Source organism: Engystomops pustulosus, chromosome 6 (genome assembly GCF_040894005.1).
Source record: "Engystomops pustulosus chromosome 6, aEngPut4.maternal, whole genome shotgun sequence".
NCBI classification, from domain to species: domain Eukaryota; kingdom Metazoa; phylum Chordata; class Amphibia; order Anura; family Leptodactylidae; genus Engystomops; species Engystomops pustulosus.
The window spans coordinates 15,559,301-15,631,389 of record NC_092416.1 but is presented as its reverse complement, the minus strand read 5'-3'; the positions used below and the strand labels follow the sequence as shown (position 1 = coordinate 15,631,389).

The window sequence follows — 72,089 nt, the reverse complement described above, 5'->3', positions numbered from 1 at the left end:
CTAATTAATTTATGACCCTCCTCCTGTTCCCGCCCACTATAAAAAAAATCGAAATGAACCCTTGTACATCACAGTCCACACATCACCAGGTCAGGAAAGTCGCCACCATGACGTCCGTCCTCAGATTCCTCTTCTTTCTCTCAACATTTGCAGAAAAAGGTAATTAAAAATAGAAAATTAACTCATAAAAACAGTTGATAGATGTCAAATAACTGAGTTTGTGATTTGTTTAATTTTTGAATAAGGTTAAGTTGAAACAAAATATTTAAATGTAAAATTGGGAATCATTGGTTAAAGGGGTTGTCCATGTTGTATCATTATATCACATGTCATTTTTTACCAATTATACATTAAAAATATAGTACAGGTGGTCCCCTACTTAAGAACAACCGACTTAAAGACGACCCCTAGTTACAAACGGACCTCTGGTAATTGGTAATTAACTGTACGTTAGCCTTAGGCTACAATAATCAGCTGTAACAGTTATAAAATGTGTCTGTAATGAAGATTTATTGTTACTCCTGGTTCTTATGACAATCCAACATTTTTAAAATCCAATTGTCACAGAGTCCAAAAAAAATTTGTCTGGAGTTACAATTATAAAGTATACAGTTCCGACTTACATACAAATTCAACTTAAGAACAAGTCTACAGAACCTACCTTGTACGTAACCCGGGGACTGGGACTTATGTGACTTATAAAACAGGTATATGAAGTATTACAGTACATTTGGGGAAAATTACAAAAATATTACAATGCTTAAAAGCCCCTTTGGACAATACATTTTTTGTACATCTTCTTTTTAAATATCACATTGATAATGATGACTACCCTAAGAATTAAATTGTAATGGGACACACTGGGGGGATGGGGGGGATTCATCACTACTTTGTCTGGCATATGCAGTGTTAATGTCTGCAGTTAAAAAGTTGCACAAAAGTTGCAAAATTGATGAAACTAGTTCCTACTTATTTTTCCAATAATACTGTACAAGCATAGTCATATGGAACAATAGGATTAAGGGCTCTGCACACAAGAGCTTACAGTCTATGAGGATGAGGGGGTGACACAAGAGCTTACAGTCTATGAGGATGAGGAGGTGACACAAGAGCTTACAGTCTATGAGGATGAGGGGTAACACAAGAGCTTACAGTCTGTGATGATGAGGAGGTGACACAAGAGCTTACAGTCTATGAGGATGAGGGGGTGACACAAGAGCTTACAGTCTATGAGGATGAGGGGGAGACACAAGAGCTTACAGTCTATGAGGATGAGGGGGTGACACAAGAGCTTACAGTCTATGAGGATGAGGAGGTGACACAAGAGCTTACAGTCTATGAGGATGAGAGGGTGACACAAGAGCTTAAAGTCAATGAGGATGAGGAGGTGACACAAGAGCTTACAGTCTATGAGGATGAGGGGGGGCACAACAGCTTACAGTCTATGAGGATGAGGGGGTGACACAACAGCTTACAGTCTATGAGGATGAGGGGGTGACACAAGAGCTTACAGTCTATGAGGATGAGGAGGTGACACAAGAGCTTACAGTCTATGAGGATGAGAGGGTGACACAAGAGCTTACAGTCAATGAGGATGAGGAGGTGACACAAGAGCTTACAGTCTATGAGGATGAGGGGGGACACAAGAGCTTACAGTCTATGAGGATGAGGGGGTGGCAAAAGTGCTTACAGTCAATGAGGATGAGGGGGTGACACAAAAGCTTACAGTCTATGAGGATGAGAGGGTGACACAAGAGCTTACAGTCTATGAGGATGAGGGGGGACACAAGAGCTTACAGTCTATGAGGATGAGGGGGTGACACAAGAGCTTACAGTCTATGAGGAGGAGGGGGTGACACAAGAGCTTACAGTCTATAAGGATGATGGGGTGACACAAGAGCTTACAGTCTATGAGGATGAGGGGATGACACAAGAGCTTACAGTCTATGAGGATGAGGGGATGACACAAGAGCTTACAGTCTATGAGGATGACGGGGTGATACAAGAGCTTACAGTCTATGAGGATGAGGGGGTAACACAAGAGCTTACAGTCTATGAGGATGAGGGGGGACACAAGAGCTTACAGTCTATGAGGATGAGGGGGTGACAAAAGTGCTTACAGTCAATGAGGATGAGGGGGTGACACAAGAGCTTACAATCTATGAGGATGAGGGGGTGACAAAAGTGCTTACAGTCAATGAGGATGAGGGGGGACACAAGAGCTTACAGTCTATGAGGATGAGGGGGTAACACAAGAGCTTACAGTCAATGAGGATGAGGGGGTGACACAAAAGCTTAGAGACTATGAGGATGAGGGGATGACACAAGAGCTTACAGTCTATGAGGATGAGGGGGTGACACAATAACTTACAGTCTATGAGGATGAGGGGGTGACACAAGAGCTTACAGTCTATGAGGATGAGAGAGTGAAACAGGAGCTTACAGTCTATGAGCATGAGGGGGTGACACAAAAGCTTACAGTCTATGAGGATGAGAGGGTGACACAAAAGCTTACAGACTATGAGGATGAGGAGGTGACACAAGAGCTTACAGTCTATGAGGATGAGGAGGTGACACAAGAGCTTACAGTCTATGAGGATGAGGGGGTGACACAAGAACTTACAGTCTATGAGGATGAGGGGTAGACACAAGAGCTTACAGTCTATGAGGATGAGGGGGTGACACAAGAACTTACAGTCTATGAGGATGAGGGGTAGACACAAGAGCTTACAGTCTATGAGGATGAGGAGGTGACATAAGAGCTTACAGTCTATGAGGAGGAGAGTGTGACACAAGAGCTTACAGTCTATGAGGATGAGGGGGTGACACAAGAGCTTACAGTCTATGAGGATGGGGACACAAGAGCTTACAGTCTATGAGGATGAGGAGGTGACACAAGAGCTTACTGTCTATGAGGATGAGGGGGGAAAAAGAGTTTACAGTCTATCAGGATGTGGGGGTGACACAAGAGCTTACAGTCTATGTGGATGAGGAGTAACAGAGGAAATTACAGTCTATGAGGATGAGGGGGTGACACAAGTGCTTACAGTCTATGAGGATGAGGGGGTGACACAAGAGCTTACAGTCTATGTGGATGAGGAGTCACACAGGAGCTTACAGTCTATGAGGATGAGGGGGTGACATAAAAGATTACAGTCTATGAGGATGAGGGGGTGACACAATAGCTTACAGTCTATGAGGATGAGGGGTGACACAAGAGCTTACAGTCTATGAAGATGAGGGGGGACACAAGAGCTTACGGTCTATGAGGATTAAGGGGTGACAAAAGAGCTTACAGTCTATGAGGATGAGGGGATGACACAAGAGCTTACAGTCTATGAGGATGAGGGGGGACACAAGAGCTTACAGTCTATAAGGATGAGTAGTAACACAGGAGCTTACAGTCTATGAGGATGAGGGGGTGACACAAGAGCTTATATTCTATGAAGATGAGGGGGTGACATAAGTGTTTACAGTCTTTGAGGATGAGGGAGTAACACAAGAGCTTACAGTCTATGAGGATGAGGGGGTGACAAAAGAGCTTGCAGTCTATGAGGATGAGGGGGTGACATAAGTGTTTACAGTCTTTGAGGATGAGGGGGTAACACAAGAGCTTACAGTCTATGAGGATGAGGAGGTGACACCAAAGCTTACAGTCTATGAGGATGGGGGGTTGGCACAAGAGCTTACAGTCTATGATGATGAGGGGATGACACAATAGCGTGCCGTCTTTGAGGATGAAGAGGTGACACAAAAGTGTGCAGTCTATGAGGATGAGGGGGGTAACACAAGAGCTTACAGTCTATGAGGATGAGGAGGTGACACAAGAGTGTGCAGTCTATGAGGATGAGGGAAGGACACAAAAGCTTACAGTTTATGAGGATGAGAGAGTGACCAAAGAGCTTACAGTCTATGAGGATGAGGAGGTGACACAAGAGCTTACAGTCTATGAGGATGAGGGGGGGAAAAAGAACTTACAGTCTATGAGGATGAGGTGGTGACACAAGAGCTTACAGTCTACAAGGATGTGGGGGGTTGATACAAGAGCTTGCAGTTTATGAGGATGAGGGAGGGTGACATAAGAGCTTACAGTCTATGAGGATGAGGGGTGACACAAAAGCTTACAGTCTATGAGGATGAGGGGGTGACACAACAGCTTATAGTCTATGAGGATGAGGGGTGACACAAGAGCTTACAGTCTATGAGGATGAGGAGTGACACAAGAGCTTATAGTCTTTGAGGATAAGGGCGTAACACAAGAGCTTAAAGTCTATGAGAATGAGAGGGATCACAAGAGCTTACAGTCTATGAGGATGAGGGGGTGACACAAGAGCTTACAGTCTATGAGGATGAGGGGGTGACACAAGAGCCTACAGTCTATGAGGATGAGGGGGGACACAAGAGCCTACAGTCTATGAGGATGAGGGGGTGACACAAGATCTTACAGTCTATGAGGATGAGGGGGTGACACAAGAGCTTACAATCTATGAGGATGAGGGGATGACACAAGAGCTTACAGTCTATGAGGATGAGGGGGTGACACAAGAGCTTACAGTCTATGAGGATGAGGGGGTAACACAAGAGCTTACAGTCTATGAGGATGTGGGGGTGACACAACAGCTTATAGTCTATGAGGATGTGGGGGTGACACAAGAGCTTACAGTCTATGAGGATAAGGGGGTGACACAAGAGCTTACAGTCTATGAGGATGAGGGGGACACAAGAGCTTACAGTCTATGAGGATGAGGGGGTGACACAAGAGCTTACAGTCTATGAGAATGAGAGGGATCACAAGAGCTTACAGTCTATGAGGATGAGGGGGACACAGGAGCTTACAGTCTATGAGGATGAGGGGGTGCCACAAGAGCTTACAGTCTATGAGGATGAGGGGGGACACAAGAGCTTACAGTCTATGAGGATAAGGGGGGGACACAAGAGCTTACAGTCTATGAGGATGAGGGAGTGACACAAGAGCTTACAGTCTATGAGGATGAGGGGGGACACAAGAGCTTACAGTCTATGAGGATGAGGGGGTGACACAAGAGCTTACAGTCTATGAGAATGAGAGGGATCACAAGAGCTTACAGTCTATGAGGATAAGGGGGGGACACAAGAGCTTACAGGCTATGAGGATGAGGGGGTGATACAGGAGGAATAAGCTTTTATAATGGTCCATCCATTCTTTATAAGGGAACAGAATGAAATAATTTATAAAATAAAAAGGAGCGCTGTCTCTAAGGAGACGAGTCTTCCATACAAACTCAAACCGAAACAACAAAATCTTAGACCACTATCATATAGTACAGAACATGTTTTATCCATAAAAGTAACAGAAATACCAAAACGGAAACATTATACCAAGCACATACCACATTCTAAAATACTATATTAACCACATGTATATAAGTCAAACAAGCAGACAGCATCCTGGTGCAGCCTGACACAGAAACGGGTCACTCCAACAATGAATCAGATTGAACTACAAATGTAATAAAGATAAATGTAAACATAAGGAAGAAGACGAATAATTAAATGCACAGAAATTTCAGGGGGAGTCCAGATTGACATAAGGATAAGCAATATAGTGCAAGCAAATGGACAAACCAATTCCAGCCACACAAGTTTGTATTATAATTAACCCTTACTTTTGCTGCCTTTAACCCCCTCCCACACCCACCCGTGTGGCTTGGAATTGGTTCGTCCTTTTACTTGTACTACAAAGCTTAATCCTTATGCAAATCTGGACTCCCCTCCCTTAGAATTTCTGTATATTTAATTATTTGTCTTCTTCCTTATGTTTACATTTATCTTTATTGTATTTGTACTTTAATCTGATTGTCTGATAAACCAGTTTTTATGTTAGGGTGCACCAGGATGCTGTTATCCCTTTCATATACTTAGCTTTTTTTAATATGTGATTAATAGAGAATTTCGGATTGTGATATTGGGCCACATTTATCACTTTTGTGCGCCTAAGTGTAGTAGTTGCGCCTAAATTCTGCCGCACTGTTGCGCCAGAATTATCACAAGCTACAACCATCTGTGATAAGGTAATTTCCAGCCTCTTAGTAAAGGGGTTGTCCGAGTTTAAAAAAAAAATAAAATATATGTGGCCGGGAGCAGGCTGCCTAAAATAATAAAGCTGTACTTACCTCCGGTGCCCTCCGGTATCCAGCGCTGCTGTCACTCCGGTCCGGGCGCCATGTAAACAAACATGGCCGCCGGAGCAGCGCTGGACTCAGCTTCCGGCCGGCCGTGGCCGGGTACGCCAATCCGTCCCTATACACAGCATTTTGTATGGGGGCCGGAAGGTTGTCGGGTCCGGCCGGAACTGAGTCCAGCGCTGCTCCGGCGGCCATGTTTGTTAACATGGCGCCCGGACCGGAGCGACAGCAGCGCTGGATACGGGAGGGCACCGGGAGGTAAGTACAGCTTTATTGTTTTAGTCAGCCCGCTCCCGGCCACATATAGTTTTTTTTTTAAACTCGGACAACCCCTTTAATCACTTTACTTTAACACAGTTTAGGTGCAATGTTAGATGCGGTCACTTACATGTGATCCTCCTACTGCTTCTCCCACAGCCCAGAATGAAGATAACACTTACCGCAGCACCCAGGTGTGTGACACTCTGCACCCAGTGACCTCCTCAGCAGTGGCTTCTCCTGGAGGGGATCCCCCAGTGCTGGTCTCCTGCTGCACCCCTGTAATTCTGCACAGCATCCCCCTCAGACACCAGTGGGGTATCCTGCTACACGGGGGACACTTCTCTGTAGTATTTGCAAAATTCTGCAAACTTCTCTCTGAGCTCAGGATTCTGCAGAATGTTTTGTAAATAGAAGGTGATGAACTGCAAATAGAGTCTCCAGCTCCTGTCTGTAATGTATCTAATGTCTGTATTATATGTACTAGTGTCTGCAGTGTATGTAGTGTGTGTATTATCTGTACTAGTGTCTGCAGTGTATGTAATGTCTGTATTATCTGTACTAGTGTCTGCAGAGTATGTAATGTGTCTATTATCTGTACTAGTGTCTGCAATGTCTGTAGTGTCCGTATTATCTGTACTAGTGTCTGCAGTGTATGTAATGTCTGTATTATCTGTACTAGTGTCTGCAGTGTATGTTGTGTATGTAATCTGTCTATTATCTGTACTAGTGTCTGCAGTGTATGTAATGTGTCTATTATCTGTACCAGTGTCTGTAGTGTATGTAATGTGTCTATTATCTGTACTAGTGTCTGCAGTGTATGTAATGTCTGTATTATCTGTACTAGTGTCTGCAGTGTATGTTGTGTATGTAATCTGTCTATTATCTGTACTAGTGTCTGCAGTGTATGTAATGTGTCTATTATCTGTACCAGTGTCTGTAGTGTATGTAATGTGTCAATCATCTGTACTAGTGTCTGTAGTGTATGTAATCTGTCTATTATCTGTACTAGTGTCTGTAGTGTATGTAATGTGTCTATTATCTGTACTAGTGTCTGCAGTGTATGTAATGTGTGTATTATCTGTACTAGTGTCTGCAGTGTGAGTAATGTGTCTATTATCTGTACTAGTGTCTGTAGTGTATGTAATGTCTGTATTATCTGTACTAGTGTCTGGAGTGTATGTAATGTGTCTATTATCTGTACTAGTGTCTGCAGTGTATGTAATGTCTGTATTATCTGTACTAGTGTCTGCAGTGTATGTACTGTGTCTATTATCTGTACCAGTGTCTGTAGTGTATGTAATGTGTCTATTATCTGTACTAGTGTCTGCAGTGTATGTAATGTCTGTATTATCTGTACCAGTGTCTGTAGTGTATGTAATGTGTCTATTATCTGTACTAGTGTCTGCAGTGTATGTAATGTCTGTATTATCTGTACTAGTGTCTGCAGTGTCTGTAATGTCTGTATTATCTGTTCTAGTGTCTGCAGTGTCTGTAATGTCTGTATTATCTGTACTAGTGTCTGCAGTGTATGTAATGTCTGTATTATCTGTACTAGTGTCTGCAGTGTATGTAGTGTCTGTATTATCTGTACTAGTGTCTGTAGTGTATGTAATGTCTGTACTAGTGTCTGCAGTGTATGTAGTGTGTGTATTATCTGTACTAGTGTCTGCAGTGTATGTAATGTCTGTATTATATGTACTAGTGTCTGCAGTGTATGTAGTGTCTGTATTATCTGTACTAGTGTCTGCAGTGTATGTAATGTCTGTATTATCTGTACTAGTGTCTGCAGTGTATGTAATGTCTGTACTAGTGTCTGCAGTGTATGTAATGTCTGTATTATCTGTACTAGTGTCTGTAGTGTATGTAATGTCTGTATGATCTGTACTAGTGCCTGCAGAGTATGTAATGTCTGTATTATCTGTACTAGTGTCTGCAGTGTATGTAATGTCTGTATTATCTGTACTAGTGTCTGGAGTGTATGTAATGTCTGTATTATCTGTACTAGTGTCTGCAGTGTATGTAATGTCAGTGTTATCTGTACCAGTGTCTGCAGTGTGTGTATTATCTGTACTATACAGAGGCTGCAGGTAGTGTATGAAGTGTCTGTATTATCTGCAGTGTCTGGCTGAGCTTTGCTCCTAGAAATGAGCTGTTCTGCTAAGGGGCTCAGTGCTTACTTCTCAGTTAGCGCCACCTTCGGGCTGGGGTGTTTTTGCGCCCGTTTTTGCGTCTAAATGAAAATTCACGATTGATGAATATCATTAGGCGCAACAAAACATCTGGATTGGTAGGATTGATGAGGAAAAGCTGGTTATTTTTGCTGCATGGCTAGTTTGGCGTTTAGTCACAAAAATGGCACAAAAATGGTGTGCCTGAATGAAAAGGGGCAAAAACACCAGAAAAAAACAAGTGATACATGTGGCCCTATGTCGATAAATTTACTGGTGATAGATGTGTCCGACTAATAAGTTCCTGAGGAACTATGCTCCTCAGAGGTCATTTACCTTGTCTGTTTGTTTTGTATAGTTTTTGTCGTTTTTCCATCTGCTTCTTTGGTAATTTCTCAATCTCACTTTTTCCTTGTGTTAAATGGGTTTTCTTTCAGATCTCTTTTTGAAACATTTATTATAAATGTCACAAAAATGTCGCACAAATGTCGCAAGTCCATTCTTTCCATTTCCTTATGTATGGTTTCGTCTGGAGTTTTTTGTGCGCAAAAATTTTGCAAATATAAGATAATTTGAAATGATAAATGTCGTTTGCAACATTTAGCACATCTGGAATAGAAGATAAATGTGTCTTACTGACAAAAAAACAAATGTCCCCTAAAAGGCACAAAAATTGAAATGAGCCAAAAACGTCTAAAAAACAGAAAAACAGGAAGAAAAATAAATATAAATGGCCCCATATATATTGTGATTTATAGTGTTGTGAGAGTTATATAGAGTTATAAAAACTATATAGAGTTATAAAAACCCCGTGCATCGAACAGTTGACATATGGGACCAGGTTCCTCAGGAACTTATTAGTAGGGAATGTCTACTATCAGTATTGTAAATGCCATGTAAGGCTTTTTTTGTAAGTGATTGTATGTGAATCTGTGGAATAGCCTGCCTCAGGAGCTGATCACAGCAGGGACAGCAGAAAGCTTCATAAAATTACAAAATAGAATTGTGTTCCTTTAAATCTTTTCTCTATCCTTTCCTTCCTTGATTGAATGTGATGTTGACTTATGTCTATATTGAACCCTACTATTTATCTAACTATGGGTATATAGCATATGCCTGCGATTTTGCACCCATGTATGATGAAATCCTTGCCCCTCTGGCCATGCCGGATACATCAAGACTCTTGTCTGGCTGTGCAGCATGTAATCTTACCTGGCGTAGAAACATGTGTAGCTGTTGAACTTTCACTTGTAAAATTTCGCCTGTTGCAGTGGGGGACCACTCCTCCACTAGTTGTGCCCCTCCCCTTCATTCCACATTGAAGTGGTGTAAAAAGGGGAAATAATCTCAAATGCTGGTGGTTTGCCAGCAATTGCGTTTATATCAGCGCCGGTTTTCTGGCATAAATACTCTGATAAATCTCTTTTTATGTAACCTGTTCCATCCATAATATTGGTTTGCAGTAACAATTCATATATTTAAAGGGGTATTCCACGAATAGGAACTTCTGATACAAAATCCCATAATTCTATAAATAAATGAATATAACAAAACTCAATGGGGCACATTTACTTACCCGGCCCAGTCACGATCCCGCGGCTCATTGTCCGATAAGGATTCGGGTTCTGCCTGGATTCACTAAGGTTGTGCGCCCGATATCCAGCAGGTGTTGCTGCTGCGCCGAGGTCCGCCGGAGTTCACCTTCTTCTTCCCGGTGCATGTGAGTGCTTGATCTTGCGACACAAATCGCTTTTTAAATTCGTTTTTCTGAATACGTCGGGTTGTCCGATCTCTGGCGCGTGAAAGACGGCGCCAAAATCCGGACTCATGCGCCAAAATCCGGGGGCAATTCGGCGCAAATCAAAAATATTCGGGAAACCCAATGAAAGTGCAGCGTTCGGACCCTTAGTAAATGAGCCCCAATGTCATTAGCTTAAATAGTTTGATTTTATAATTCACAAAATATTATGGGCTTTCTAAAGTAGGTGGAGTTATCTCCAAGATGACCCCCACTGGAAACTACAAGTCCCATGATCCTTTAGTTCTCAGTAACTTCTCCCTCTCAGTGATGATGATATAACAGACTGTCCTGCTCTGTTACCATAGTAATGATGTGTAACTGCCATCACCACAACACCGGCCATACTGGATGCACTGCAACCAACCGGCTACAGCCAAACATAGTACTGATCACATGACCTGTCCAGGCAGCTGCCGGACATGTGATGTGGCATGTGACCAGCGGCCATCTTCTGTCCTGTGTCTTCTCTACAGGAACAAAGTCACAGGACTGATTAAAGGGCCAGTAGCATATTAAGTCTTTATTACAGTGTATGTCCACAGCATTGTTCTGCTAAGGAGGATAAATTTTAATTAATAATTAATTTCACATTAGCTTATATTTTAACGACCCATTTGTATATGAATTATGCTTATTCCTGGAATACCTCTTTTATATATTTTAGGTTTGGGTCTCTCTTGCATAGAGTGTGGATCCTCTTCATCTCCGTGCTCCGGAGCCAGCGTGACTTGTCCTTCTGATTATGTATGTGCCTCCACTTTAACAGAAACAACCATTGGTAAGTAATTAAGTATCGTAACAACACGTCAGGACTCGCTGAATTTTCTCCTTTAGGGTGCGTTCACATGTGGCATTTTTGGGTGCGTTTTTACAAGTTACCATGTGTTTGGCTGGTTTGAAAGCGTTTTTTTCTCTCCAATATTGAAATCGCTTTCAAACCAGCTAAACACATGGAAAAATGTATAATAAAGCATGAAAACATGTATGAAACACATATGTTTCAGGCACATATTTGCTTTTGCATGGACGCTGCTTATAGATAGGGGAACTGGGTAGACGTACCCAAACAAAGTCAGTCACAGGAATCGATGGTGAACAACAACCAAGCAGACGACACATCTCCAGCTCCTGGAGGTTTGATAAGAGTCTTATGGGATAACTCCGATAGGTAGGTAAACCACTTAAGATGTTAACCATTACCTTCCTCTCAGACCATCACTAGTAGGTAATTTATATTAGTGTTATTGCACATGGGAAGAATATTCCAGAAGAATGCCACAATTTGGGATAAAAAATTGCATCAAAATCTTCACCATAAAAGCAACCAAACCTAAAAGGGGGGAGGGTTGGAATTTATCATTTCTTTGGTGCGAAGCGGCGGGGGACGTGGTGGGATGGAAAATTTACCATATCCTGCAGGATAGTTGCTGATATCTACACCAGACCAGGCCAGATTTGGCAAAGATTGCATTTGGCTGGACCCTCTTAGTGTATTCGGAGCGTTGTGTGACGGCGTGAGGTCGATTAAGACTTATGTGTCACACAGTAAAACAGTTCTCAGTTAGATCTTCACCTTTACTTAAAAATGTAACTTGTAAAATGAAGTTGAAGAGCTCCAGGGGTGTCTCCATAGCACCACCAAGCTCAGAGTGTTCTGGTTATAACACCCCTCCCCTTTTTCCGTCCGCCTTGCTGCTTCTGCCAGCAGACAGTGGGGTGGGGGGGTGGGGGGGGGGAAGCAGTGAGGGAGGCGGGGACAAGTGCTCTAGGGGGAGTGTTCTAACCAGAGAATTTGGCTTGGTGGGGCTCTGGAGACTCCCCAAGGAGCCCTTCTAATTCATTTGATTAAAGTTAAAGTTCAATTTTAAGCAAAGTAAAGGAGCACAGCTTCCAAAACACATAGGGGGTCATTTATCCTATTTCCCTCTTACCTGAGCTCTTTTTGCTCCTTTCGTGAGTCTATTTTTTGCACCTGATTTGTATTTCTCAAATAAAGTTTTTTTTGTTCCTTATTTAAATCATACCCTTGCTTTTCCTATGTATGGTCAGGACTGGTGTTTTATTGAGCAATTGTTTGAACCCATGTAGGCGCAAATTAATGTTAAGTAAGGCACAAACATTTGAAAAGAGGAGGAATACAAATACAAATTACACTGCAAACGCAGACGAACTGCTGGATAAAGGCACAAAAAATTGCGCAAATACCCCAATGTGCTCAAAAAGTCACTAAAGCCAAAGAAGGCTCATCAGACTAAGATAAATGACCCCCATAGAGACACATTTGTGATTAGTGCCGGCATATGATAAATTCCCCCCCATAAAGTGTTGTATAGAAATATATGGGAATGTCTGGCATGTAATGCTACATTTTCTCCTGTAGTGGCCACTGCAGAAGAAACATTTGTCCCAACCAGGTCACTGTAGTGATCATAGATGATCACTGGTGGATTGATTAGCTGATCTCCGTACCAGATTGATTAAAAGGTTGTCTGTAACTGTATTATGGTCAAAAAGTTTTCTTTTCTATCTGAACTCATGTTTTTTTTTATAAATTAAGAAATTGTTTCCTTTGTGTCTATTTGCAGGTAGAACTACGTATAACATTTTCATCAGGACATGTGAATCCATAAGGACGTGTAATATGAAGGGAAATTTTGACACACATGAATCAAAGTACCAGTTTGCCACCACATGTTGCTCCACTGATGACTGCACTCCCCCTGATCCTACGTGTAAGTCATAAAGATATAACTTTGACTGCATGTTCATAAATGTGGCAGGAGACAAACCCTAGACAGGGGCAAAGGATAACCAGGGGCATGGAACACCTACCTATAAGGAGACCACTCAAGTCTCTGTTCTTGTAGCGCAGTTCCATTCATTTGACTGGTGGCTGAGCTGCAGTTACCCGGCCTGACCACCGATCGAGGAATGGGAGTTATCCGATTGATTTAAGCATTGCATCTCATTAATAAATGTATCTTTTACAATAATACAATCCTACCGAACATTTTCTTCCTATCACAGTGATACCCACCAACAATGTGCCCAATGGTCGGGTCTGCCCTGTCTGTGCGTCTCTGAACTCCACCGCGTGTGACTCCCATCAAACTGTTACATGTACAGGAAACGAAAACAAGTGCGTTCTCTTTAAAAAAGAAACAGGTAAATTTTTTATAACTTACAGTATGTATTTCTGGTATCATTAAAGAAAATCTACCTTCAGAATCCATTCTGATAATCCAGGGACATTACTCATAGATCCAGGCATCGGGACTGTGGAATTTTCTTATATTTGTTACCCATGGCCTCCTTCCTTCTTAAATCAACTTTTAAGATTATGCACATTTTCCAGAGGAGCTCTGGGGGAGGGGGGGGGGGCATTACTAGAGCTCCAGCATGCTTTAGCTTCCCAGGCTGTTACCCTGTGCAGGGTAATCTATGGAGGAGATTTATCATTACGCGGCTCCTTGCGATAGTCCTATATTTGCCTTTGGAGCTCGGCGTTGGCCCCTTAATAAATCTCTCTGGGATTTTATTTAAATAATTGTAACGGCACATACACCAGGAGGGGAGTGGTGTGACCTTGCAACTTTTTTAAAAATCACAAAAAAACAAAAAAAACTTGTGGTTCTATCTTTACGCCACTATTTCTGAAAGGAGGGAAAAGGCCATGGATCAAATAGGCCAGGGATCCGTGTTACATAAAAATAATCAGGCAATTTTTATGCCACTTTTTACGTAGAAAAGTCAGTAATAAATCTCCCCCTATGAGTCTATAAGTGCCCCTGGTTTATCATGATGGATTTTGATAGATTTCCTTTTGCTGAGGAGCTTGTGATCTCATCATTGAATATGAAGTGGAAGGAATGTGCAGTGAGCTCCCTCTAGTGGAGATTAAAAATGGCCAGATTATTATAATGTAACACGGATCCTGCACATTTAATATAATCTATATTATAATCCATCCTGAGGCTACATTCACACTACCATATGGGGGACGTATATATGGCCGATATACGTCCCCCATAGACGGCAATGGGCGCACGGCACCCTACGGAAGCGGTACGGTGCCGCACATGTGCGGCACCGTACCGTTCCGTACCCGGGAAAAAGATAGGACATGTCCTATCTTCACCCATAATATGGCGCCGTGCGCTATATCTTCCTATGGAGAGGGGCAGAGGTGAGCTGCGCTCACCTCCTCCTCCTCTCCCCGTGCGCTGCCGTTGCCCTCTACGGTACAGTACGGGCGGGCAACGGCAGTGTGAATGTAGCCTTAGTCTTTCCCTTACTAACAAACTAAAAATAAGGGAAGTAAATATGCAAATCCATTTTCCATGATGAGATAAGAAAAGCTCCCCTGAATAAAAAACTGATGATAACTGAGCCAAAGGGCATCAATAGATGGTTCAGGATTGGTATCAAAAAGACCAATACTGGCAATCGGTGACAATACAATGGTCTTACTAACATTGCTATGAAATCTCTGCAGGAGACTCGTCTTCATCAGCCATTATGGGGTGCGCAACACAAAGCTACTGTGATCAGGGCAACTACTCTCTTAGTGATGGAAGAACAACGACCACCATTAATGTTATCTGCTCCGGTGGAGGCACAAGTGTCCGGAAGATCATCTTGACTCTGCCCATTGTAAGTCTTCTACTGCTGGGATGGATCTTCTAGAACATGTGGCTAATACTAATATTCCTGTCATTGTCAGATTATTCCCAAATGTTCTATCATAAAACTTAAAATCTAAAATAAACAACAACAATCCCCGGATAAAGCTGTTACCTCCATGGAATGATCTCCTCAATGACTTAGATGGACACTGAAGGTCATTTAGCTACAGCCAACCACTGTTTCTTCAGTTGTTATGACCTGGTTGGATTGTTCATGCATGGTTTTGACCTCCTAGATCAAGGATAATAATTCTTTATTTATATAGCGCACACAGATTACGCAGCGCTGCACAAAGCAGGTCAAATTGGTCCCTGTCTCCAATGGGGTTCACAATCTATACAACCTACCAGTATGTATTGGAGTGTGGGAGGAAACGCACGCAAACACGGAAAGAACATACAAACTCTTTGCAGATGTTGACCTGGGTGGGATTCAAACCCAGGACCACAGCGCTGCAAGGCAGAAGTGCTACACACTCAGCCACCATGCTGCCCAGGATGTAAAGTCATCAATGCAACCTATGCACCATAAAAGTAGTAAATGTAGTTCCTATGGATCCAGCTTTTAGTTGTCCTCCAGAATGTTTTTAAGAAGAGCAGAAGGTTATGGTTTTTATGGATGAGGTGGTGGTAAGAAATTCTAAGTGCATTTGTTTTGACACAACATTTTACCATAGCAAAAGTGCTGTGGCTGACTTATAACTAACTATAAGTCACCTTAACCTCCACCAAGAAGAAGGACAAAGTTGTCTTACATTTTCCAAAACCTCGTGATTTGGGGGTTTCCGGACATTTTTTGGGCTACTGGCGGCTGATCTCGACACATTAGTTTGCAAACGAATATGGTGGATTTACGAATACTGTGGACCATTGGAATGCTATCCAATCCCCGGGTGGGATATTTTGCTACTACCCAAGAAATAACAAGGTGAGAAGCCCTGCTGTGGGCTAAAAATAATTTTGCACTTTGCTGTGAGGTATCACCCGAGGCGTCGTCCTCTGTCTGGTCGTTTTTTTGTCTTTTTGTGCATACCATGAAGAAGGGTCATACAGGTTCACAATGCATAGCTGCAGGCTGTAGCGGGTGTACGGTGTCAACCTAGTGACACAAAAAAGATCTCTATACACAAAAAGCTTGGGTGTTACAGGATGAGCCACGTTGCACTGGAGTGTTGGGGAGAAATAAGTATATCATGTATCATCTAAGGGCTGAACTATGAGCCCCAAACTTTGCCACAGAGGTTCCATGCCTATATGCAGGTCTTGAATTAAGCCGCCAGTGACAACTAGTTGGATGACTTTGCACTAGATATGTGTGTAGCAAAGAGGTGAAGAAAAGAGAAACAAAGAAAACAACTACTCAAAAGGTATAAACTAAGAGGGCGATGAAGTACAAAATCACTATGCTAGAGAATGGTCAAGAAACAGGCAATTGACCAGAAGACATCAGAAGTTTACGGTGTGCCAGAAAGGACAATCACAGGCAAGGAGTAAGAACAAGAGTGAGTTTAAATGGACGCCCCCTTTAGTAGATACGTGCTGCCCTTTTGGTCCATGTCACATACCCTCTGCCCAGAGGAGCTGCTGACCTGGCACTCCATAGGTTTCCAGCAGAACATCTCATCCAGATGTGGTCACAAGCCCAGAGAACTCAGAGTCCTTACTTTTTAGTTATTTTTGCATGTAATTGAATTGTCATGGTCAATGATTAAAATATTAGCCTCGTTACATCTGTCTGGCTTAGTGGTAATAATGAATTGCATTATGTTATTTTATTTTATAGTTATTTATTTGTTGTTTGTGTTGAATATATTAAATAAAAATGTAACCAAATCCACTATAATCATTAAAGAAAACAAAACGGTTAGTGGTTTTTAGTGAGGACATCTTTAAAGGGGGGGGGGGCAAGAATAATTTGCTGGAGATCTGATTTAGATCTGATTGTTGAGGAGTTAATACCAGTTTCCACAATAAACTGAGAGAATGGTTTTCAGGACAGAATTAGGGGAATAAAGTAAAATATTTAGGACTACAGGGGGCATTTATCATACGCCAGCATTTGTGTACCGTTGTATGATGAAGACCAGGACCCTTCGACGCTGGCGGCTGTGCTGGTGTACAACTAGTGTAGATTTGTACCGTGTTAGCCATGGAGAGCAGAAGAAGAGAGAAGAAATCAGGTGATACGTTTTTGAGACTAACTGAGTATATTTGATGGTGAGCTTTCGAGAATACTAGTTCTCTTCGTCAGACATGATGTCATGCATAACATCATGTCTGACGAAGAGAACTAGTATTCTCGAAAGCTCCACCATCAAAGATACTCAGTCAGCCTCAAAAAGGTATCGCCTGATTTCTTCTCTCTTCTTCTGGTGTACAACTATCACTTCTAAAAGTTTGCTGGCTATAACGAGTGTGCAGGGATGCCTCTACACTGGCTGCTGTCCCTTTATCCCCTCTCCACGCCCGATTGGCCTGAAGGTGGTATACATCGAATAATTACCACAAATTCTGGCCTTGTGCCGGTAATCGCATTACCTCAGGGAGTATACACCAGAAATCTTGTCATACAAGTCTTGATAAATGTCAACCTATACCTTCTTCATTGTTGTTAGTTACATCGGCTGATCGGTGCAGGGGCTGGTGTTGACGCCCTATGGTCAGATATTAATGGTCACAACATTATTGAAAAAAAAGGTGCATTTGGCTTCCAATATTCTGCGACCTGCACAAATCTGTTCACAATAGACACATTAAAGGAAACCTACCACTTGTAGTGGCAGGTTTCTGATGGAAATACCGGGCACCAGCTCAGGGTGAGCTGGTGCCGGAGCTTATTTTTGTTAGTGTTTTAAACCGCGGTATCGCGGTTTAAAACACTTTTTAAACTTTATAGCCGGCGCAGGCAGGTACGCGCTCGGCGCTTACCGTGCGCGCGGCTACATAGGAAGTGAAGGAGAGCCGCGTGCATGGTAAGCGCCGAGCGCGTACCTGCCTGCGCCGGCTATAAAGTTTAAAAAGTGTTTTAAACCGCGATACCGCGGTTTAAAACACTAACAAAAATAAGCTCCGGCACCAGCTCACCCTGATCTCACCCTGAGCTGGTGCCCGATATTGCCATCGGAAACCTGCCACTTCAAGAGGTAGGTTTCCTTTAAAATATAAAAGACTCTAAATAATAAAGACTCTACTGAGAAAACATACAGTACATTCCAGAGCAAACATACACCCGTAGGTGATAAGCCAGCTCACCCAACATCTACGTGTGAATATTAAGCATTCCCAATGGTGCTGAAGCAGAAAAGCCAGATCCGCAGGATATAACCTAGAAGACAAGCATGTTACTCAGCACTCAATGAACAGTATCAAATGATCTTAAAAAAATGTTAGTTTCATTATTCCAATTTTCAAATCACACATCCACAAGAAATACAAATGATCAACGTTGTCAGGATTCAGAATGAGTGGATCCTCTGGACCACCGCGGGAGGTGGTACTAGCCGACACCTGGGACCGGAGTATAAGTGGCATCTGGTCTTCACCAGAGCCCGCCGCAAAGCAGGTAGGACTTGCTGTGGCAGGGTACCACCAGGGCGTTCCACAGGTGCCACTTGCCCCCGGTGGCAGCTGAGGTTGAGGTACCTTAGCAGGAGACAGTCTCATGGTCAGGTTCAGTCACAGGTCAGGGCAGGTGGAAGAGATGCGAGTCCAATCCAGGGTCAGCAACGGGAGGTCCAGGCAGATGGGAATGGGAACACAGGACACGGAAACTCAGGAGCAGGAACACACGGGAGCAGGAACACAGGAACATTGCAGGGAAGCTTTCACAAACACAAAGCTCTGTCGGGGAAGAAAGGAAGGTGCTGGTTCATAAGGTGAAAGTGTGCAGCCAGCACACCATTCAGCGGTACGCTGTCCCTTTAAATTTCCATCAGCGGCGCGTGTGCGCCCTAGGAGACGGGGACACGTGCACACAGCAGTCCGCTGGGGAGCAGGAGCCGGCACAGTTGAGTCCGGAGTTGTGGCTGGAGCGGGGGCACACAGGGCGCACAAGGCTGTGCCCTCGATCTGAGACAGGGATCACAGGAGCACCCATGACAAACATGTTTTGACGGCTTGTAGCTTAGTCATGATCATGATCATTCTTGTGGATGCGTGATTTGAAAATCGAAATAAAGAAACTAACATTTTTTAAGAATCTTTGGAACAGACAGAACATGGTTTTTCTTTCCTATATGAAAACCTCCCAATATCTACTGACACAGAACCTTGGGTTATCCCGAAGCAGATGTGTTGATCTTATCATGTAACTTTTCCAGGCTTATTCAATACAATTACCAAATAAAAGCAACAACTGGGAGTCTTTATGAGGGGGAAGGAGAATCACATAAGCCACAATATGAGCCCTTTCATTCTCCAGAACATCTCCATCTCTTTTGATGCAGCTGTAATTTCTTCTCTTGCTCTCCCCAGTATATTATATACACAATAAATGTGTTACTTCTTCACTTTTTACAGAGCCTTTATCATTTCTTCTTAGACCTCTGTAATGAGGAATGGGTAGCGATGACCTGAACACCAAACCCGAGCGCTCATGGATATCACGGTCAAACTTTTCCCGCTTCCCAGTACACGAGATCGGTGCTGACTAGAGATGAGCGAGTATACTCGTCCGGGTATACTGCTCGGTGGAGTATTAGCATACTCGGACGGGCTCATTACTCGGACGAGTATCTCGCCGGCTCGAGATCGAGCATTAAATTAAGTGAAGAACAGTGTTTTTATTACATAATAAAATATCCCAGATGTTTACTGATGTTTTGCTTGTAAGAACACATAGAAATAACACTATTCCTCACTTTCCAGGTGTTTGCGCGTGTCTCCCGCTAAGTTAGGAGATGTTCGGAACATCTGGAATGTGAAGAATATTGTTCTTTCAATGTGTTCTGCACTTAAATGTTCGTGTTTTCACTGTTTTTAATGTTTTAATTCTATTCTTCACTTTGCAGCTGTGCGCGCGTATCTCCGAACCTATCGGGAGACACGCGCGCACACCTGCAATGTGAAGAATAGTGTTACTTCAATGTGTTCTTACAAGCAAACATCTGGGATATTTTATTATGCACTGTGTTCTTTTAATGTTCTCTTTTACTAAAAAAATGCTCGAGTCTCCCATTGACTTCAATGGGGTTCGTTATTCGAGACGAGCACTCGAGCATCGGGAAAAGCTCGTATCGAATAACGAGTACCCAAGCATTTTAGTGCTCGCTCATCTCTAGTGCTGACACTGATTGTGAATGTCAACCCTTCAAATGCCAGAGTCAAAGCTGTTGATTGCATTTAAAAATATGGGTCCACTCCAGAGGTGTAGCTACCAGGAGGGCAAAGAGGCAGTGATTCTGGGTCCAAGGACTTTGAGGGACCCACTCCCCAGCTTTCAACTCTATTTTTTCTCTAGGACACAGATAGAGTTGTATACTGTGACCAGTGCAGCGTAGTGCTGCTTTATTCTCTTTGGAAATACATGTGTGCCTCCTCCCAACACACATTAAAATTGACCTTTCAGGACCTGTGAGTGTGACTCCTCCGTAGGTCCTGTTTGTGCCGTATTGCATCATGTGTGAGTCAAGTACGTGTTTTTTGTGTGTCTGTCTGTTAGTTTTCTGTCTTTGTCTTTGTACCACAGATCAGTACTACTACTCCTATCCTGTATATATGAGCACAGTACTACTAATCCTATCCTGTACATATGAGCACAGCATGGTACTACTACTCCTATCCTGTATATATGAGCACAGCACAGTACTATTACTCCTATCCTGTATGTACGGGCACAGTACTACTACTCCTATCCTGTATATATGGACACAGCACAGTACTACTACTCCTATCCTGTATATATGAGCACAGCACAGTACTACTACTCCTATCCTGTATATATGGGCACAGCACAGTACTACTACTCCTATCCTGTGTATATGGGCACAGCACAGTACTACTACTCCTATCCTGTATATATGGGCACAGCACAGTACTACTACTCCTATCCTGTATACATGAGCACAGCACAGTACTACTACTCCTATCCTGTATATATGGGCACAGCACAGTACTACTACTCCTATCCTGTATATATGAGCACAGCACAGTACTACTACTCCTATCCTGAATACATGGGCAAATCTCAGTACTACTACTCCTACCCTGAATACATGGGCACAGCACAGTACTACTACTCCTATCCTGAATACATGGGCACAGCACAGTACTGCTACTCCTATCCTGTATATATGGACACAGCACAGTACTACTACTCCTATCCTGAATACATGGGCACAGCACAGTACTACTACTCCTATCCTGAATACATGGGCACAGTACAGTACTACTACTCCTATCCTGTATATATGGGCACAGCACAGTACTACTACTCCTACCCTGAATACATGGGCACAGCACAGTACTGCTACTCCTATCCTGTATATATGAGCACATCACAGTACTACTACTGCTATCCTGTATATATGGGCACAGCACAGTACTACTACTCCTATCCTGTGTATATGGACACAGCTCAGTACTACTACTCCTATCCTGTATATATGAGCACAACACAGTACTACTACTCCTATCCTGTATATATGGACACAGCACAGTACTACTACTCCTATCCTGTATATATGGCCACAGATCAGTACTACTACTCCTACCCTGAATACATGGGCACAGCACAGTACTACTACTCCTACCCTGAATACATGGCCACAGATCAGTACTACTACTCCTACCCTGAATACATGGGCACAGCACAGTACTAGTGCCAGGTTGCTGGATGTTTTCTTCCTTCTTGTAGAGTAGTACACCCTGACTACAATGCACAAGCACCGAATGTTTATAAAAGGTGTCACATAACATAAGCAAATATTTAGTAAACACAACATCTGTACAACTAGATCCACAAACCTGTATTCCGGCCGACCAATGGCATGTAGGCTAATAACCCCTAACGTGCCGCCAGCTGTGACAATACCAGCTGTACAGAGAAAGGGGGGGGGGGCACAATCCAGAAGAGAGGGTAGGATGAGGCTGGTATTTAACCTATTACCGCTCTGCATCGATATATCGTACGCAGACCACCGTAACTTAGCGCTCAGCAACCAATTTATTGGACGCAGACCTGATGGCGGCTCAGCTCGAGATCGGTGCTGAACCAGCATCGGAATACAGCTGACACCCCAGTGTAACACCCGCGTTTTGAGTGAGCTCCAATCTCGAGCTGAGCCAGTATAAAAATGGGGCTTATGGGCATCTTAATTACTTTATTAATTTATTTTTATTTAAGAACATTTTTTTAACTTTTTTATTTCTTCTACCAATGAACATGAACAAGCAATCATCTGATTGCTTGTTCATGATAATATCCTGCAATGCTGATGTTCTGCACAGGCTGACACTGTGCCTGTAAGATCCTGTCACAGACGGGATCTTACAGGCACTGCCCACGGACAGCCCTGGGGTCCTGATTGGACCTAAGTTCTGCCTTCGAAGGCAGTGCGGGGGCGGTGCGATGATCATGGGGAGAGTCTCCTGTCAAGTAAGTAAAATGCCACGGTTGTGCAGACTACCTACCGTATATCATCCACAAAAACCCCACTCCTGGTCACGTAGATCACATAGCCCCACAGGAAGTGGGGGACCCAAAACCACTTGTTATAGGGGCCAACACTGCCTCTCTATCCCTATTTTTTTCCTTTTTGCTTTTTTACCCTTTATATTATGAACATTGCAATCTTAGTTGTTCGTACTGCACCCAATATACGAAACAGCACATGTTTCTATTTAAAGCATTTTTATTGAGCTGCTTCTATGCGTCAAAGCCTGAACCCTCCCTCCTTTGTTTACAGTTTTTCCTGCATTCATTTTGACCTTTAAATTCTCTCTAGATCTCGAACTTTTGGTCTTTCATAGATTTTTTTTTTTTATCTATGGTTAGGAGCTTAGTTGGCCTATATTGTTTTTGCGTTAACATTTTTTCATCCCCTCCTTTAAAAATATGACAATACCTATTTTTGTTTTGTTTATTTTCATATCAGGGGAGTGATATGGGACTCATTGGGGCAGATTTACTTACCCGGTCCATTCGCGATCCAGCGGCGCGTTCTCTGCGGTGGATTCGGGTCTGGCCGGGATTAACTAAGGCAGTTCCACCCCGACGTCCACCAGGTGGCGCTGCTGCGCTGAAGAGCATCGGAACGCACTGAAGTTCACCGACCTATTCCTGGATGAAGGTAAGCGCATTTTTTTAAAAAAATGCAGTGGTTTCTCCGAATCCGTCGGGTTATCGTTCGGCCATGCCCCCGATTTCCGTCGCGTGCATGCCGGCGCCGATGCACCACAATCCGATCGTGTGCACCAAAAACCTGGGGCAAATCAGGGAAAATCGGAAATATTCGGGTAACATGTCGGGCCCTTAGTAGACCTGAGGCTACATGGCGCGGCTACTCCACGTCCCAGTAGCCTCTTGCGTTCTGCCTACCAATGCATCTTCAGCGTGTAGTTCCTAGTAGTTGCGCGCACTCATCTGCAAAGCTGGGTTCTGCGCATGCGCAGCAGCTCTGGCTTCAGAGCCGACCTGCTCAGCCCTTCATATAAGTACACATATACTGTATACATGTGTAAACCGCTTGCATGTGTATTTATGGAGTGTTTCCGCAATTCCGCGGGATTGCACTGTCTTTGCGCCCAAAGAGGCGTTCTGGTGCGTATTCGCACGGGCCGTCACATTTATTGCACACCAGTGCACCAGAAAAAAACTGGCGTCGTGTTTTGCGCATGCAGGGTGCACCAGATTAATGAAGATCGTGCACCAGTCTCATTAGTCTGGATCACTCCGCACATTAGTGCACGTAGAACCAAACTGCAAATAGAAGCAAATGAGTGTCATAAACTTATATATACAGCATAAAGCATAATAAGGTAATCAACGCAGAAGCCACAGAACTACAGAAGCCAATAAAACTCACACAGATATTTTTATTTCTCTGAAAAAGTTATAATAAGAATGTTCATGTTTCTAGGAAACCTGACCAGGAATCACGACAATAAAACCTGCGTAAAACCTTATTTTCTTAAATAACCGGATATGTACTTTGTGATATAATTATTGTTTGAAATTAAGTCAATATAACTTTTGGAAAATAAAATAAATAAATAACTGGATATGTATTTCTGAGAGCGCTGAGACTATTTTGGGATCATTGGAACATTTTATTTTAAAGCAGGGGCTCTGCTGCACATTTTATTTTAAAGGGGGGCTCTGCTGCACATTTTATTTTAAATGGGGGGCTCTGCAGCACATTTTATTTTAAAGTGGGACTATGCTGCACATTTTATTTTAAAGTGGGGCTCTGTTGCACATTTTATTTTAATGGGGGGCTCTGCTGCACATCTTATTTTAAAGGGGGGGGGGGCTCTGCTGCACATTTTATTTTAAAGGGGGGCTCTGCTGCACATTTTATTTTAAAGTGGGGCTCTGTTGCACATTTTATTTTAATGGGGGGCTCTGCTGCACATCTTATTTTAAAGGGGGGGGGCTCTGCTACACATTTTATTTTAAAGGGGGGGCTCTGCTGAACATTTTATTTTAAAGCAGGGGCTCTGCTGCACATTTTATTTTAAAGGGGGGCTCTGCTGCACATTTTATTTTAAATGGGGGGCTCTGCTGCACATTTTATTTTAAAGGGGGGCTCTGCTGCACATTTTATTTTAAATGAGGGGCTCTGCTGCACATTTTATTTTAAAGTGGGGCTATGCTGCACATTTTTTTTTAAAGTGGGGCTCTGCTGCACATTTTATTTTAAAGGGGGGCTCTGCTGCACATCTTATTTTAAAGGGGGGGGGCTCTGCTACCCATTTTATTTTAAAGGGGGGGCTCTGCTGAACATTTTATTTTAAAGGGGGGGCCCTGCTGAACATTTAATCATAACAGAGGCGCTGCTGCTTTATATTTTATTAAAGAGTAGGCTTCCTACCCTAGGCTTATACTTTTTTTTATAGTTTTTCAAGTTTTTTTGTGGTAAAATAAGGTGCCTTGGCCAAAATCTGAAAAAAATGACAGAAGCAAAAACGCCCAGATTCCAGATAAATGACCCCCCCTTTGTGTGGTTTTATATAGGGTTGAAAATTAACATTCACGAAGTCTAAAATATCACCTTGTGAAAAAAAAAAATAAAGATGCCTCGTCTGTCTTCTTGTCAGGTTTGAAGTTGAGATTTTTTGATGGGTTAAGAAGACATACAGGATTTCTTAGAATTTGAAACATGCTGCTACTAGCGCCCGGTAGTTCTCCGATAGGCCCCACCCTTGAAATTTATTTATTTTTTTTTTCTATTTCAAAAACATTCCAACATAATAACTTGAGGCGAAAACAACAGGGCGGAACTTCATCCCAACCCGTGTCAATTCATCAAACTTCAGTTTCCTTCTTCTACAACACTGATTGACAGAACTTGCTGTAAAGTTCTGGTCACATCGAGCCTCGAGTAGCACTCACGTTGATGTAACTGACTTTCTCCACCTCCTGTTCCCGCCCATTGTAAAAAAAAATTCTAAATAGACACTTTGTTTGTCACAGTTGACATATAACATATAAAAGCCGGGCAGGACAGTCGCCACCATGACGTCCATCCTCAGACTTCTCTTCTTCCTCTCAACGTTTCTGGATACAGGTAATTTTTTACCAACAATTAATTCTAAGGGGGTTAAAAATTTTTTTTTATAGATGCCGAAAAACTGAAACTTGCAATTTGTTTAATTTGTGCTCTAGATTAAGATAAAATAAGACTGATACCTTTTGACTCTAAATCATGAAGGCATAATATATTTAGCATTTCTGCTTAACCCCTTAAGGACGCAGGGTTTTTTCGCTCATTTCTCGCTCTCCACCTTCAATTTTTACGTGTACAGACCTGTGTGAGGGCTTATTTTGTGCGTAACAAAATTTACTTTCCCGTAAGGTTATTTATTTTAACATGCCGTGTACTGCGAAGCTGGAAAAAAATTCCAAATGTGGAAAAATTGAAAAAAAACGTTCTTGTAGGCTCAGTTTTTACGACTTTGACTGTGCACTCAAAATAACACCTCTACTTTATTCTTTCATTTGGTGCGATCGCGGTGATACCAAATTTATATAGGTTTTATTGTGTTTTAATACATTTTCAAAAATTTAACGAATGTGTACAAAAAAGAAAAAAAAATTTTGCCATCTTCTGAAGCTGATAACTTTTTCATACTTTGGCGCACGGAGCTGAATGAGGTGTCATTTTTTGCGAAATGAGCCAACGTTTTCATTGCTACCATTTTCAGGTCTGTGCGACATTTTGATCATTTTTTATTCAATTTTTTATGTGATGTAAAAAGGTGTAAAAGTCGCATTTCGGACATTTGGGCGCCATTTCCCGTCTCGGAGGTCACCGCCGGCCGCAACCGTTTTTATATTTTGATAGATCGGGACTTTTTGGACGCGGCGATACCTAATGTGTCTGTGATTTTTACTGTTTATTATATTTTATATCAGTTCTAGCCAAAGGGGGGTGATTTGAATTTTTAATATTTTATTAATTTTTTTTATTTTTTAAACTTTTTTTTTTCTTTTTTTTCCCACTATTTCTTAGACCATCTAGGGTACATTAACCCTAGATGGTCAGATCCCTCCTACCATATACTGCAATACTTCTGTATTGCAATACATGGCATTTTTGCAGCTCATTCATTACAATGAGCCACTGGCTCATTGTAACGAATCTGCAGATGCCAGATAGTCTCGGGACAAACGAAGACGTGAGGCTACCATGGCAACTGATCGCCGCCTTTGCTGGCGGCAACGAAAGGGTTAATAGCTGTGATCGGTGCAAGCACCGACCTCGGTTATTAGTGGTGGGTGTTTGCTGCAATATTCAACAACCCCCACCTCTGTATGAAGAGCCCTCTTCATACATTCCCCATACCTCTGCACCATAGAGCTACGGCGCAGAGCGTTAAGGGCGTTAAGGACATCTACCACCAGGATGAAGGATTGTAAACCAAACACACTGACATACTGGTGTGTGCCCCCTCTAGCAGGACCTGCACTTTTTTTAGCTTTCTATGGCCTGTTTTTTTTTTTTACAAAAAATGGCGGTTAAAATTATGCAAATGAGTCTGAGGGGCTCTGGGCTCTATAGGTGTTAATGTAACCTGGAGCCGCAGGGTGTAAGGGGTTAACACCCGCGATCGGAGTGGGCTCGGATCGCGGTTGTTACAGCTCGTTGTCAGCTGTACTAGACAGCTGACAGCCGCTGCTTCTGGTACCGGCTCCGTTCGTGAGCCGGTGCCAGAAGCAGAACGTTATAGTGCGTCCTGGTGCTCTAAGTATCTAGCCACCGGGAAGTACCATAACGTCCTGGTGCTCCTAGGGGTTAACTGCTATGGAGCCTTGAGCCCCTCAGTCTCATTTGCATAACTTTTTTTGTAAAAACAATGGCATAAGAAACTAAAAGAAGAGTGGATCCTGCCAGAGGGGGCACACACCAGTATGAAAGTGCTTGGTTTACAATCCTTCATCCTGGTGGTAGCTTTCCTTTACGGACACCAATTTCTTGCGATACCGGTTTACTACAGCATTACGACAAGCTAATATATTTTTTGACAGGTTGTAAATCATAAAATCCATTACCACAGTGCACTTTACATTCTGTGTATTTTCTCCGGTATGTTCACTATGTATAAAACTATTTCCCTCTAGGGGATCAATGAAGTATTGTAAATTGTAACCGGCTGAAGGGTCGTATCCAATCCATAGAGAGGTGGTCAATGATTCTTACACAGAATGGTCACCAGTTATGAGCGGTGACCCCTCCATGATTACTGGGCCCACAATTATTTAACTTCTTTTTTAACCCCTTAAAGGAAATCGACTATTTGATTCCATGCATTGTGAATCAAACATACCTAGAGAATGCTGTAGCTACACTGATGTAGGGTCATGTCTTGTTTAATCCCTGAGCTGAGTGGCTTTGCGATTATAACATTCAGGACCTTGGGGAAGCTGGATTACTTCAGCCTGCCATTCATAAACACATTACACTGAGTTTCCTGAACAATTCAGACCGGACTAATCAACTTGAGCAGGATGATTCATACATAGCAGCTGGGGGATGGTGGAGCGATTAATTACTACTGTCTCTTAGGGACAACACATGATAATATCATTCTCTGAGCAGTTCATAACTAATGTGAGAGGAAAGAGCCAGACAACGGAACTTATTATCACATTTTTATAATTGTTTTTTCAGCAAAACCACTCAGTTCAGGGATTAAACAAGATATGTTTCTGCATCAGTGTAGCTGCAGCATTCTCAAGGTATGTTTGTTTCATAATGCATCAAATCAAATGGTAGATTTTCCTTGAGGACCACGCCAGATTTTTAAATTTGCCCTGTGTACCTATAAGTGGTTAACCCTTTGAATGCTTTAACATACCCAGGTAATTTTGAGACTGTTTTCTCATCACACATTGTACTATAATTTAGTGGAAACATATGGATGATATCTTTTGCATTTAATTATGAAAAAAAAAATTAAAATTTGTCAAAATTTTTTTTAAAAATTCTCAATTTTGAAAGTTCTTTGCTTTTCCATGAGTCATAGAACTAAAAAAGAATCATAACTAACATTTCCCGAATGTCTGCTTAACGTTGACATGGTTTTTTTTATGCATCCTCTAATTTTCCTTGGTTGTTAAGGGGCTTAGAATTGTGGGTACAATTTTTATACACGTTTTTATAAAAATCACCAAAATCCATATTTACAGGCACCTGCTCAGTTGTCAAGAGACTTTTAGAGGCCTAATAAAAGTAAAACCCAATATCATAGATTAAATCCCAGCATGTAATGTCAATCAGCTGCCTCTAAAGCCAGCAGGATTGTGTCATGTATTATCATCGGGATTGGGTAAAATTACACTGTACAAAGTATAGACAGGAGAAATCTTGTCTGTATCATGTTCTCGAAAAACAAGAAAAACAAGGAAAAAGCCAGAAAAAGACTGACACGGAGCGAGCAATACATAAGGAGGATGGTGCTCCCGGGGACAGAGGCAGAGCTCCGAAGGTGTGAAAGCTTTAACCCTTGCTGGTGCAGAGCAAAGATCACAGAGAGTTAGCAATCACGTAAAATAGAGCGTTGTTCAGACTGATGGAATTCAGAGTACGAACTTCAGGTGACCCCGGCACTTATATCGATGACCTATGTCTATATTCACCATGCAAACTATGTAACCATTAATCTATGTAACCCATCCCGTCCCCAATATTCACTAAGAGTCCATGTTTATATGTTTTAGGTTTGGGTCTCTCTTGCATAGAATGTGGATCGTCCTCATCTCCGTGCTCCGGAACCAGCGTGATTTGTCCTTCTGATTATGTATGTGCCTCCACTTTAGCAGAAACAACCATTGGTAAGTAATTAAGGACCATTGATGACCTTCTAGAATGCCTGAGATGTTCTTCTGCTTCTTCAATACTCAATTATCGTTGTGTCTGGTATTTCTACTCCTGGACAAACCCTTTAAATTTACTGTCCATGGCTATAAGTAGGGGGGAAGAAAGGATCCACAGGCAATTTAAATAGGATTTGTTTGGTATTGAGTTGCATATCAATGAAGCTAAGCCCTAATACCTGGCACCATCCATGGAGTATGAGGGTGAAACTTCTAGGGTTGAAAATCTTTATAATCGTATCCTAGTTGACAGGCCCCAGTGCAAAATCTGTACCAGGCCCCCGACTATAATCTATGGTTTATAATAATAGTGTCCTCATATAGGAAATTGACACCTTATGGGCCCCCTAACCCTCTTGGACCCGGTTGCGACCGCACCCTCTGCACCCCCTCAAGTTACGCCCCTGGTAGTGGAATCGGTGCTATAACTCCACAAAATAGACAATTAAACCTCTCTGGTATTCAAAATACGGGTTCCAAACTTATCCCCCCAAACAAAAAAACTGAAGTACAAATATATAAAAACAGAAATATATAATCTTATATGGTGGGTTCATGTATCCGGAGAGTTGTTTCCAATGAATCTTGAGCAGCTATACAATCTTAAAGGTGGACTTGCCCCAATGGGCGGCAGCATCTGGCACAGAGTCCAGTCCGAGTGACGTCACTCAAAATACGGAACGTCCAAAGGGACAATAATTATTGATTCATTGGAAACTACCGTACATACTCGAGTATAAGCCGACCCAAGTATAAGCCGAGGCCCCTAATTTTACTACAAAAACCTGGTAAAACCTATATTTTTTTTTACTCGAGTATAAGCCGCGTTTGGGTTTTCAGCACCTTTTTTTGTGCTGAAAAACTAGGCTTATACTCAAGTATGTATGGTACTTTCCGGATACATGAACCAACCATATAGGATTATCTATTTCTGCATCTACCACCCTCAGAACACAGGGAAGAGATTAATTATTTAACCATCATCCATTCTCTGTCAATAATTTAATGCTGTATAAACATGTTAATATCTAGACACTGACTTATAGCATCTTTAACAACGCACGTAATGCCATTTTTTATATAAATTTGTACTACAATTTTATAATCCTTGGCTACTACTTAAAGGGATTTTCCCACAAATTCAAGTTAGGCCCTATCCGAAGTATAGGGCCTAACCTGCTGATCGATTGGTCCGACTGAGGTACGTGGGACCCCATCGGACCCCTTGTTATCGTGATCTTTAAAACCTAAAATTTGTTCCTTCTTCAAGCAGTATGTAGAGATGAGCCATGCAATCAATATTGTTGTAAGCTTTGTTAAATGTTTAAAAGATTCTGTACGACTCAAAATCCAATCGGTCTGAATCGTTCTTTGTTGCTGCCGTTGGTACAATCTAGTCTTGTCCTCTACAACACATTTCCATAATAAGCTCTTTTCCCGTTTTGTAAATTTTTTCTAAATTTTCCCTCACCCGTCCACCACTCCCTACATTCTGGGACCAATGATAGTATTGGCTACCATTCATTATATAAGATTTATCAGAAGCAAATCTGATTAGATTCAGATAAGATTCAATGGCTGAATAACGTCAGATTCTTATAGTATCTATGAACCAGATTGAATAGATTCGCACATTTCTAGCTGTATGTAATATATGCAAAAGAGAAGAAACAAAGACTAGAGTCCACTGTATCTGTAAAGTACGTTATGATGCCACACTAATAAAAGTGTCAATCACCATAAGTTTTATGGAGTTTAACTATTTATGGAATATTTTCTTAAGAGAAAAGGTAGTTAAACCTTGGATGATACGTGCAGATCTGATTTTTTTTTATTGGCCTAATTTAGTTATATTTTGATTACGTTTTATTTAATCACTAAATTGTATTTCCTTTTTTTAGTCTTTTAGCAATGTTACTGAATAAAATGGCTCATCAACTTAACTTTGGCAATAACCACACTGCAGCCTAATGTAGATAAATGTAAAGTTATGCACTTGGGCCATGGAATCAAACAGTACAATTATGTTGTAAATAGTAAACTACTTGGTAAAGCTACACCTGAAAAGGACTTGGGGGTATTAGTGGATGGTAAACTTAATTTTAGTGATAATAGCCAGGTGGCTGCTGCTAAAGCAAATAAAATTATGGGATGTATCAAGAGAGGAATAGATTCTCATGATAAAGACATAGTTTTGCCCTTATACAAATCCCTGGTCAGACCACACATGGAATATTGGGGCACATTTACTTACCCGGCCCATTCGCGATCCAGCGGCGCGTTCTCTGCACAGGATTCGGGTCCGGCTGGGATTTAAGATGGTAGTTCCTCCGCCGTCCACCAGGTGGCGCTGCAGCGCCAAAAATAATCTTAACGCCCCGGAATGCACCATCCCATAGAAGGTGAAGGTAAGCGCTCCAAAAGCGACACATTTTCGGTTTTTAAATGCGGCGGTTTTTCCGAATACGTCGGGTTTTCGTTCGGCCACGCCCCCCCGATTTCTGTCGCGCGCATGCCGGCCCCGATGCGCCACAATCCGATCGCGTGCGCCAAAAACCCGGGGCAATTCATGTACAAGCGGCGCAAATCGGAAATATTCGGGTAACACGTCGGGAAAACGCGAATCGAGCCCTTAGTAAATGACCCCCATTGTGTACAGTTTTAGGCACCAGTGTATAAAAAGGATATAGTAGAGCTGGAATGGGTGCAGAGGAGAGCAACCAGGATTATTAGGGGAATGGGGGAACTAGAATACACTGACAGATTAAAAAATTTGGGATTATTCAGTTTAGAAAAAAGACGACTGAGGGGAGACCTCATTACAATGTAAAAAAAAGCTCTGCAAAATGACCAGGACCAGAAGGCATCCTTTATGCCTAGTGGAAAGACAGTTCTACAAGAGAGGGGATTCTACCATCACCAAAGACAGGGGGCATCCTCTACACCTAGAGGAGAGGAGGTTCTACCATCACTATAGACAGGGGGCATCCTATACACCTAGAGGAGAGGAGGTTCTACCATCACTATAGACAGGGGGCATCCTATACACGTAGAGGAGAGGCGATTCTACCATTACCATAGATAGGGGGATTCCTCTACTCCTAGAGGAGAGGCGATTCTACCATTACCATAGACAGGGGGCATCCTCTACACCTAGAGGAGAGGAGGTTCTACCATCACCATAGACAAGCGGCATATCCTCTACACCTAGAGGAGAGGAGGTTCTACCATCACCATAGACAGGGGGCATCATCTACGCCTAGAGGAGAGACAGTTCTACCATCACCATAGCCAGGGGGCATCCTCTACACCTAGAGGAGAGACACTTCTACCATCACCATAGACAGGGGGCATCCTCTAAGTCTAGAGGAGAGACAGTTCTACTATCACCATAGACAGGGGGCATCCTCTACGTCTAGAGGAGAGAAAGCTCTACCATCACCATAGACAGGGGGCATCCTCTACGTCTAGAGGAGAGGCAGTTCTACCATCACCATAGACAGGGGGCATTATCTACACCTAGAGGAGAGACAGTTCTACAATCACCATAGATAGGGGGCATCCTCTACACCTAAAGAAAAGACACTTTTACCATCACCATTGACAGGGGGCATCCTCTACACCTAGAGGAGAGACACTTCTACCATCACCATAGACAGGGGGAATCCTCTACGCCTAGAGGAGAGACAGTTTACAATCAGCCTAGATAGGGGGCATACTCTACCCCTAGAGGAGAGACAGTTCTACCATCACCATAGACAGGGGGTTTCCTCTACATCTAGAGGGTAGACAATTCTACCATCACAATAGATAGGGGGCATTATTTACACCTAGAGGAGAGGTGGTTCTACCATCACCATAGACTGGGGACATCATCTACACCTAGAGGGGAGACACTTCCATAGACAGGGGCATCCTCTGCGTCTAGAGGAGAGACAGTTCTACTATCACCATAGACAGGGGGCATCCTCTACGTCTAGAGGAGAGAAAGCTCTACCATCACCATAGACAGGGGGCATCCCCTACGTCTAGATGAGAGACACTTTTACCATCACCATTGACAGGGGGGCATCCTCTACACCTAGAGGAGAGGAGGTACTACCATCACCATAGACAGGGCGCATCCTCTACGCCTAGAGGAGAGACACTTCTACCATCACCATAGACATGGGGCATCCTCTACGCCTAGAGGAGAGACAGTTTACAATCAGCCTAGATAGGGGGCATACTCTACACCTAGAGGAGAGACAGTTCTACCATCACCATAGACAGGGGGTTTCCTCTACACCTAAAGGAGAGACACTTCTACCATCACCATAGACAGGAGGCATCCTCTACATCTAGAGGGTAGACAGTTCTACCATCACAATAGACAGGGGATACCTTCTACACCTAGAGGAGAGACAGCTCTACCATCACCATAGACAGGGGGCATCATCTACACCTAGAGGAGAGGGGTTCTACCATCACCATAGATAGGGGGGCATCCTCTACACCTAGAGTAGAGTCAGTTCTACCATCACCATAGACAGGGGGCATCCTCTACACCTAGAGGAGAGGTGGTTTTACCATCACCATAGACAGGGGGCCTCCCCTACACCTAGAGGAGAGGAGGTTCTACCATCACCATAGACTGTGAGCATCCTCTACCACTAGAGGAGAGGAAGTTCTACAATCACCATAGACATGGGGAATCCTCTACACCTAGAGGAGAGGAGGTTCTACCATCACCATAGACAGGGGGCATCCTCTACACCTAGAGGAGAGGAGGTTCTACCATCACCATAGACAGGGAGCATCCTCTACACCTAGAGGAGAGGAGGTTCTACCATCACCATAGACACGGGGCATCCTCTGCATCTAGAGGAGTGGCAGTTGTACCCATACAAAAGACACCCCCGTCACTGGCCACTTTTTTCAATACTTCAAAATTCTCATACTACAAACTGAATGCCACTATATCTTATGTCCTCTCCAAAGATATGCTAAGTAGCCTCCAAACTAGTCACATCATCACACTATAAGCTGGCAGCAGCACCAAATGAATGCTTACAAAACTTGAAATAGTGTATGGTCTCAATAATGTGAGATAAAACCAACCCCATCCCCGCTACAAGGTGTTTGCTATATGTTAAGGCATCAGATGCACTTTGAAAAAGTCTGCTAGATACCACCAAAAAGGACACAATGGGGCTCATTTATTAAGGGTCGTGTGCTGCACAAAATGGTGTACAGCAAATTTCGCTGCACCCTTGATCAGGAATCCTAGCAGTAAAATGAGAGGTTAACTTTGCGTGTTTGTTTCTGTTGTAGGAACTTAATTTTATGTATAAACAACTGTATTTTGGGTCTCCCTTTCTCTCTTAAACTTGATTCTTAACCTTGCACAAACCTTATAGACTGGTGGGAAGACATTCCAATGTTTCTCAACCAGTTTCTGTACATTTCTAATGTTCTCTAATGTCAGTGGATGGAAGGAGAAAGCCGAGGAGCGGCCTTCCCTCTACTCCATGTCACTGCCCACAGGTTCATAATGTCAGCCATGCACAGTTCATGGAAGGAGGAATCCGGCACTGTGCGTGTGATGTGTTGGGTAATTGTAGTGCAATAACTGGCAGAGAGGAGGCAGGGGAGAGCTCCAACCTCCTTACCTTGATTAAGTCATGAACACAAAAGGAATATAAGTTATTTTTAGAGAACATCGGAATTGTACAGAAACTGGTGAAGAAACATTGGAACGCCTCTTAACTGCTCTGTAAGGTATCAATGATTGAGGTTTGAGGATGAGCTTTGTTGGCCTTAACAAAGGCTGGAACACAGCTGAAATGTTACTAGAGGTGGAATGCACACCACGTTTGTATCCAAGGGAGGACTGGCCATTAAGCACACCAGGGGAAATCCCGGTGGGCCGACTGCTCTGTAGCTGGTATGGGGCCGGTCTGGGGTCGGTGGGGCCGATCTGAAAATAATAAACGCTGTAGTCTTCCTTTCCGGAGTTCCCCCAAAGCTCCTCATCTTTATCCTGTCCAGCCGGCAGTGACAGCTCCGTGCGCCGGCCGCGCACAGAATATGACGTCAGTGAATTGCTGACTTTACTGCACACGGAGCTGTCACTGCCGGCCGGACAGGATGAAGTTGCGGAGCTTTGGGGGAACGCCGGAAAGAGTGAGTACAGCGTTTATTATTTTTATGTGCCGGGCAGGGGGCAGACTGTATACTGAGGGGGGTGGGGGGAAGAGGCAGATTGGTTCTATACTGAGGGTGGGCTGGCTGACTGTGTACTGAGGGGGGACTGGCTGGCTGTATACTGAGGGGGGCTGGCTGGCTGTATTCTGAGTGGGGGGTAGATTGGCTCTATACTGAAGGGGGGGACTGGCTGGCTGTATACTGGGGGGACTGGCTGGCTGTATACTGGCGGGACTGGCAGGCTGTATATTGGGGGCACTGGCTGGCTATATACTGGGTGGACTGGCTGGCTACATACTGGGGGGACTGGCTGGCTGTATACTGAGAGGAACTGGCTGGCTGTATACTGAGGGGCACTGGCTGGCTGTATACTGAGGGGGCTGGCGATGTACTGAGGGGGTCTGGCTGGCGATGTACTGAGGGGGTCTGGCTGGCTGTATACTGAAGGGGGCTGTCTGTGTACTGAGGGAGACTGGCTGGCTGTATACTGAGGGGGACTGGCTGGCTGTATACTGAGGGGAACTGGCTGGCTGTATACTGGGGAAGGGGGCTGGCTGTATACATGGGGCTAACTGGCGGAGTTATATGGCATATATAATATTTTTGTACATAGGAGCAGTATTATAGTAGTAATATTCTTGTACATAGGAGCAGTATTATAGTAGTAATATTCTTGTACATAGGGGGCAGTATTATAGTAGTTATATTCTTGTACATAGGGGGCAGTATTATAGTAGTTATATTCTTGTACATAGGAGCAGTATTATAGTAGTAATATTCTTGTACATAGGGGGCAGTATTATAGTAGTTTTATTCCTGTACATAGGGAGCAGTATTACAGTAGTTATATTCTTGTACATAGGGGGCAGTATTATAGTAGTTTTATTCTTGTACCTAGGGGCAGTATTATAGTAGTTATGTACCTGTACATAGGAGGCAGTGTTATAGTAGTTATATTCTTGTACATAGGGGGCAGTATTATAGTAGTTATATTCTTGTACATAGGGGGCAGTATTATAGTAGTTATATTCTTGTACATAGGGGGCAGTATTATAGTAGTTATATTCTTGTACATAGGGGGCAGTATTATAGTAGTTATCGTCCTGTACATAGGGGGCAGTATTATAGTAGTTTTATTCTTGTACCTAGGGACAGTATTATAGTAGTTATATTCTTGTACATAGGGGGCAGTATTATAGTAGTTATATTCTTGTACATAGTGGGCAGTATTATAGTAGTTATATTCTTGTATATAGGGTCAGTATTATAGTAGTTATATTCCTGTACATAGAGGGCAGTATTATAGTAGTTATATCCCTGTACATAGGGGGCAGTATTACAGAAGTTATATTCCTGTACATAGGGGGCAGTATTATAGTAGTTATATTCTTGTACATAGGAAGCAGTATTATAGTAGTTATATTCTTGTACATAGGGGGCAGTATTACAGAAATTATATTCCTGTACATAGGGGGCAGTATTATAGTAGTTATATTCTTGTACATAGGGGGCAGTATTATAGTAGTTATATTCCTGTACATAGGGGGCAGTATTATAGTAGTTATATTCCTGTACATAGGGGGCAGTATTATAGTAGTTATATTCCTGTACACAGGGGGTATTATAGTAGTTATATTCTTGTACATAGGGGGCAGTATTATAGTAGTTATATTCCTGTACATAGGGGGCAGTATTATAGTAGTTATATTCTTGTACATAGGGGGCAGTATTATAGTAGTTATATTCTTGTACATAGGGGCAGTATTATAGTAGTTATATTCTTGTACAAAGGGGGCAGTATTATAGTAGTTATATTCTTGTACATAGGGGGCAGTATTATGATAGTTATATTCTTGTACATAGGGGGCAGTATTATAGTAGTTATATTCTTGTACATAGGGGGCAGTATTATCATAGTTATATTCCTGTACATAGGGGGCAGTATTATAGTAGTTATATTCTTGTACATAGGGGGCAGTATTATAGTAGTTATATTCCTTTACACAGGGGGTAGTATTATAGTAGTTATATTCTTGTACATAGGGGGCAGTATTATAGTAGTTATATTCCTGTACATAGGGGGCAGTATTATAGTAGTTATATTCTTGTACATAGGGGGCAGTATTATAGTAGTTATATTCTTGTACATAGGGGCAGTATTATAGTAGTTATATTCTTGTACATAGGGGGCAGTATTATAGTAGTTATATTCTTGTACATAGGGGGCAGTATTATAGTAGTTATATTCTTGTACATAGGGGGCAGTATTATAGTAGTTATATTCTTGTACAAAGGGGGCAGTATTATAGTAGTTATATTCTTGTACATAGGGGGCAGTATTATGATAGTTATATTCTTGTACATAGGGGGCAGTATTATAGTAGTTATATTCTTGTACATAGGGGGCAGTATTATCGTAGTTATATTCCTGTACATAGGGGGCAGTATTATAGTAGTTATATTCTTGTACATAGGGGGCAGTATTATAGTAGTTATATTCTTGTGCATAGGGGCAGTATTATAGTAGTGATATTCTTGTACATAGGGGGCAGTATTATAGTAGTTATATTCTTGTACACAGGGGGCAGTATTATAGTAGTTATATTCCTGTACATATGGGACAGTGTTATAGTAGTTATATTCCTGTACATAGGGGGCAGTATTATAGTAGTTATATTCCTGTACATAGGGGGCAGTATTATAGTAGTTATATTCCTGGACATAGGGGGCAGTAATATAGTAGTTATATTTCTGTACATAGGGGGCAGTATTATAGTAGTTATATTCCTGTACATAGGGGGCAGTATTATAGTAGTTATATTCTTGTACATAGGGGGCAGTATTATAGTAGTTATATTCCTGTACATAGGGGCAGTATTATAGTAGTTATATTCCTGTACATAGGGGGCAGTATTATAGTAGTTATATTCTTGTACATAGGGGGCAGTATTATAGTAGTTATATCCCTGTACATAGGGGGCAGTATTATAGTAGTTATATTCTTGTACATAGGGGGCAGTATTATAGTAGTTATATTCCTGTACATAGGGGGCAGTATTATAGTAGTTATATTCCTGTACATAGGGGGCAGTATTATAATAGTTATATTCCTGTACATAGGGGGCAGTATTATAGTAGTTATATTCCTGTACATAGGGAGCAGTATTAAAGTAGTTTTATTCTTGTACATAGGGTCAGTGTATACATAAGTCAGTATTAAGTTATGTTCTTTCAAAAAATAAGAGTTATTCCTGTAAAAGGGAGGCAGTATGAGTCTCTTTGACTCCTCTATACACGTTGATTTAGACCTTCTATCAACAGCTTGTGTGGGGTTTAGTAACTCCACCCACATCACATGTCCACGCCTTCGTGTTTTGAGTCCGCCCACAGAATGGGGCCACTTTTATAGTTTTTTTTCCAGGGCCACTTTAAATTCCCAGTCCACCCCTGTTTGTATCTCTATTTGGAGTGCTGCCATTTTCTTTATTTGGATATCTATTGGACTCTTTTGGCCGGTAAGAGTGCAGGATGGCACCCATTGCTTTATTACCAAGAACTGTGCTGCTGTATTTTTAACTATCTATCTATCTATCTATCTATCTATCTATCTATCTATCTATCTAACTCATATCTATCTATCTATCTATCTATCTATCTATCTATCTATCTATCTAACTCATATCTATCTATCTATCTATCTCCTATCTATCTATCTATCTATCTATCTATCTATCTATCTATCTATCTATCTATCTATCTATCCATCCATCTATCTATCTATCTATCTATCTATCTATCTAACTCTTATCTATCTATCTATCTATCTATCTATCTATCTCCTATCTATCTATCTATCATCTATCTATCTATCTATCTATCTATCTATCTATCTATCTATTTATCTCCTATCTATCTATCTATCTCCTATCTATCTATCTATCTATCTATCCATCTATCTATCTATCTATCTATCTATCTATCTAACTCATATCTATCTATCTATCTATCTATCTATCTATCTATCTATCTATCTCCTATCTATCTATCTATCTATCTATCTATCTATCTCATATCTATCTCCTATCTATCTATCTATCTATCTATCTATCTATCTAACTCATATCTATCTATCTATCTATCTATCTATCTATCTATCTATCTATCTATCTATCTCCTATCTATCTATCTATCTATCTATCTATCTCCTATCTATCTATCTATCTATCTATCTATCTATCTATCTCCTATCTATCTATCTATCTATCTATCTATCTATCTATCTATCTATCTATCTATCTATCTATCTCCTATCTATCTATTTATCTATCTATTTATCTATCTCATATCTATCTTTCTTCCCGCCCGCCCTTTAGATAGTCAAGGGTAAATTTCACTCAGTTGTGGCAGCGGCAGTGTGTGGAGGGGTTTGCCCTTGAGAACCTTGTGTATTGTTTTACAACTTAATATTGCTTGTTTATGCTTATAAATGTGTTTATGTGAGTTATCTATTGTTTGGTAATAAAAACACGCCACTGTGGCCTATCTCCCGATCCTGGTGTGGTCTTATTCTTTGGGGAAGAATAAGCTAAGGGGGTGGGGGGCTTAGCACAGTGGTAGGTTCTATGTCCATAAGTCATGATGAATTCCCCTTGTGTATGTATTAGGAGTCTGATGAATCATCAGACTCCTGCACGATCCAAACCTGCAAAATCAACCTGAAAATCCGAAACTACACCTTGATCCACCACACCACATCATGTCAGCAGTTTTCCTCCACCTGTTTCAGTTCTCCGGATATCTCGATGCATGACTGTGTTATGGATGCATCAGAACGTCTGGCATGTAATGCTACATTTTATCCTCTAGTGGCCACTGCAGAAGAAATTTTTGGCCAAACCAGGTCTACCGTGATGATCATAGATGATCACTGGTGATTAATTAGGACTAATCTGTAACGATCATCTGATCTCTGCACCAGATTACAGACAAAGTTGTTTATAACCGTATTATGGTCAACAGAGGTGTTTTTTCGATCTTAAATATTCCATCAGAAATCGTTTCCTTTGTGTCTATTTGCAGGTAGATCAACCTATAACACTTTCATCAGGACATGTGAATCTATAAGGACGTGTAATATGAAGGGAAATTTTGCCACACATGAATCAAAGTACCGGTTTGCCACCACATGTTGCTCCACTGATGACTGCACTCCCCCTGATCCTACGTGTAAGTCGGTCAATTTGTCAAAAAAATGTAACAATTAATATATGTGGCTACCACTAGAGAGGGGCAAAGGGCTCACAAGGGGCATGGAACACCCACCTATAAGGTGACGACTCAACTCTGTCCTTCCAGCTCAGTTGCTATTTATTTGACTAGTGGCTGAGCCGCAGTTTCCCGGCCTGACCACCGATCGGGGAATGGCAGTGATCCCATTGTTTTCATCATTACATCTCATTAATAAATGTGTCATTTACAATAATACAATCCTACCGTACATTTTCTTCCTATCACAGTGATACCCACCAACAATGTGCCCAATGGTCGGGTCTGTCCTGTCTGTGAGTCTCTGAACTCCACCGCGTGTGACTCCCATCAAACTCTTACATGTACAGGAAACGAAACCAAGTGCGTTCTCTTTACAACAGTAACAGGTAAAACTTTAATAACTTACAGTATGTATTTAAGTTACCCTTGGGGGAAGATATTGATATAAAATATTACAAAGTTCTCTTAAAGGAAATCCACCATCAAGATCCATCATGATAATCCAGAGATATTTACTCAAAGATCCAGGGACCAAAACTGTGGTAACCTTCTTATATATGTTATCCAAGGCCTCTTTGTTCTGAAATCAAACTTTACATTTATGCTAATGCCCCGAAGGGCTCTAGGGGGAAATACCAGAGCCCCTCCATGCTTTGGGTTCACATATATCTCACCCTACCTCCCTGCTCCCTCAAAACTTCCACCTGCCTCTACCCACAGTAATCTCACAGCAACAGGAAGTTCTAGTACAGTGATGGCGAACCTATGGCACGGGTGCCAGAGGTGGCACTCGGAGCCCTTTTTGTGGGCACCCAGGCTGCTCTCCAGGACAGAGTTTACCAGATAAGGACTCAAATATTTCTGCAGTCCCAGACAACTTGAGATGCTGCTCCCAATGCTCTTTTAAGATCTCACATCTTTGACAGATTAGAACTGCAGGAAGAGTGAGAAGGTGTGAACAGGGCTGGTTATCTTTGGAGGTCCACTTGCCCTCCTGCTTTCAACTATATTGGTGTCCTCAGTGGTTCAATTCAATCGAATGTTGTGGAAGAACAGGGAGCAAAATGTTAATGTTTAAATTGTCATGTTGGCACTTGATAGAAAATAAGTGGGTTTTGGTTGCAGTTTGTGCACCCGGTCTCCAAAAGGTTCGCCATCACTGTTCTAGTACATAGTTGTGCAATAGCTTGTGATTGGGTCCTGGTAAAATCCCCAGATCCCTTTGGGCTCATTAGCATAATTTTCAAAGTTAATTTAACAATTAATTTAACAAGGAAGGAGACCATGGATAACAAATATAAGATGATTACCACAGTCTTGATCTTGGCTCTTGACCTTATCATTGAGCATGTGCAGTGAGCTCCCTCTAGTGGAGATTAAAAACGGCCAGATTATTATAATGTAACACGGATCCTGCACATTTGATGTAATCTAGATTATAATCCATATTTATTCTTTCCTTAACTAACAAACTAAAAATAAGGGAAGTCAATATGCAAATCCATTTTCCAGGATGAGATAAGGGAAACTTTGCCCCAAAACTACCCTGATCTCAAAATTGGAATAAAAAACTGATGATAACTGAGCCAAAGGTTATCAATAGATGGTACAGGATTGGTATCAAAAAGACCAATACTGGCAGTTGGTGACAATACAACGGTCTTTCTAACATTGCTATGAAATCTCTGCAGGAGACTCGTCTTCATCAGCCATTATGGGGTGCGCAACACAAAGCTACTGTGATCAGGGCAACTACTCTCTTAGTGATGGAAGAATAACGACCGCCATTAATGTCATCTGCTCCGATGGTGGCGCGAGTCTCCAGAAGATCATCCTGGCTCTGCCCATTGTGTGTCTTCTACTGCTGGGATGGCTCTTGTTCCATGTGCTGCGCAGGGTCAAGCAGCTGCGCGCATCCCGCACTGCATACATATGATGATCGGCGCGTACCCCAATACAGAGGAGTCTCTTCTCTGAGACACCATCCGACGCAGATTGGTTGGTGTCAGAAGATTTTAGCATACTCCACCCCCCCACCCGTGCTGCAGCTCCTCCTTTCTGACCATACAGCCCTCGGAATCGTCAGATCCCGGGGCTCATATCTCTGGAAGGGAGGGGGCTAGGAGGAAAATTCCAAGTGACCCCAGAATCAGGATGCTAGAGCCTGCTTTATGGTATGTTCAGTTTGGGAAGTCTGGGTTGGTGAAAGGTCCTCTTTAACGACAAAAGTGCACTATAGTCACCAGGATCAAGAAGCCAGGCGCACTTGCAGGTGTGTGTCCCCTATGGCAGGATCTGCTCTTCTTTTAGCTTCTTATGCCCTTATTAGAAAAAGGCTTTAAAATGTATGCAAATGAGCTTGAAGAGCAGATCCTGCCAGAGGGGGCGCACACCAGTATGTCAGTGTGCTTGGTTTATAATGCTTCATCTTGGTGGTAGTTTTCCTTTAATGGAAAAAAAAAAGCTTGTTTAACACTAGGGGGCAGCGTGCAATAACTAATCCGCATATACAATATTTTTGTACACAAAGGGCCACAAGATGGATTGAGGTATCAACAACATCAATTTTTTTTGCATCGAACGCACCGTTTGACTTCTTAACTTACCCCCCTTGTATATTTTTGTGTTAACCCTTACATGTACTATGTCATATTTATTTGTAAATCTTTTGTATGTATGTAAGTGTAGTAAATAAAATTAAAAATCACTACATTTTTTAAAAAAAATAAGAGAATCCTGTAACTGAAACTTGTCATATTTTGGTGTAGCCTTTGGACAGGTAAATGTGGGAAGGATAGGGCCTTCCAAGATAACCAAAACCACACCAAGCAACTAAGCCAAATGCTCTGCCTTCTATTTGAGGTAGATATAGCATCACCGTCTTTATCTCCCCCATGTGTAATGTATCAAGTCTTGTGAATATATGATCAGGTTCCCCAATACTTTTTGGATGTCAAGCGTCAAGGGCTTCAGAGTCAGGAAGACAACAAGTTCAGTGTCTCATCATAATGTTTGCTCCTGCGGGATCGGTAAGATCATGCTGGGAGATTTGCCGGACATATCTTCTCCTTGTGAGGGCACCCTGGGAGAAGAGATGACACGTATAGGAAATATGTCCTCTACCTATGTAACCACTGCCCCAATCACATGACTAAAAGGGAGGGGTTAGGAACATTCCGGCATCCGCCCAGGGTCAGGAGATGCAATACGCTCTGTAGAGCCGTCCAGGATTTCATCAGTTCTCCTCCAGGGATCTCTTTACCAGTCTAACTAGTAAAAGGTGTGTTTTTATTTTTCTTAGATTTTATTTTATTTTACAGTTCTTTTTTTTTTATGTATGTCTGGTTTATTCAACCTTTATATAACCAGCACTGTGCCTTCACATATTAACCCCTTCCCGACGTGTGACGTATTAGTACGTCACATGCTGGCTTCTGTGGATTGGAGAGAGCTCACAGACTTAGTCAACTCCATAACCGGTGAGCAATTCATCCACCGGTCACACCCGGATTATGAAGCCGTCAGCGGGTGGGCACCACCATGATAGCTAAGATTGTTGCTCCTCTGACGTCATCGGGAGTGGCGATATGTTACTATGACAGCCTAGCGCAGTGATGGAGAAACTTTTAGAGACAAAGTGCCCAAGCTACAACCAAAACCTGCTTATATGTCGCAAAGTGCCGACATGACAATTTAACTTATTGATCACTGCTGTATCACAGGTTTTAATCGTATTGGCGTCCTAAGTTCACCAATACTATGATGATGGAGAAATTTGTATTGTAGCTCCAATGAAGAGGAAAAATCAGGGGACCCAGAGCAGGAGCTCCAATGACAATCCATCTCTATCCACGCCTTCTTGCTTCTCCGGTAGTCCTGGCAGCCAAGGATGTCACTTTAAAATAGTGCTTAGCATGGCACATCCTGGGCTGTATTGGACCCCAGGAGAAAGCCTTGAGTCCTAGCTGGAAAACTGTGTTGGGGTGAAGTCCTGGGTGCCCACAGAAAGGGTTCGAGTGCCACCTCTGCTACCCATGCCATAGGTTTTCCACCACTGGCCTAGGGTCATAAAAAGACCTGAGGCTGTCTCTTGAGCGATTTGCACATTGCAATAGAAGATATGGAATATCCCCATATACTTCCATACTATAGTATGGCACTATATGGTAGGATCAATTAGACAACCTCGGGCTATAGTACCCTTGGGGTTTCAGAAGAATAGTAAAAAAAATATATATAGATATATAAATCAAAAAACATAAAAATTCTAATCACCCCCTTTCCCTAGAACTGATCTAGAAATAAATAAACTGTAAAAATCATAAACATGTTTGTTAACACCACGTCCCAAAATGTCTGATCTACTGAAATATAATAATGGTTATATCGGAAGATAGCGCCCAAAGTCGAAAATGCCACTTGTTTGCCATTTTGAAAAATATAAAAAATTCTATAAAAAATACATTCTTCAGTATGGTAGCATTGAAAACGTCATGGAAAAATAAGTACAGAATGTTTTAATTTTTCTAAATGTTTAAAAACACTATAAATAGAGATGAGCGAACATACTCGTCCGAGCTTGATGCTCGTTCGAGCATTAGCGTACTCGAAACTGCTCGTTGCTCGGACGAATACTTCGCCCGCTCGAGAAAATGGCAGCTCCCACCGTTTTGCTTTTTGGCGGCCAGAAACAGAGCCAATCACAAGCCAGGAGACTCTGCACTCCACCCAGCATGACGTGGTACCCTTACACGTCGATAGCAGTGGTTGGCTGGCCAGATCAGGTGACCCTGGGATAGACTAGCCGCTGCCCGCGCTGCTCGGATCATTCTGTGTCTGGATGCCGCTAGGGAGAGAGCTGCTGCTGCTGCAGGGATAGCGTTAGGGTGTTCTATTAGCTTACTGTTAGGCAGGAGTGAGTCTACAAGAACCCAACAGCCCTTCTTAGGGCTACAATAACGCTATACTGCAGCTAGTACCATATTGTGAGGAATTTGCAGGGGGACTTGCTACCGTTGTGTTTAGCTCTTAGTGACACACATATCCACCTCAAACACCAAAGTGGGAAAATTTATTAGGGGTTGGATTTCAATTAGGCACAGTCTGCCATTTACTTTTTATTTTACGTTTATTTTTTCATAACTCAGCGTCATCTCATCTGGCATAGCAGTGTGCTTTCATACTTGGCTAGAAAATAGCCATAGGAGAATCCAAACGGCTTACTTACGCCTACAATAGCGTTATATATATTTTATTTCTGGTTGATCTGCTGGTGGCTGTCCTTGCTGCAGTGCATCTACTACCAAATTATGAGGAATTTGTAGTGAGACTTGCGACCGTTGTGTTTAGCGCTTAGTGACGCACATATCCATCGCAAAGACCGAAGTGGGAAAATTTATTAGGGGTTGGATTTCAATTAGGCACAGTCTGCCAGTTTCTTTTTATTTTACGTTTATTTTTTTAATAACTCAGCGTCATCTCATCTGGCATAGCAGTGTGCTTTCATACTTGGCTAGAAAATAGCCAAAGGAGAATCCAAACGGCTTACTTACGCCTACAGTAGCGTTATATATATTTTATTTCTGGTTGATCTGCTGGTGGCTGTCCTTGCTGCAGTGCATCTACTAGCCAATTGTGAGGAATTTGTAGTGAGACTTGCGACCGTTGTGTTTAGCGCTTAGTGACGCACATATCCATCGCAAAGACCGAAGTGGGAAAATTTATTAGGGGTTGGATTTCAATTAGGCACAATCTGCCATTTCCTTTTTATTTTACGTTTATTTTTTCATAACTCAGCGTCATCTCATCAGTGTGCTTTCATACTTGGCTAGAAAATAGCCAAAGGAGAATCCAAACGGCTTACTTACGCCTACAGTAGCGTTATATATATTTGATTTCTGGTTGATCTGCTGGTGGCTGTAGTTGCTGCAGTGCATCTACTACCAAATTGTGAGGAATTTGTAGTGAGACTTGCGACCGTTGTGTTTAGCGCTTAGTGACGCACATATCCATCGCAAAGACCGAAGTGGGAAAATTTATTAGGGGTTGGATTTCAATTAGGCACAGTCTGCCAGTTTCTTTTTATTTTACGCTTATTTTTTTTTTAATTCAGCGTCATCTCATCTGGCATAGCAGTGTGCTTTCATACTTGGCTAGAAAATAGCCATAGCAATAGGATAGCATCGTTTGGTTTTAAAAACTAAAAAACACAAAAAAAACACAAAAAAAAGTTAAAAAAAAATTAAAGTTATGACTTTCATTTTCAAAATGTTTAACCCGAGGGCTAGGGGTAGAGGACGAGGGCGGGGACGTGGGCGTCCAACTACTGCAGGGGTCAGAGGCCGTGGTCCTGGGCGGGGTGAGACACCACCTGCTGATGAGGGAGCAGGGGAACGCCGCAGAGCTACACTCCCTAGGTTCATGTCTGAAGTTACTGGGACTCGTGGTAGAGCACTGTTGAGACCAGAACAGTGTGAACAGGTGATGTCGTGGATTGCCGACAATGCTTCCAGCAATTTGTCCACCAGTCAGTCTTCCACGCAGTCCACCCATGTCACCGAAATCGGCACTCCTCCAGCTCCTGCACCTCAGCCTCCTCCCCCCCAGTCTGCCCCCTCCCAGGAAAATTTGGCATTTGAACTGGCATACTCTGAGGAACTGTTTTCTGGACCCTTCCCACAGTCACAAACCACTTGTCCGGTTGCTGCTGAGCAATTTTCCGATGCCCAGGTTTTCCACCAGTCGCAGTCTGTGGGTGATGATGACCTTCTTGACGTAGTGGAAGAAGTGTGTAAAGAGGTGTCCGACGATGAGGAGACACGGTTGTCAGACAGTGGTGAAGTTGTTGTCAGGGCAGGAAGTCCGAGGGGGGAGCAGACTGAGGGATCGGAGGATGATGAGGTGACAGACCCAAGCTGGGTTGAGAGGCCGGGTGAACACAGTGCTTCTGAGACGGAGGAGAGTACTCGACCAGAACAGGTTGGAAGAGGCAGTGGTGGGGACAGACGGAGAGGCAGGGCCAGAGCAGGTGCATCAGCGTCAAATGTGTCACGTAGTGAAGTTCCCGTGGCGAGGGCTCCCGCGGCGAGGGCTAGATTTTCAGAAGTCTGGAGGTTCTTTAAGGAAACACCGGATGACCAACGGACTGTGGTGTGCAACCTTTGCCAAACCAGGATCAGCAGGGGTTCCACCACTACTAGCTTAACTACCACCAGTATGCGCAGGCATATGAATGCTAAACACCCCACTCAGTGGCACCAAGCCCGTTCACCTCCGGCCGTGCACACCACTGCTCCTTCCCCTGTGTCAGCTGATAGTCAGCCACCTGCCCAGGACCCTGGCACAAAAACCCCATCATCGCCTCCACGATCCTCCACAGCATCCACCAGCGTTCAGCTCTCCATACCCCAGACGCTGGAGCGGAAACGGAAATATAGTGCAACCCACCCGCACGCCCAAGCCCTTAATGTCCACATCTCCAGATTGCTTAGCCTGGAGATGCTGCCCTATAGGCTAGTAGAGACCGAGGCCTTTCGCAACCTCATGGCGGCGGCCGCCCCTCGGTATTCGGTCCCCAGCCGCCACTACTTTTCCCGATGTGCCGTCCCAGCCCTGCACCAGCACGTGTCAGACAACATCATCCGTGCCCTGACCAACGCCGTTTCTGACAAGGTCCACCTGACCACGGACACGTGGACGAGTGCTGCCGGGCAGGGCCACTATATATCGCTGACGGCACATTGGGTTAACTTGGTGGAGGCTGGGACCGAGTCTGACCCTGCGGCTGGTCATATACTGCCGACGCCGAGGATTGCGGGGCCTACCTCGGTCCAGGTCTTTCAGGCATACTATGCCTCCTCCTCCTCCCACCCCTCCTCCACCTCCTCCTCCGAACTACCATCCGTGGGCATGGCGCCATCAGTCGCTAGCTCTAGGCACAGCAGCAGTGCCGTCGCTAAGCGACAGCAGGCGGTGCTCAAACTGCTGAGCCTAGGCGATAAAAGGCACACCGCCCAAGAACTATTACAGGGCACCACGGCGCAGACTGATCTGTGGCTGGCACCGCTGAACCTGAAGCCAGGCATGGTTGTGTGTGACAACGGCCGTAACCTGGTGGCGGCTCTGCAACTCGGCAGACTGACACATGTGCCATGCCTGGCCCATGTGTTAAATCTCATAGTTCAGCGTTTCCTCAAGACATACCCCAATCTGTCAGATTTGCTCACGAAGGTGCGCCGCATCTGTGCGCATTTCAGGAAGTCTAGCACAGATGCTGCCACTCTCAGGGCAGCGCAGCGCCGCCTCCAACTGCCCGCTCACCGACTGTTGTGCGACGTGCCCACGAGGTGGAATTCAACATTAACCATTTTATCCAGAGTTTACCAGCAGCGCAGAGCGATTGTAGACTGCCAGATGTCAACTTCCACCAGAACTGGTAGTCAGGTCAGTCAGCTTCCTCAAGTCTTCAATGAGGAGTGGACGTGGATGTCTGATATCTGTCAGGTGCTGAGTAACTTCGAGGAGTCAACACAGATGGTCAGTGGCGATGCCGCCATCATCAGCCTCACCATCCCGCTGCTTGGCCTGTTGAAAAACTCTCTGATCAGCATGAAGTCGAAAGCTTTGCGCTCGTCACAAGAGACGGGGGAAGAAGATTCCCTTGTTGATAGCCAAAGCACCCTTAGGTCTGTTTCTCAGCGCATATCGGAGGAGGTGGAGGTGGAGGAGGATGAGGAGGAAGAGGAGGAGAATGTTGGCGAGACACAAGAGGGGACCATTGTTGAGTCCTTCACTGTTCAGCGTGTATGGGCAGAAGAAGAGGAGTTGGAGGAGTTGGAGGAGGAGGAAATGGACAGTCAGGCCAGTGAGGGGAGTGAATTCTTACGCGTTGGTACTCTGGCTCATATGGCAGATTTCATGCTAGGCTGCCTATCCCGTGACCCTCGCGTTCAAAGAATTTATTCCAGCACCGATTACTGGGTATTCACTATCCTGGACCCACGGTACAAGCAAAATCTTTCCACTCTCATCCCTGGAGAGGAAAGGAGTGTGAGAATGCATGAATACCAGCAGGCCCTGGTGCACAAGCTGAAACAGTATTTCCCTTCTGACAGCGCTAGCGGCAGAGTGCGTAGTTCTGCGGGACAAGTAGCGAGGGAGAGTAGGCGAGCAGGCAGCTTGTCCAGCACTGGCAAGGGTATGCTTTACAAGGATTTTGCCAGCTTTATGTCACCCCCGCAAGACACTGTCACCTGTCCCCAGTCTCGGCAGAGTAGGGCTGATCTTTACAGAAAGATGGTGAGGGAGTACGTAGCTGACCATACCATCGTCCTAAATGATCACACAGCTCCCTACAACTACTGGGTTTCAAAGCTGGACATGTGGCACGAACTGGCGCTGTACGCCTTGGAGGTTCTTGCCTGCCCTGCCGCTAGCGTGTTGTCCGAGCGGGTTTTCAGTGCAGCTGGTGGCATCATCACCGATAAGCGTACACGCCTGTCGACTGACAGCGCTGACAGGCTGACGCTTATTAAGATGAATAAAGCCTGGATTTCTCATCATTTCCAATCTCCACCAGGTGAAGGAAGCTCAACCTGAATAATTTATGCACTCCTCCTCCTCCTCATTTTCCTCCTTCTCCTCCTCTTTGTACACTAAAGCAGAGGAAACTGGCTATTTTTTGACAGGGCCCACTGGCTCTAGCTATAGTACTTTATGCATTTAATTTTTCTGGAGGGCCACCTACCCGGTCCTCTGTTTTAAACAATTTTTGGGAGTGCCACATACAGGCACTCAATCTATTCAATTTTTCTCGAGGGCCACCTACCTGCTCCTCTGGTTTGAAAACTTTTTTGGACTGCCACATACAGGCACTCAATCTATTTCATTTTTCTGGAGGGCCACCTACCTGCTCCTCTGGTTTGAAAACTTTTTTGGACTGCCACATACAGGCACTCAATCTATTTCATTTTTCTGCAGGGCCACCTACCTGCTCCTCTGGTTTGAAAACTTTTTTGGACTGCCACATACAGGCACTCAATCTATTCAATTTTTCTGGAGGGCCACCTACCTGCTCCTCTGGTTTGAAAACTTTTTTGGACTGCCACATACAGGCACTCAATCTATTTCATTTTTCTGGAGGGCCACCTACCTGCTCCTCTGGTTTGAAAACTTTTTTGGACTGCCACATACAGGCACTCAATCTATTCAATTTTTCTGGAGGGCCACCTACCTGCTCCTCTGGTTTGAAAACTTTTTTGGACTGCCACATACAGGCACTCAATCTATTCAATTTTTCTGGAGGGCCACCTACCTGCTCCTCTGGTTTGAAAACTTTTTTGGACTGCCACATACAGGCACTCAATCTATTTCATTTTTCTGGAGGGCCACCTACCTGCTCCTCTGGTTTGAAAACTTTTTTGGACTGCCACATACAGGCACTATCCAAATTAAATTGTCTCCATAGCAGCCTCCACACGTTGTCTCCATTGCTACCTCTAAAAGTCGTCCATATAGCTGCCTCCATACATCGTCCCCTTATCAAACGAGGTGTGTCAGGCAGAAATTTGGGTTGTTTTCATGGATTCCACATCAAAGTTGCTAACTTTGTCGCCACCCTGCTGTGTTATCCACAAAATATACTGGCAAACTTTTACCATTTACGGATATTATTTCAGCGCTTCTTGCGCATCTGTTTACATACCCCTCACCCGCCATATCCCAAACTTATAAGAACGCTACTACACTTAACTTGGTGCAGGCTGGGACCGAGTCTGACCCTGGGGCTGGTCATATACTGCCGACGCAGAGGATTGCGGGGCCTACCTCGGTCCAGGTCTCAAATGCCTACTATACCTCCTCCTCCTCCCACCCCTCCTCCACCTCCCTCTCCTCCGAATTACCATCCGTGGGCATGGCGCCATCAGTCGGTAGCTCTAGGCACAGCAGCAGTGCCGTCGCTAAGCGACAGCAGGCGGTGCTCAAACTGCTGAGCCTAGGCGATAAAAGGCACACCGCCCAAGAGCTATTACAGGGCATTCCACATCAAACTTGTTAACTTTGTCGCCACCCTGCTGTGTAATCCACAAAATATACTGGCAAACTTTTATCATTTACCGATATTATTTCAGCGCTTCTTGCGCATCTGTTTACATTCCCCTCACCCGCCATATCCCAAACTTATAAGAACGCTACTACACTTGATCTTATACAAAAGGTTCTTAGAAGTGCTGTTTGGGGAGTAGCCTAGAGACAGGGGCTTGGATTGGCGAAAGCTCGCCTGGAAGCGGAGCGCCTGCTCCATCCCAAGATCCAACTAACATAGTTTTAACTGCAGCACCTTTAATCTACTACTAGTTCACTGCCTCCATAATAATAATAATAATAATAATCTTTATTTATATAGCGCCATCATATTCCGTAGCGCTTTACAAATCATAGGAAACAAATACAAATGTAATGTAACAGAGCACAACATTTGTATGGAACAACAGGAGTGAGGTCCCTGCTCGCCAGAGCTTACGGTTTATGAAGATGATGAGGTAACACGAGGTAAAAGAATATTTAATGGTCAAGCCATTCTTCTTAGGGAATAGAACAAAATATAATAAATGGAATTGCTGTCGCTTGAACCACTCAGCCGTCATCTTATATACCAGGTCCAGGGTGAATGGGACTGCAGAGAAGTCTGGTGCCTGTTGGTTGCTGGATAACAGATGGGAGGACGACACAGGACGGGTTAGTAGAAGAGTTAAAACTTCATGTAGTTAATGAGTGTTATAGGCTTGCCTAAAGAAATGGGTTTTAAGAGCACGTTTGAAACTTTGGAGGTTAGGTATTAGTCTGATAGTCCGGGGCAGAGCATTCCATAGAATTGGTGCAGCTCTAGAGAAGTCTTGGAGACGCGAGTGGGAGGTCCGCACTAGGGTAGAGGTTAATCTAAGATCACTGGCGGATCTAAGAGCACGGGTTGGGCGATAGACTGAGATAAGAGAGGAGAGGTAGGGGGGTGCAGCATTATACAGAGCTTTATGGATGAGGGTTATTATTTTAAACTGTATTCGAAAGGAGACTGGCAGCCAGTGCAGCGACTGGCATGAACTGTAGGCATACATGGTCCCCTTATCAAACGAGCTGTGTCAGGCAGAATTTTGGGTTGTTTTCATGGCTTCCACAACAAACTTGTTAACTTTGTCGCCACCCTGCTGTGTAATCCACAAAATATACTGGCAAACTTTTATCATTTACCAATATTATTTCAGCGCTTCTTGCGCATCTGTTTACATTCCCCTCACCCGCCATATCCTAAACTTATAAGAACGCTATGTAGGGATCTTCCCGGGGGATGGTGTGTTAGGACACAGTTCACAGCAGACGTAGATGTATAAAAGATCAACTTGGCGTTTATTTTTAGCATAAACAGTCCAGCAAACATAAATACAGCAGCACCGTGCTTTTAAAAGTTCAAACAAAAGACCTACCCGTCTGGGCGCTTACTAACAGGTTGTCTCACCTATCTAACACTCGTAAACACAGCGGCCGCATAGACAGGAAGATGCAGGGCTCCTCCAAACCCACATAGGCTGTTTCCTGGCTGAGAGCCCAGACCTGCAAGCTTTGGAAAGCTTTTACCTTCACAGGCTGATTAGGAGCAGAGCTCACCTGATCCAAAACCCGAACTGGATCGAGGGGAGGGAGTGGCAAGTCCCACTACCAAACCTACCTGCCACTCCATGTAAATCCAGGCCCGGCAAGATTAAACAACAACTCAGCAGCATAATACTGCTGAGCAACAGATCAATCCTGGACTTACCATCTCACACTACGTAGCAACCTAGGTGAGATGTACACCCCCTCGAGCACTTCTCCAGTGAGATGTCTACATATCCCCCCCCTCTTTTTCAGACCGGAGGGCTTAGCATTTTGTCCCCACAGACAATGTACCCTTGACAGTGCATCAGCATTCGCCTGTAATTTCCCTGGTCTGTGTTCCACAGTGAAATTGAAATTTTGTAGGGACAGAAACCATCTAGTCACCCTTGCATTTTTCTCCTTGTTTAGTTTCATCCATGTTAGGGGGGCATGGTCTGTCACTAACTTGAATTTCCTGCCTAGCAAGTAATACTTCAGGGATTCTAGGGCCCACTTCACTGCCAGACATTCACGCTCCACAATAGCATAATTCTTCTCGGCCGGGGTTAACTTCCTACTCAAGTACATCACCGGATGCTCCTCACCATTCACCACCTGTGAGAGAACTGCACCTAACCCTGTGTTAGAGGCATCTGTCTGGACCAGAAATTCTCGCCTGAAATCGGGGGTAACTAGCACAGGTTGTTGGCACAGAGAAGACTTAAGGCTTTGGAAAGCCTTCTCGGCCTCTGGAGTCCACGTCACCATTGCTGACTTTCCGCCCTTTGTCAAGTCAGTTAGCGGGGCTGCAATTGAGGCAAAGTTCGGCACAAACCTACGGTAATAGCCCGTAATACCCAGGAAAGCTCTGACCTGTTTCTTTGACAGGGGTCTAGGCCAATTCTGTATTGCCTCAATTTTATTTAACTGTGGCTTAATCAAACCCCTCCCAATAATGTAACCCAGGTACTTGGCCTCTTCTAGGGCTAGTGCACACTTCTCGGCATTTATGGTCAACCCTGCATCACTTATGGCATTCAACACAACCTGTACCTTACAGAGGTGACTTTCCCAATCGGGACTAAAAATGACCACATCATCGAGGTAGGCAGCTGAATAATCACGATGTGGTCGCAGAATCAAGTCCATCAACCTCTGAAAAGTCGCAGGTGCTCCATGTAACCCGAATGGCATCACTACATACTGGAACAACCCCTCAGGGGTGGAGAATGCAGTTTTCTCTTTAGCCTCATCAGTAAGAGGAATCTGCCAGTAGCCCTTTGTGAGATCGAGGGTGGTTATGTACCTGGCATTACCCATCTTTTCAATCAGCTCATCTACCCTGGGCATAGGATAAGCATCGAACTTGGAGATCTCATTCAACCTTCTGAAATCGTTACAGAACCTCCAAGTTCCATTGGGCTTTGGGATTAGCACAATCGGACTGGACCATTCACTCTGTGAAACTTCAATCACTCCTAGGTCAAGCATACGTTTCACCTCAGCAGACACTGCCTCTCTGCGTGCTTCTGGTATCCTATAGGGCTTGAGGTTTACTCTGCTTCTAGGCCCAGTTTCAATGTGATGACGGATGAGGTGTGTACGCCCTGGAAGGTCAGAAAACTTGTCTTTGTTTTTCTGCAAAAACTCCTTAGCCTCCTGTTTCTGTGACCCTGATAGGGTATCACCAACCTTGACCGAAGGGATTGGTTGTGACAAATTATTACCAGGATTTGTTGCCACCAAGGATTCCCTGTCTTTCCAGGATTTGATCAAGTTTATGTGATAAACTTGGAAAGGCTTCCTTCTACCTGGTTGGTGCACCTTATAGTTTACCTCACTGACCTTTTCAACAATTTCATAGGGACCTTGCCACTTCGCTAGGAATTTACTCTCTATAGTGGGAACTAGTATGAGAACCCTGTCACCTGGGTTAAATGTCCTGATTCTCGCAGAACGGTTGTAAATTCTACTTTGGCTCTCTTGCGCCCTCTGGAGGTGTTCCCTTACTAGGGGCATTACAGTGGCTATACGGTCCTGCATTTGTGCTACATGCTCGATAACACTTTTGTATGGGGTGGACTCACTCTCCCATGTCTCCTTTGCAATATCTAATAGACCCCTAGGGTGACGACCATAGACCAACTCAAAGGGAGAGAACCCTGTGGACGCTTGGGGAACTTCCCTCACAGCAAACATCAGGTAAGGTAACAAGTGATCCCAATCACGACCATCTTTTTCTACCACTTTCTTCAACATATGTTTGAGGGTTTTATTAAACCTCTCCACCAATCCGTCTGTCTGGGGGTGATATACAGAGGTGCGTATAGGTGTGATTTTAAATAGCTTACATAGCTCCTTCATCACCTTAGACATAAAGGGCGTACCTTGGTCAGTCAGGATTTCTTTGGGGATCCCAGTCCTAGAGAACATATAAAACAGCTCCCGGGCAATTGTTTTAGATGCAGTGTTTCTTAAGGGCACAGCCTCAGGATAGCGGGTCGCATAGTCTAAGACAACCAAAATGTACTGGTGTCCTCTAGCCGATTTTACAATGGGACCCACTAAATCCATGGCAATACGCTCAAAAGGCACCTCTATAATGGGGAGCGACACCAAAGGACTACGAAAATGTGACACTGGGGCGCTAAGCTGACATGTGGGGCATGACTCGCAGTATTTTTTAATGTCATCATAAATTGCAGGCCAATAAAACCTCTGGAGGACTCTCTCCCGCGTTTTTTCAGTCCCCAAGTGTCCCCCAAGAACATGGTTATGTGCCATGTCAAGCACCTGACGCCGGTACGGCTTAGGGACCAGAAGCTGTTCCACAATTTCATCATTAATTTTAGTGACTCTATAGAAGAAATCATTAGTCACGGAAAAATGTGGAAATTTATTCTCAGCATCTGGTTCCTGAGGTACCCCATTCAAAACAGTAACCTGCTCTCTCGCATTTTTAAGAGTGGGATCCTGCAACTGTGCAGTCCCAAAATTAACCCTAGACACCTCTAAGTCTGGTATATTTTGCTCAGTGGGAGGAGCTTCCTCCTCCTCTCCAGCCAGGACCTGTAAAGGAAAAGCATCACTTTCATCCTGCACAGTTTTATCATTTACAGTGGGTAATGCAACAACCTTAGGGGTATTCTCACTCCTTTCGGGGGTTTTTCTTTTTCCCCATAAAGCCCAGAACAACGGAAAATCTCGTCCCAATATTACATTATGCATGAGGTTTTTAACCACACCCACTTCATACTGTACGGAGCCTAGTTCAGTCCCGACTTTAGCCAGCACTATAGGGTAAACTTTTGTATCACCATGTATGCAAACCACACTCATGTGTTTTTTTGACCCAAAGTCCCCAGCCACCAGGCTGGCATGCACCAAGGTTACAAGGCTTCCTGAGTCCAGCAACGCCTTAACAGGGAAGTCATTAATGGTAATGTTGCAGACTTGCGGTTCAGTCTCTAGTCCAGGAACTGCAACACAAGATGGTTCCGCAAATAGCGACTGACGCCGGCTAGCGTCACACTCCATTGGCTCAGAGGTAAGGGGGCAATGGGCAGACACGTGTCCCACCTCATGGCATCTCCAGCACTTGATAGGGCCTGGTCTCCCTGGCAGGGAGTCCTTTTTAGGGCCACTTGGCCACCCGGGACCATCGCCAGTCTTTTGCCCCTGAGATACCTCTTGAGCCCTTTTCCCTCGATCAGCACCCCTCCACACTCCCCCAATCGATGGAAGTCTCTTACCAGGTGACGGCACAGACCTGGCACTCCGGGGAGGTGAAGAAGCTGCAGGAACATCACGGAGGTAGTCCTCAGTCGCTTGGAACCTCTCCACAAGGTTGACAAGTTCGTCTGCATTCTTAGGATCACCTTGTCCCACCCAGCGTTGCAGGTCAGCAGGCAGTGCTCGGAGGTAGCGATCCATCACGACCCTCTCTAGGATCTGTGCAGGAGTAGAGGTGTCTGGCTCCAACCACTTTCTTGCCAAATGGATCAGGTCATACATCTGGGACCTCGCAGATTTGTCCAGACTGTAGTTCCAGTTGCGTACCCTCCGGGCACGGACAGCAGCGGTAACTCCTAGTCGGGCAAGTATCTCTGCTTTTAGCCGAGTATAGTCCTTGACCTCCTGCTCACTGAGGTCATAGTAGGCCTTTTGAGGTTCACCTGTTAAATAGGGCGCAATGACCTCTGCCCACTCAGCAGCTGGTAGCTTCTCTCGCTCAGCCACACGCTCAAAGACAGTTAGGTAGGCCTCAACATCGTCCTCAGCAGTCATCTTTTGCAGCGCTCGCTGCACAGCCCGTCTCACATAAAAAGTCTCTGGAGCGGCTGCCACCGCTGGCTGTGGATTAGCCTCTGCAGACGCCTCTTGCTTAGCTATCAGGAGCTCGATGAGTTTCTGTTGTTGAGCCATTGCTTGTTCATGGCGCAGGTTAGCCGCTGTCTGAGCCTGCTGCTGTTGCAAATTCACTTGCATAAACTGCTTCCACATCTCCTCCATGGCGCTTGTCTGTTTTTGGAGTGAAGTAGCAGTCTTCACCCAGGACATAAGCAGCTGTAGCCAAGTTGATACACACCGTTGCCCCTAGCAACCGTTTTTGCCCGCTCCGCAGCACCAATTGTAGGGATCTTCCCGGGGGATGGTGTGTTAGGACACAGTTCACAGCAGACGTAGATGTATAAAAGATCAACTTGGCGTTTATTTTTAGCATAAACAGTCCAGCAAACATAAATACAGCAGCACCGTGCTTTTAAAAGTTCAAACAAAAGACCTACCCGTCTGGGCGCTTACTAACAGGTTGTCTCACCTATCTAACACTCGTAAACACAGCGGCCGCATAGACAGGAAGATGCAGGGCTCCTCCAAACCCACATAGGCTGTTTCCTGGCTGAGAGCCCAGACCTGCAAGCTTTGGAAAGCTTTTACCTTCACAGGCTGATTAGGAGCAGAGCTCACCTGATCCAAAACCCGAACTGGATCGAGGGGAGGGAGTGGCAAGTCCCACTACCAAACCTACCTGCCACTCCATGTAAATCCAGGCCCGGCAAGATTAAACAACAACTCAGCAGCATAATACTGCTGAGCAACAGATCAATCCTGGACTTACCATCTCACACTACGTAGCAACCTAGGTGAGATGTACACCCCCTCGAGCACTTCTCCAGTGAGATGTCTACAGCTACTACACTTGATCTTATACAAAAGGTTCTTAGAAGTGCTGTTTGGGGAGTAGCCTAGAGACACGGGCTTGGATTGGCGAAAGCTCGCCTGGCAGCGGAGCGCCAGCTCCATGCCAAGATCCAACTAACATAGTTTTAACTGCAGCACCTTTAATCTTCTACTAGTTCACTGCCTCCATACATGGTCCCCTTATCAAACGAGCTGTGTCAGGCAGAATTTTGGGTTGTTTTCATGGCTTTCATGTTAACTTTGTTGCCACCCTGCTGTGTAATCCACAAAATATACTGGCAAACTTTTATCATGTACCGATATTATTTGAGCGCTTCTTGCTCACCTCCTTTGGTTCCTCTCTGCCACCCATTGGTTTGAAGCCTGAGTCCATTTAGGGTATGTCGCCATGCCACTCTCTAGCCTGCCGCTGCTGCCGCTGCCTCTGCATGAAGTCCCCTATAGTGTCAGGGTCAATTATTGGATGTTTTAGATGCTATCTAGCTTCATTCTGTCACTCTGTCATGGCCATGCTGTTGCCCATAATTTTGGCATAATGGTGTGATTAAGCAGCCTCAGAGGCATCCATGCATGCTGCCCCTGCTGTTTCCTGTCCATTTCCGTGGTGTTTCCATCCTTTTCTGAGGTTCCCAGGTGTTTGGCCAAGCTTCCCTGTGCAGAGCCTTGGTCCCCTTGAAAAAGGCTCGAGTCTCCCATTGACTTCAATGGGGCTCGTTATTCGAGACGAGCACTCGAGCATCGGGAAAAGTTCGTCTCGAATAACGAGTACCCGAGCATTTTAGTGCTCGCTCATCTCTAATTATAAAACTTACATACATTTGGTATCCCCGTGATTGTACTGACTCAAAGTAAAAAGTAGACATGTCATCTGGGGCGCACAGTGGAAGTTGTAAAAATCAAACCCACAAGAAAATGGCCCTTTTTTTTTTTACCAATTTTACTGCATTTGGAATTTTTTTCCTGCTTCATAGTGTCATCCCTATGAAGTGCGATTTGTTACACAGAAAAAAAGCAATCACAGAGCTCTTGTTACCCTGTTAATGTCTCTGTGCTAGCAGTTGCTATGTTCTGTTGTATGGAGTGTATGCACTTATTTTGCATTCTGTCTTGCACTAGTCTGAATGTTGCCCTATTTCACTCCTTATTGTCGTAAATAAATTTCACCACATCCTTCTGTCTCCTGCTGATTTTGTTCTAGGCTGCAGAAGGATAAGTTAGAAGTGATGGACAGATGTCTTCTCCATTCAAAGTCCTCCCTTACTCTTTTTATTTAGATGTTAGGAGAACAGGTCCAATCATCCTGGACTAAGACTCTTATATCCCATAAGAAGTTAATTTACCCTCTTCTTATCTTTTGGGATAAGTCTTCTCTGGAGCTCACTAGAATATGCCATATACAGAAAGTATGTTACATACATGATAAAGTGTGTCTATCATGCAATTTGGTGGGAGGACAACCCAAAAACTGAACGGCTGCTTTAGCTATCAAAGACAGAACATCAATAACCAAGACACAAAACTGCGAAGGATCTTATTTGACCATTACCTTACTGATCATGTTCCCGAAATGTCCAAAATCATTTTGAGGCTCAAAAGAAAAAAATTTAATGGATTTACAAATTAAAAACTTTGAATCCTAACATATGCAATGAATTCTCTGAAATTATATTTTATTAACTCAGAGAATCTAGAATACTTATCCAAGAAAAAAAATAACCTGTTTGGGGTCTTTTGGCCCAAAGAGTGTACTATTTTCAAAAATCATGATAAAACAAGCACTGACCTCGGGTGTTACCGGTGGGTGTTTGGGGCAAACACCCACCTTGTATGGAGAGGGCCAAGCCCATGAGTCCTCACTATACACCAGCAGCCGGCATGTGACGTAATAATAGACACCCTGTGCTCACCGCATGGTACCCGAGTGCCATAGACTTCTATTATGGCCACAATAATGGCTATAGGGGGAAAGAATAGTTAGAATGTTATTTTAAGGAATTGTGGTTGGGGGGTCATATAAGCATTTTTAATAAATTAACATTGCAACCAGTTTTAGGAAATAATAAAAAAGTTTTGTGTATGTAAACATTTTAAGTAGAGTTGATTTTTATTGTCTTAAATTACAAAAAATCTGAATTGGTCTTGTTCATCCAAGAATAAATCTCAGGAGAAGATCTTCATCAGTAAAAGACTGACGATGGCCGGAGTTAGGACAACTTTATGGACACTTATTCCAGCATCGGTGCAAATAAACTTAACTTCGGTTGTAGATCTTCCATCAGTTTTGGTCTGGCCACCAAGATCACAGACGGATTTTGTTGAGCATCCCCGGAGGGCATTTTTTAGTCCTGCAACAATACACATGAACTATATCACCTTACATAATATTTGATCTTAAATATAAAAGGTGTCTCATCCAGTGAGCCTTCTGAATACATTCTTATCACACCAAGATGTTCAGGAATGTTGGAAAGCAAGAAAGGGTTGACCAAAGGCATGAAGGAATCGGGCTCATTTACTAAGGGTCGCGCCACTCACTTTCGTCAGACTGTGCACCTTTTTAGGGGATTACACGGCTTGGACAGTATTGAACAAGTGTTTGCACCAGGATTTTGCCACACACAATCCATTTTTGGCACAGCTCCGCCGCTTCCATGCAACAGAAATAGGGGGGCGGGCCGTTGGACAATCCGATTGATTCCAACTGAGCGCTGGATTTAATATTCAAATTGTGTTGCAAGCCCAAGCCCTTAGATGCACCGCTAAAAAGATGGCGAACTCTGTCGTACCTGAGCGGGTAAATAAATGTGCCCCACTGTGTGCACAAAAGTAAAACCTACACATTACAACTTTAGGAGTTTTTATAATATGACCCCATTCTAAATATGTAGCTTGAATATGTAGTTGGTTCCCAATTGCATTCAGATTTAGGAGGGTGACTTTAGGAATTGCCCATTCATCCATAAGAACAGTTGTGGATCATGGAAGAGAGGGCCTGGCTCACAATCTTTGTTTTAGTAAATTCCAAAGATGTTTAACAGGGTTGGGGCTAGGGGTCTCTGTTCCCCTCCACCCAAGACCTTCCCCAACTATGGTGGAGATTTACTAAACCATGTCCAACAGTTGTTCTGGTGTTTCAGCTGATATCAAGATGTTTGTGCCCGCTTGCCACTTTGGGTATGTGGGAGAATGGAGCCAAAAAGGTAAGCCGAAATTACTAAAGTCTCTGCCAGAAATGGTGGAGATTACTACTGAATTTTAGACCAGTTTCCCTTTGTATGAAACAGTTGAACCGGGCGGAAATCGGGAGACCAGTGGACCACCCTTTTGGATTTACAAAGAGGCCGGAGGGTGGAACGCTTGAGGGAGGGACAAATAAGGCTGGCATTTAAAAATTTGGTTTTAGTTTTAGTTTTAGTCAATCAATCAGTTTTAGATATTTATAAGGACTTTTGCACCACGCCAGTGACATAGAAGCCCTGAAATAATAGCAAATGCTAGCTTATTGTGAAGGGACATGAAGGAAGGCGTGGCCTAAAAGAATATCATATGCTGGAGCTCATGTGCTAAATACCCCCTATATCTTTTGAACGTTTTGCTTTGAGCAATTTGGCACTTACTAGACTTACTAGAACAGATAAGGAATTTCACAAAACTTTGCCCATGAAATAGATTGTGCTTTCCCGTTATTAAAACTAATGGACCTAGGACAACCCCTAAAAATACCACCATATCATTGTTTCTCTCCATAAACTAAAGGTGAGCCATAGAACTTTAGGAGGGAAGATTTTGATTACATTATTCTCATGTCCCCGTCAATTTGACAAGTTCATGATCCGGTACCAGAACAGTGAAACACCTCACAAATTACCCTGTTTTTGAAAATACACCTCCACAGAAGTTTCATAGAATAGCATGGGCTCATAGGAGTTACATTTATTTTTACAAAAACATTTGTTTCGTCCCCAATTGTTACTTTTAAAAAGGGTTACACAAAAATGCACCCTATACATTGTTACCCTGTTTCTCTAGAATGCATTAATATCCCACACATGGTTACAAACTTCTGTAGGGTTGCACTGCATGGCTCTGAAGGGAAGGAGCGAGTATGGCGTGTTTTTTAATTTATTTTTCACAGTATTCATCTTATAGGTTCAGTAATGAGTCACATGACGTCATCAAGAGACAACTATCCTGGGATAGTGTCAGGATTCTGGGGTAGTGGACCACCGTGGATGATGACAAAAGTGGCATTCGGTTTTCACCAAAGCCTGCCCCAAAGCGGGTTGGTCCTGCTGAGGTCATTCCACAGGTGCGACTTGTCCACAGTGGAGAGGTACAGAGTCAGCTGGCAATCTTGTGGTCAGGGACAGGCAGTAGGTCGATGCAGCCAGCAATGGTTCCAAGTCAGGGATAGAGCAGGAGGTCAAGGCTGGCAGCGAGGGAGCAGAGTCGGGAACAGGTCCAGGGTCAGAACAGGAGGTCAATACACAGGTCACAGAATACATCTTTTTCAATGGCCTATAGCGCAGAGATCCGGCTGGGGATGATGGGAGAAGCTGGCTTTTAAGGATTCCCGGGAAGTTGCCAGTGCTAATTAGCGGTGCGCTGGTCCTTTAAATTTGCAAGTGCCGGCGTGCGTGCGCAATAGGGAGCGGGGACGCATGTCCTGGGCAGCCGGGACGGGAGCGGGAATGTGGAGAGGTAAGTGAGGTTGGGAAGGGCCGCCGCCACAGAGAGGGGCATGGGTGCGCCTGCGATCCAAGAAGGGGATCACAGGGGCACCTGTGACAGATAGATGGGGTTGCATATCCGCCACTGGCATTTAAAGGGTCCAACCAGTGTTACCAGTGGGGATGAGCATTGTGGAACCTTTCTGGGTCCACTCATTCCCAGATTATTTCCTATCCTACTCAAAAGTTTTTTTTTTTCGTAAAAAGCCCAACTGTAAATAAAAAAAAGTTACCTCCTTGTTTTATTCTCTGGAGGAGACACCGATCCTCTATTCCGGTGCATTGTACCGTTTCTGATGTGTAACACCAGTCAGAGTCAACAGTTACACAGTATCGGCAGACAAGTCCATTCTGGGTATTATTAATTTCTGGAACTAGAACCAAAAAGTGAGGGAGAAAAAGTGTTTTCATAACATTTTCAGCATAACAATGGATATGGAATTACATCTTTGTTAACCTTTAAAACGTTCATGGTACATGTATGACACAAACATGGACTAAGCCCCTCCATACAAGGAGGGTGCCTGCTGTATTATACATCCACAATGCCAGGCTGGTCATTTACCCATCCAATCATTCCCATTATATACTATACTACACCAAATCATTTATACATTTTCATACATGAGTATCTTCATGATACAAATTATTTGATCCATCCAATTCTATAAATACTACGGTAATCCGATATGGGAAATGAAAAGACGCCCCCTCCAGCAGGTTCTTTTCTATACATCGATGCTCCGGCATCAGCTCCGTGTCCCTGCGCTGTCAGTCACACATCATGATGTAAGCCGATCGCTGACATGCTAATGTGTGCACCTCCATCGGCACACACCATGATATCAGTGAGCGGCTGACATCATGGTGCCGACAAAGGACCGCACAGGGACAGGGAGCCGATGCCGGAGTATCGATGGACAGAACAGGACCCGCCAGGGGGGCGTCAGAAGGGGAGTACACATTTTTTTCCCTTATAGGCTGGGTATACATGCTATATACTGGGGGAGGTCTGCTGGCTGTATACTGGCAGAGCAGGGGCTGATGACTATATACTAGCGGCAGGGAAAGCAGACTATACTGTGGGGCGGCAGGAACTGTAGGCTATATACTGGGAGACAGGAAAAGCAGGCTCTATACTGATGGGGGCAAGGGCTTATGGCTATATACTAGGGGCAGGAGAAGCAGGCTATATACTGGGGGGCAGGAGCTGATGGCTATATGCTGGTGGCAGGGTCTGATGGCTATATACTAGGGGCAGGAGCTACAGGCTATATATAGTGGGTGGGAAGGAGCTTCAGGATATATACTGGGGGGCAGGGGGAAGCAGGCTATATACTGGGCAGCAGGGGCATGGCTGGCATGGCTGTCAGGCTATATAATAGGAGGCTGGCAGACTATATACTACAGGGGGCTGGCAGGCTATATACTACAGGGGCTGGCAGGCTATATACTACAGGGGCAGTCAGGCTATATGCTACAGGGTCTGGAAGGCTATATAATGCAGGGTCTGGCAGGCTATATACTAGGGGGACTTTGGCCAATGCATTTACCACACTTGGCTTATATGGTCAATAGTTTTTCCCAGTTTTTTGTGGTGAAATTAGGGGCCTCAGCTCATACTTGGGTTGGCTTATATTTGAGTATATATGGTACTATATTTGGTTATGTTAGTCCATTTTTTACACCCACGATAATAGTGATAAAGAGCAGTGAAGTGTCAACAACTAAGTAAAATCTAATTGGGCTGAGAAAGTAAAAAATGAGCTCCAAAGTCATTTTCTCACCTCGGGGTATAGTAAACTTTACATTTTTGTAGAGGAAAAGCTAAATATTAATGACTTACATTCAGGAATAGCCGGAACACAGTTATCAGCGTTACAACAGGAAGCGGCAATCTGGGATTTTCCTAGTGGTATGCCTATGATGCCAGTGAAGTTACATTCGGATTGGAGTGCACACGCCCTGACCACAGCATTGGTTTCAAATCCACCTGAAAATAAAAACATGTTATTCTATCTTATGTTTAAAATAAATAATAAAATCTTTAGAAATACTTTGTAGAATGGTTTTTACCCATGACAAAGTGGAGAGTATCATAAACACTCAATTATAACCTCCCAGTAAGTGACGCATTATCCTGCAGCACCCCCTCAGGAGGCTCTAAGCATCACACTACATCTATCAATAGGAATACCTAAGCCATGTAATACAGGCGAGGTCCTCCAAAGGGAAATACTCTATTTGTAACCACTAGGGTGAGAGATTGTAAATCCAGCACACTGACATACAGGTGTGTGCCCCCTCTTTTAGCTTCTTATGCCCTGGTTTTTACAAAAAAAGGATTTTATCATTATGCAAATGCTCCTGAGGGGCTCAGGGCCCTATAGATGTTAATGGAAGCCATTGCCCCTCTGACCTTTTGCATAATTGTTAAAGCCTTCTTTTCTAAAAAACAAGGACATATGAAGCTTAAAGATGAACAGATCCCGCCAGAGGGGGCGCACACCAGTATGTCGGTGTCCTTCATTTACAATCCTTCATCCTAGTGGTCCTTTAAGATGAAATAATCCTTGATAGATGACTAGTCCTATTTCAGTTGAAAATTCCCTATGAGGTGATGTAGGAGGTTGAGTGGACCCCAACCACAATGTTCAGGTCCTTGATTAATATTGCGGGTTCAGGTCCCCAAACCAGAACATGAGGTTTGGCATTTGGGCTCACACAGAAAAGTTGTTTTATGGGCTTCTGAGCAATGGAACAACCAGCTTTTCACCTTAAATCAAGGATGTTTGAAGAGAAGGATGTGCGAAGAGAGCTCACGGTTGAGCCCGTTTTGAACACCCACCGGGAACATGTCAAGAGGAGTGATTATCCTAGGGAAAATAATGGAGTGCACTGACTGCCGATCTGTGAACCCACTGAATGGTGCTAGTACTAATTGTAGGTGTTGAAAGTGGGTATTTGGTGCACACATGACAACCTGAAGTCTATACTAGACCGAAGGAGTGTCATTCTGCCTGATCTGGTGGCATCAGTAGTCAATTTACCATATAATTCAATACTGTAGCATTGTAGTATATGGTAGGAGCAGAATACACCTGAGCTAAGGTGCCCAAACCAAAATTCAGCTTGGCTGAACTGAGCAAACCTGAACATGATGAACGGGTCAACTCATCACTGGTTATATAGTAATGTGAAAGTTTTGTGGGATGTCTTGTAACTGCTCGACCAGCACCAGAACCACCAAAGCAGCAGGGACAGATATGTAAAGACACTATCCCCCTCCTGTTCCTCAAGTAAATTTTTTAGATTATAAAATTGTAAAATATATGTGACTTTTGTGAGAGTTAAAATGAATAAAAATAAATATTTTCTCAAAAATATTGTTCCAGCAAAACAGAAACCCACCCAAATAAATTGCAACATTAACTTAGAGCTTTTAGTTGGTGAAAACAAAAAAAATGCAAGTTTCTTTAGACTCAAAACTGGGGTAGAGACCCCTACATGCACAGTTACCAGTATGGGAGGCAACGTCCTTCAGTAGACTACAAAGACTTATAGATAATGATATAACTCACCAACATTGGTTTTTGTATGTGAGGAGCCGCACTCATAGCCTGGAGGACAAGTTACGCTGGGGCCGGAGCAGGATGATGAATTTTTCGACAGACACTCTGTACATAGGAGAGCAGAACCTAGAGAGATGTCACACGATCAGAACTATTACCAAATCATTTTCATTTCCAACCTCTGCTGCAATGTCAAAAAGATCTTCACCATCTGAGACTGATGGTTAGAACCTGATTTCACACAAAAAAAACTGAGCGATGAGACCTGTCGCTACACTTTAAGAACCCGATAGATGGAGTCTACTTGCACGTAATTTCCTAATTTAATGGGCATTTAATCCCTACAAAGCCGTATATTTGCCTATCATCGTATATTTTACCCTGTGTCCTGACCATTACATGTAAATCCAACTCTCTTCCTGTCTCTGAACTGGTTCTTCTCTCCTGACCATAACTTAATTATCAGATCGACCCAATTCTGCCTTCCCTGTCTCAGATCATGTCTTGGAGTATACCATGTATTTTTTATGGTGACCCACCTGGGTAAGCTGTCACTAAATAGTTTCGGACTGGTCAATAGAGTACCAGATTGTTTTCTGGTGGGCTTAGGCTTTTGTGTGATACTGGACCCTAGAGGATTAGCAGAAGAAAAGTTCATATAGAGGCTGCTAGGGCCATTTCCTATGGTGCAATGGAGTTGGGGTCCCAGAATAATTTTATCAGGTGGACACAAGTCCGATTCCGCCACTAAACAAAGACGTCTCTCAGAGGTACTTGTCATCAATCAATGGGGCACATTTACTTACCCGGTATTGACGCGATCCAGCGGCGCGTTCTCAGTGGAGGATTCAGGTCTTCCGGCGATTCACTAAGGTAGTGCACCCGATGTCCACTAGGTGTCGCTGCTGCGCTGAATTCCGTCGGAGTGCACTGAAGTTCACCGTCCTACCCTGGGTGCAGGTAACTTTTTTTTTATAAAAATATGGCGTTTTTTCCGAATCCGTCGGGTTTTCTTTCGGCCACGCCCCTGATTCTCGCTGCGTGCATGCCGGCGCCGATGCGCCACAATCTGAGGGGCAATTCAGGGAAAATTGGCGCAAATCGCAAATATTCGGGTAACGCAACGTAAAAACTCGATTCGGGCCCTTAGTAAATGACCCCCACTGACTTGCACTGAATGGGATCAGGTTCCAGTCTTCTATGCTTGAAAACCACACCCAGGGCTACATTTAGCGACAGCTCATTTTCAGAAAGCTGGAAGCGTCTTTAAGCTTGTTTTGTGTGCAGCTGTGGCTTGAGTTATGGATGACCAAAGCAGTCAGTGCTGGGGGCAGTGTCCATTACTCCCTCTATATTCTGCCCAGATCTATCAGAGGGTGCTGTTTACTTCAGTCTTCTCTTGGTTTATATCTATTTGCTATTGCTTTGTTTAAAATTCTGTGTATCCGCCCTCAGCTATGTTTAATTCTCCATTCTTTATCAATACAACTCGATTCCTCAACACCATCTTGGATTTCAGTTGGTTCTGTCTGACTTTGCTATTATCTGTTGTGTGTCCCTCTGTGTCTTCCCTCCCAGTGCAACCCTTAAACTTGTATTTGTTTGTAACCTTGACATATTTCAGTGTCCTTGTGTGGCCATCACTGGCTTGTCTCTTGCTTCTTGTTATGTGTCCGCTCCAGTAGCCAGCAGCTGCTAACAGTTCTATTCTCACCTTTCAGGGTCTTTCAGAGTCTGTTAGTTCCTGATAGTAGGTGCGCTTAGTTGACACCTCTTTCCCAGTCTGAACGCTTATTTCAAGTCTGGTTGTGATTGTGCCGTTCCTGACAGTACTAACATGATAATCTCCCTATTGTAAAGTCCATATTAAATGTAATCATTAAAACCCGAGGGCAACTTAGACAACGTCCCATTACAAATCCACCCAGTAGTTGCCCACCAGCTGCATTACAGTCATCAATAAAAACATTAAAGTCTGCTGAAATCAAGAAAAAGAAAAAAGACTGGAAACTGATACAAATAAAATGATAAGAAAACTTACTTGTTACTGTAAGAGCTAAGAGGAGGCTCAGAGTCAAAATCAGAGAAGTCATGGTTCTGCTCTCGAAGGTTTGTAATGTTGTGAGAGACTGTGGCTTGTAATTTATAGCTTTTTGGGGGGAATAAGACATGGGAGGATCTTGATAACTTCAAAGTTACACCTGTTTAGTGGGAAACTGATGTTAGCATTTCCTGAATACAACTTTTTTATTTCTAGTGTAAACAATTAATATTTTATGAGATTTCAAGACAAAAGGTTGAGCCTTCAAAATGATAAGACAATATTGTCCATGTTATGCAATTGACTACATGGATTGTGAAAGTTGAAGGGTATTCACAGCTGTAAGCGTTTAATAAAAATTTTATGGCTGTAGTATGGCTCAGTATAAACTGAGAAAGTGACTTGGTAACTATGAAGAACTATGTGTCGAGAGATGATGACGCTCTACCATAACATTCCTGCGTGTTGGCCAAGGGTGGTGTCTACATAGGTCAGGGTTAACCATTAAACATTAAAAAGTGTGTGCTCAGTGCATCCAGGAGAAAAGTGGCACCATCAAGGATTTTTTTGGCCATCAAACATGTTGTATAAAGCTAGAAATTGTGTTAGAAATAACATAAAAATCATAGCCGATGATAACAAAAAATAAATACATAATTAAAGACACAATCTTGAGAAAACAACAACATTCTAATTATCCTTAATATGTTCCTACTTATATACAGTCTCTGGGGAAGATTTATCAAGGCTTGTACTGGAATACAAATCTTGATATAGTCACAATTCCTTGCCCTGGAATTATGACTATTTCCTTCCTTCCATCATCTCAGGAAGAGGGGAATGGAGGGTTGTTGAGTGATGAGTGTTCAACTACAGAGTGGGTTGGTGTGGGACATTCACTACCACTAGCTATAGCCTACACCTATATCTGGCACAGGCTATAGCATTATAGAATTGTCCATCCTGATATATCAAGAGGCCGGAATCTCATAACATATCACACATCACAGGAGGGGCGGGGATAACACAATGCAACAGCACTTGAAAAATTCCCTCCTCAATTTTTTGGTTTTCCACTGAGAGTAAGGGTAGAGTGCAGTAGAGTATCTGTTGTGGTAAGGAAATGCATCAAAAACTTACAGGAAATACAATGATTATTTTTCTTTTGGTTTTCAAAAAAGCTTTATCGAAACATGTTGGCTTGTTTCAGTCTTGCACACTTGATCCTTCATATGCTTTGCCTTCTCGTTGTTACATGTTCCTCTGTCTGTGTTATAATAGGTAACAGGTAGGGGGGGGGGACATAAGGGAGATCGGAGGTAGGAATGGCGGTAGTCTCATGAATATATTTATCATGTCTAGCCTCTAGAGTTCATAATAACTAACATCAAGAGATAGGGCGGGATTAAGGGGCAAAGAGGGTTAGAAGGCCAATCCATAAGGTCTGAGTATAGAGAGATAACCTATTAGATTGCTGAGGATATACAATTTAGCCGAGTCCATTACTAAGCAGTGGAGTCCCAAATTTGCTATCAAACTTTGCTATCAAACGGCGCATTGCCGACAGCAGAGGTATAAGCTTCACCTACAAGCTGGAAATTACGAATTGTTTCACCTGGGATTTTTTAAAATTTAATTTAAGACCTTCTGTAAATCAAACATATTGGGGCAAATTTACTTACCAGTTCCTGCGCAATCCCCAAGGTACATTCCCCAAAGATAATGATGATGAACAGTTTGCTGAGAGGGACCAGGTATATTTTAGGCAACTTTTAAAAGTGAGTGATAGCAGTAATTTTAATGATAAAGGAAGATTGAGAATTACTATTAAAAAGGCTATGGGAACCTGTCATTAGGTGAAATGTAACATCCTGATGACAGATGCACTTTAAACAAATAACACAATCACAACATAGGGGCTCATTTACTTACCCGGTCCAGTCGCGATCCAGCGGTGCATTCTCCGACGAGGATTCGGGTCTGCCGGGATTCACTAAGGTAGTGCGCCCGATGTCCACCAGGTGTCACTGCTGCGCCGAGGTCCGCCGGAGTTCAACTTCTTCGTCCCGGTGCATATAAGTGCTGACACAAATCGCTTTTTTAAAATTCTGCGGTTTTTCCGAATGCGTCGGGTTGTCCACCGGCCATGCCCCCCCCCCACATTTCTGTCGAGTGAATGCCAGCGTTGATGCGCCAATATCTGATCGCGTGTGCCAAAATCCCGGGCAAATCAGCGCAAATCGGAAATTGTCGGGAAACCCAGCGAAAGTGCCCAATTGGAACCCTTAGTAAATGTGCCCCATTGTTTCCATATAGATGATATAACATATATATTTTGACAGAATACCCCAAAATATTTTGATATTTTTCAAGGATTAGATCTCCTCTGATGAGTTACTTAGTGCTCACTATGACCAGACTGCACATATCTCAGCGATGGGTGTGTTTTTTATATGGTTTATATGGTTTATATGGCTTATATAATAAAACAAAGTAAACAGAGATTAGAGAACATGGACATTTATTAATCAATGACTAAGCCAGGAGCTGGTGCCATGCAGAAGTGTCTCATACTATAAGCAATACACCTACCTAACCCGTAATAACCCACGACAAAGCACAACTAATGTTAAATGTCGAGAAGGAAAAGATGGAGGGAGCAAAAAATAGAGAACATAAATGTTTACCTCTAAATATATTACCATAAGGGCCCCTGATATAGTGCCGGGAAATGGTGATGGGTGACCATGACCATCCGACTGGAAGCTGTCTGAGCGGAGCTTCTATGCCTCTGTTAACAAATGGATGGACCACGGTGTGGGAGTACCGGATGAGGTAAGTACTA

General features: G+C 43.5%; 1 protein-coding gene and 1 long non-coding RNA gene across 2 annotated transcripts; one reads left to right on the top strand and one right to left on the bottom strand.

The window, feature by feature from the left end:
• Positions 1-25,616: 25,616 nt before the first annotated feature.
• Positions 25,617-45,479, top strand: LOC140065495 (uncharacterized). The gene is made up of 5 exons (XM_072113094.1): positions 25,617-25,806; positions 29,460-29,573; positions 40,881-41,027; positions 41,318-41,455; positions 42,761-45,479. The coding sequence occupies exons 1-5, from the start codon at positions 25,755-25,757 to the stop codon at positions 43,003-43,005; spliced, it is 696 nt and encodes a 231-aa protein (XP_071969195.1). The 5' UTR covers positions 25,617-25,754; the 3' UTR covers positions 43,006-45,479.
• Positions 45,480-60,893: 15,414 nt separating this feature from the next.
• On the bottom strand, positions 60,894-65,619 carry LOC140065494 (uncharacterized). The gene is made up of 3 exons (XR_011847937.1): positions 65,478-65,619; positions 63,865-64,005; positions 60,894-61,246 (listed from the first exon to the last, which is right to left on the bottom strand). It is a non-coding gene; the product is annotated as an uncharacterized lncRNA (long non-coding RNA).
• Positions 65,620-72,089: the final 6,470 nt, after the last annotated feature.

Coding starts and splice junctions, on each gene's coding strand:
- LOC140065495 (XM_072113094.1), top strand. CDS start 25,755: ATGACGTCCATCCTCAGACTTCTCTTCTTCCTCTCAACGTTTCTGGAT. Junction 29,574..40,880: donor TTTAGCAGAAACAACCATTG/GTAAGTAATTAA, acceptor GTCTATTTGCAG/GTAGATCAACCTATAACACT. Junction 41,028..41,317: donor CACTCCCCCTGATCCTACGT/GTAAGTCGGTCA, acceptor TTCCTATCACAG/TGATACCCACCAACAATGTG.